Source organism: Gossypium hirsutum, chromosome D13, assembly GCF_007990345.1.
Source record: "Gossypium hirsutum isolate 1008001.06 chromosome D13, Gossypium_hirsutum_v2.1, whole genome shotgun sequence".
Taxonomy (NCBI): Eukaryota; Viridiplantae; Streptophyta; class Magnoliopsida; order Malvales; family Malvaceae; genus Gossypium; species Gossypium hirsutum.
Genome location: NC_053449.1, coordinates 37267234 through 37339322, shown reverse-complemented (window position 1 = coordinate 37339322; position 72089 = coordinate 37267234). Strand labels below are relative to the sequence as shown.

The 72089-nt window shown below is 36.5% G+C and overlaps 1 protein-coding gene across 1 annotated transcript; it reads right to left on the bottom strand.

The window, feature by feature from the left end:
• Positions 1-22795: 22795 nt before the first annotated feature.
• On the bottom strand, positions 22796-31233 carry LOC107920023 (general negative regulator of transcription subunit 3). Its single transcript, XM_016849506.2, is given in 17 exon segments — positions 22796-23042; positions 23412-23593; positions 23665-23805; positions 23899-24174; positions 24555-24694; positions 25213-25378; positions 25583-25704; positions 25707-25749; positions 25833-26540; positions 26694-26741; positions 28743-28847; positions 29013-29159; positions 29240-29329; positions 29590-29640; positions 30019-30156; positions 30407-30538; positions 30919-31233. Coding segments are annotated over 17 exon segments (2649 nt in total). The 5' UTR covers positions 31012-31233; the 3' UTR covers positions 22796-22975.
• Positions 31234-72089: the final 40856 nt, after the last annotated feature.

Below are 72089 nucleotides of genomic sequence, written 5' to 3'. Positions count from 1 at the left end.
CTTAGTTGGTAGGATTCTTTATGTATTTAGGTGATGAATGACATATTTAGGTTGTGTACAAGTTAAGTTTTTATATTTTCAAGATTGTATTAGTGGGATTAGTTTTTATATTTAGGTTGTCATGAATCAACTAATATATATTGTATTACCTGTATTTGAAAAAAGTGAGTCGAAGAAATAGCAAGTCAAATTGGATTGCTAATTCTCTGTTTTGCTTTCTTTCTTCGTTCATTACACCAACAATTGGTATCAAGAGCCATTGATCTTTGAGGACCATTTTTTTTTTGTTTCTACAAGAATGTCTTCAGCAAGTTTTTCACCTCCTCTACCACCTGTGTTCAATGGTGAAAACTACCATATTTAGGTAGTAAAGATGAAAACCTACCTTCAGACTTTTGACTTGTGGGAGGTAGTGAATTCGATATTGAGTCACCACCATTGAGGGCGAATCCTACCATACCACAGATTAGATAGCATAGTGATGATCGTGCTAAGAAGTACAAGGTAATGTTATGCATACAAAGTGGTGTTTCAAATGTGATATTCACCAAGATTATGGTCTGTGAGACTCCCAAAGAAGCTTGGGATAAACCAAAAGAGGAGTTTCAAGGTTTAAACAAGACCAGGTAGCAACAACTTATTAATCTCAGAAGAGATTTTAAGAACTTGAAGATGTGGGAGGCTGAAATACTAAAAGAAGAGTTTCAAGGTTCAGACAAGACCAGGTAGCAATAACTTATTAATCTCAGAAGAGATTTTGAGAACTTGAAGATGAGGGAGGCTGAAATAGTGAAGCAATATGCAAATAGAATAATGGCAGTGGCCAACAACATTAGATTTCTTGGAGACCAGTTCAGTGATAGCAAGGTGGTTGACTCCATAATTCAAGTATACAACAATGTAAATATAATCATACCATGTGAACTTACCTAGTTAAATCAGTAAACAAGTCAAAACTTTAAAGACTATTCAACAATCTTGTTTTTTCTCTGATTATTTTTTATTTAGTCTAATTTCCAATCCATACAATTATTCAAATCAATTTATCAATTCCATGCATCTTATATCATCTTATTATGTGTTTATATCAATTCAATTTTATTATCTAGATGCCCCTAAAATTTTGCATTTTATTCAATTTAGTCCCTAAAACTGAATTTGCCATAACTTTCAAATTTGAGCTTCGATTTTAAAATCGATCTCAATTACATCCTTATATAGCCCTCTATTTTCAATAATTACATAAATATTACACCAATTTTGAAATTTATACACTTTAGTTCCTATATTCAAAAACTAGCAATTAAACTTTATTTTTCATCCTAAACCCTAAACTCTAAACCCTAAACCCTAAACCTCTAAGCTTAAAATCTATCAATTTAACACCTAAATCTTTTAATTCTCAACTATAGAAACTTTCAAAGTTTTAATAGCTTAACAAAATAAGACAAGGGTTAGCTAGATTAAGCTCTCATGATCTAAAAAACATAAAAGTTACAAGAAAATAACTAAATTACACTAACCAATAGAAACTTTAAAATCTCAAAATCTTAGGGCCAAATGCTTGAAGCTCTCCTACGGTGGTATGGCTGTATGGAGAAGATGAGAAAAATGATTTTCTCTTTCTCCCCATTATAATTAACTTATGATTATTTTTATTTTTATTTTTATTTTTATTTTATGGTTTATTTAATTAATTAAAATTTATACTATTAATCATCACTAATCTATACACCACCATCTACCGTTATTAGCATAGTGGTTTAATTACCACTTAAGTCCCTTGTTTATTTTTTCATTAAAGAATCTTTGGCAATTGAACTTTTACCACTTTCGTAATTTAGTCCTTGAACCTTAATTAAACACTAATTCAACATAATTGGCTATCCAAAATTCAATTCACTTAAATAAAAAATTGTTGTGATTGGCTTAATTGTGGTGAATTTTTTATTACCATTAACGATGCAACAATTGTTCTGACTCCTAAAATGTAGAAGCCTTTTTCTATGAAGGACCTCAGACCAATTGCTTTATGTAATGTGGTGTATAAGTTAGTGGTGGAAGTGTTGGCAAACCAGATGAAGCTCATCTTGCCCAATCTTTTTTTTAGTCACAATTTGCTTTTGTGCTAGGGCGCCTTATAACGAATAATGTGATGGTTGCATTCGAGCTTATTCATCATATGAGGAATAAAAGTTGAGGCTCTATGGGAGAAGTAGCTCTGAAAATTGATATCAGCAAAGCCTATGGCAGGGTGAATTGTCTTTCTTAAGATTCATTATGGAGCGCATTGGTTTTTATTCTCATTGGGTGAGTTGGATTATGCTTTGTGTTTCTTCGATCAGTTATGTTATTTCTTTTAATGGCAACGAGCTTGGGCCTCTCATTCCTCATAAAGGTCTTTGTCAAGGGGATGTGCTTTCCCTATTTTTGCTTATCTTATATACTTAAGGCCTTAGCTATTTGTTACGTAAGGTTGAATTGAGTGGGGCTTCGCATGGAGTTTCTATTTGTGAAGGTAGTCTGACGGTCTCCCATTTACTTTCTACTGATGATAATTTTCTTTTCTTTTAGGGTAGTGACTCAGAGCTAAAGTGGTTAAGAATGTCTTAATTTAGTATAAGGAAGTTTCTAGGCAGACCATTAATTTTAGTAAATTTGGTATCATGTTTAGTTTTAACACTAAACAATAGCTAAGGTCTATCACTTCTGTTGTTCTTAGAGTTATCGCGCCTCTTAATCATGGAAGGCATTTTGGTCTACCATCTTTAACTAGTCGAAAAAAAAAGAAAGTTTTTTTCTTTATCAAGGAATGCTTGACTAAGAGTATTCTGAGTTGGAAGAACAAGCTATAATGACCCAGTTTCCAGTGATATCGGAAAAGGCAATTTAAGGCCCCCATTTTGTAAACCAAGTCTGTAAATATTTAAGAGATACATTTATGGAGTTATTGTATTGTTAAATTGGACTTTAGACAGCCAATTTAATCAAAATTGTGGTTAATTAGGGCCCAGAGACTAAATTGTAAAGTTCAATTGCTATAGATTTTTAATTAGTAAATAGGTTAGGGACTTAAATTGCAATTAACTAAAGGTTCAAAATAGTAATTGTACCATTTTAAATGTCATATAAGTGGACAATATGATTAGGGGACCATTAACTTAAGTAAGATAAGGTTTAATTAATTAATTTTAGGTTAATTAAGCTAAATTATAAATTAATCCTAGTATATAAGTTAATTTTCAGTGCAAAGAAAGAGAATGGCATCTCTTTCAATCCATTTGAGAAAGGAAGAAGAGCTTGAAGCCATAACCAAGGGTTTTGAGCTTTTTGGCTTTAATTTCAAGTCTCTAGCCATTTTTCTTTGATTTTTATGGAAATTGAATCATGGGAGCTTGATCTAGCTAACCCGTGTATAAATTTGCAAAAAAAAATTTAAAGTTTTAGAAATTTTTCATGATAGAGAATTGAATGATTTTGGTGATAAATTGTCAAAAATTAAGCTTAGTATGTGAAAATGACTAAATTGTAAAGCTTAAGTGTTAGTTTCGTACATTAGGGACCAAATTGAATAAAATGCAAAATTTTCATGAATTATTGGTAAGGATAGAAAATATAGAATCTCTAATGGGCTTTGGTGATATCGTATTTTCATCCAAGGCTTTAAATTGGAAGTTATGCTTGTCTCAATTATGGGGACTAAATTGAACAGTTTAAAAATTTTGTAGAAATTGATATTTGATTTTGTTTCAATTGAAGTCTGATAATGGGATGTGTTTTATGATTATTCATAGCTAATGACAACACTGAATCATTGAGAGGGAAAGGAAAAACGAAAGTTATCAACGAATAGCAAAAAATTCTGGTTTGTACATTTATAATTTAAATTCATATACAATAATGATATCAATTGTTGGATTGAGCTTAAATATGAGTTCTCGGTGTAGAAGACTAAATTGAATAAAATAAAGAATAGCATGAATTGTTTGGAATATGATATATGTTATGAAATTGAGTGTGAATATATATTGAATGATATGAAATATATATATGTTATGTTACAAAATTGAAATGTAATAGTGTGTGATTGAAAAATGGTATGTGTACCAAATTGCAATAGAATTGGATATTAATACCCTATTTGTAACACCCTGTACCTAGCCTGGTCGCCAAACCCAAATACGGGATGCCACACCACCGTCTCGTCTCATGTACATCAAATAGGAAACTAGATCCAAGCAAATCGATCTTCCTTTATTAACTCGTATAAGTTTTAAGTCATCCTATTAGTTAATTAACATTGTTACATGCAAATCATTCGTTAATCGGTCTTACATACAGTTAAAATCATGCGTAAGGGCTATTTAGCAAAATTTCATAAAACTACTTGTAGGTATCATGTAACGCCCTGAATAATTTATTTATGTTTTTGCGGATCCTGACACAAATGTGTATTTGCTTCAATGGTTAAGTGTTCTGGGGGTGTGTGTGAGGTCTTGGGTTCAAGTCCCACCTTTAGCAAATTTTGTTATTTTTCTAATCCTAGCCTTATCCTTAGTGGGTTGGGTTATATCTTATCTTTAGTAAACTCATATCAGAATGAGTCTACTGGTTTGAATGGTAAGGGGGTTGTTGTGCTAGAGGTCCTACATTTGAATCCTTACGGGAATGAGGGTGTTACTTTTTGTTCGGTTGTGTGATAGAGTTTCGATGGAGTTGGAATTCTGAGGTGGTTGAGATTGAGTTGTTAGTGGGGAGTTAGGATGTATCTAATTTGTTTTAATTTTTATTTTATTTTTTTCTCTTTTCAAACTTTTCTCTGTCTCTGACTTTTTTTCTCCTTTTCTTTGTCTTCCATCTTCAATTTCTATTGCCTTACTCTGATCTCTGTTGAAATTTCTCGTTCAATCATCCCTACTACGATTTCCTAGTTTTTTATTCAGCTGGTAAGAAAAATTTTGCATTCCTTTAACTTTTGGTTTGGGTTTAGCAATGTTAGACTGTTGTGATTAAGCGATGAATTCTGTGATTAGGATAAGGTTGTGAGGCGGAAAATTGCACTGCAACAAGTTGATTCGAGGTTCTGGTAGTTTTTGTAAGGGGTAAGTCAATTTTTGCGTAATTGGGTAAATCGTGTTAGACTCGTAAAATGGTTGCTAAAAGGTGTTGGTTATTCTATTTTTAGGTGTTGGTGGTCTCGGGAGTTGGATTCGCTACAAAAACAAACCAGGTGTGTACCCTAAACGCGAAAAACCAAGTTTCGACGAAAGCCAAAAAAGTAGTCTGTCGTTGCCACACGGGCGTGTGCTTGGCCGTGTGAGCCACACGGGCGTGTGCTTGGCCGTGTGAGCCACACGGGCTAGGCCAAGTTAGGCATGTGGGCCCACACAGGCATGCCACACGGGCAAGGCCAATCTGGGCGTGTGGACCACATGGGCAAGCCACACGGGCATGTGGGCTCATAATTCTAAAATTTTCCCTAAGGTCGCATGAGTCGTTCCGATCGACTGTGGGCCTACCGTAAGGTTGGTAAGGGCTAACCAAACCCTATTTTGTGTGTTATGATATTCTAATATACTGATTTGAGTAGGATACTAAATGTATGTCTGATTATACTATTTAGGTTTGCATGTTATCTGTATACAAGCATGTTAAGCATGTTAAATCTGTTATTTCTGCATATGTATTATGTATCTGTGATTGGGGCGGGTTTTGTATATATGGAGGAAGTGATCTGTATGGCGGCACTTCACCTATATTCTAGCCTCTTGACTGCATATTTTCTATAATGTGTCGCATTGACACTATATAGTGTCTAAGGATGGATGGGTGTTTTTAACCCCACATGGTGTGTTGAGATGGTCGAAGATAGTGTGTAGAGGATGGGGGTAGGACTCACCGTATCTGTTCTGTTTATCTGATTCTGATAACTATATCTATTATGGAATTAGGTCTGAATCTATATCTGATTGATCATGAAACTCTGTGTATGTTCCGTGTCTATTTCTGTTGTGTTACACACTGAGTTTACGAAAGCTCACATCTATTTGTCTATTCTGTTCAAGTAATCCACAGACTTAGGTGATTCGGTGCAGCAGAGTCTCACGTGACCACAAGTTTGTGAACTGACTTTAAATAATGGATTTTATTTAATTTAAGTATTATTTTTTGAAAGTTTTGTAATTATTGGACTCTTTGGACTGTTTGATTTTTATTTTGGTTTTGGATGCATTTAACTTTTATTACGACATTTGACTAAAATCACGGTTTTACAAAAACAAAGGTTTTTTTCTAAAAATACGAACTGTATTTCTAAAATATAGTAGTTTCTAAGCCTTCCGCTGTAAATTATGTTTTGGCAAATGAATTAATTAAATAACGCTTTCGGTAATAGTTATAAAACTTGAATGATTTATCGAACAACTATAGAAGCTTTATCGAAATAACACTGTTTTCAAAACCCTTCTTTCTAATATATCCTGATTCAGCCATAACGTTTAGGCCGGGTTTGGGGTGTTACATGTAGTGGTACCAGAGCCAAGTTGTAAAACTCGGGCTGTGAATTTTGGGTTTCAAATTTGTGTTTTGAAAAAGAATTGGTTTTCAAATAATTCGGATCATTCTGAGTAAGTAAGTGGTACACCGAGTCTCTGGCGTTGATCTTGTAAGTATTTCCAAAATTAGATAGAAATTCTCCTAAAACACTATAGATAGTACTTTCTAAAACTACACTGAGTTAGTTACAGATTAAAACCCCTGAAATACTTCTAAATTTCTAATAAGTTGAGCATAAAATATCTGTTAATAAACACTGAAACTGATGCATAAAATTTTATAATGTAGACAAATTTGAAATATATGACGAACGCTCGTGGAACTCGTAGTCGTGGTATTAGTGGGCAGGGTAGGAGTCATAGGAGGGCTCGAGTCGAGTCTTCCTCTTTGGGCTGTATGCCAAATTTAGACACGAGTGAGCCACCGATTTCACCTGCTACTGAGACTGGGTCTAAAAGTCATTTGGCTGGGGACGACGCACTGTCCCAAGCCATGTTGAGGGTGTTTGAGAGGGTCGTTAGATCCCATTATAGATCTGGGGGTCGTGGGTCGGCAACTAAACGACTCCGGTCCAATAGAGCTGAGCTGTTTAGGGGTGTCACTGGAGTCGCCCCTACTGTGGCTGAGTATTGGTTGGAGGCCACCGAGAGGATTATGAACGACATCGACTATACTCCTGAGCATAAATTAAAGGGTGCAGTCTCTTTGATTCGCGATGAGGCTTATCAGTGGTGGTTATTGGTTAAAAAGGGTACTCAATCGAATCGTCTGAACTGGGATTATGTTAAGACTACCTTCTAAGAGAAGTATATGGGCGCGAACTATATTGATGCTCGTAGGCGTGAGTTCATGAATCTCATGCAATGCGAGAAATCTGTGGCCGAGTATGAGGCCGAGTTTCTGAGGTTAAGCTGCTACGCTCGAGGCATGGTGGTATCTAAATATGAGAAATGTGCCTATTTTGAGGATGGTTTGAGGGACAGTTTGAGGGTTCTGATTGCTCCACAGAGGGAGCGTGAGTTTGCTATTTTGGTAGATAAGGCGAAGATCACCGAAGAGGTTAAACACGTGGAGTTCCAGAATAGAGATTGTGAGAGGGGCAAGAATAAGAGGGATTCAAAGCCCTTTAGTTCTAAGAAATGGGCCAGACCTAATGGGCCAGTTAGAGTGGGGAATCCTGTTGCTCTGACTGGGATTCAGCCTTGTAGCGACTGTGGTAGGCGTCATCCAGGTGAGTGTTGGAGGAGATTAGAGGCTTGTCTGTGGTGTGGGTCTTTGAAGCTTCGGATTAAGGAGTGTCATCATCGTTCTAGTCAGATGCAAGCTTTAGAACTGAGTTTTATATACCCTCAGAGGGCAACTCTGCAACCACTTAGGGGCCATGGACCAGCTAGGGGTGGTAATGGTATGGGCCGAGGATAGAGAGCATCGGGCAGAGGTGTTAATCAGACTGAGGCGAGACAGCCTGTACTGGTTTATGTTGCTCGGCGTCGAGAGGATAAAGACGCTCTTGATGTGATCATGGGTACATTTTTAATATTTGATGCTCCATATACTGCTTTGATAAACATAGGTTCTAATAATTCATATGTAGCTAGTACTGTTTCTGAGAACTTGGGGATTTCTATTGAATGTACTTCTAGTGAGATTATTGTACTGAGTCCATTGGGGCAGTCTGTTCATGTAAGTAGAATTTATAGGAATGTTCCGTTAGAAGTACAAGGGGCTGTGTTTTCGGTAAATCTGATGGAGCTACCTTTTAAGGAGTTCGACTTAATTCTGGGTATGGATTGGTTAGTTGAGCACTGAGTTAGTCTGGACTGTGTGACTAAGAGGGTTGTCCTCAGGACCGTGGATGATAAGGAAATATTTGTGATCGGTGAGCGTCTAAATTATCTATCTAATGTGACCTTCGCTCTTGTGGCTGAGAGATGAGTTCGAAAAGGGTGTGAGGCGTATTTGGCTTACGCCAGTGTTTCAGTTTCTAGGAACTCTTCTGTCAAGAATATCAGAACAGTGAGAGAATTTTTGGATGTGTTTCCTAAGAAGTTACTGGGTTTACCTTCAAATCGGGATGTTGAGTTTGGCATTGAGCTTCTACTGGGTAGAACTCCGATGTCCATCGCTCCCTACCGAATGACATCGGAGGAGCTTACAGAGCTTAAGGCTCAACTTCAAGAGCTTCTGGATTGTTGTTTCATCCGTCCTAGTGTGTCTCCTTAGGGGCACCAATTCTATTTGTAAAGAAAAAGGATGGTACCATGAGGATGTGCATTGACTACTGACAGCTGAATAAACTAACAGTGAAGAATAAGTATCTACTTCCAAGGATCGATGATTTCTTTGATCAGTTCCAAGGGACTTCAATGTTCTCGACAATAGATCTTCGATTTGGGTATCATCGCTTAGAGTTAAGGAAGCTGATGTTCATAAGACGGTATTTAGGACTCGTTATCGGTATTACGAGGTCTTAGTTATGCCTTTTGGTTTAACGAATGCTCTGACTGCATTCATGGATCTAATGAACCGAGTATTTCAGTTGTATCTAGATTAGCTCGTCGTGGTCTTCATCGATAATATTCCGGTTTACTTTAAGATTGAGAATAAGCATGATGAGCATATTAGAGTAATGCTTCAGATACTCCAAGAGAAATAGCTCTAAGCTAAGTTGAGCAAGTGTGAGTTCTAGTTGCGAGAGGTAACTTTTCTAGGGCACGTAGTTTCTGCTGAGGGGATCCGAGTTGATCCTAGGAAGATTGAGGATGTGCTTGATTGGAAACACCTAAGAATGTATTTGATATTTGCAGTTTTTTGGGTCTTGCGGGATATTATTGGAGTTTTCTTAAGGGGTTTTCACTGATTGTAGCTCCTTTGACTAAGCTTTCGTGTAAGGGTGTTCCTTTTGTATGGACTGATGCGCAAGACTGTTCTTACTCAAGCTCCTGTTCTGATTCAGCCTGAATCTGGTAAGGAGTTTGTAGTGTATAGTGATGCGTCGCACGTCGGCTTGGGATGTATACTGATGTAAGATGGTAAGGTTGTGGCTTATGCGTCCCGTCAACTTAAGTTACACGAGGGGAATTATCTGACTCATGATCTCGAGTTAGCTGCGTTGATATTTGTGTTAAAAATTTAGAGGCACTATCTATACCTTCTTACTCAAAATGAGTTGAATCTTAGGCAACACCGATGGATTGAGTTGCTTAAAGACTATGACTACACGATAGAGTATCATCCTGGTAAGGCCAATGTGGTGGCTGATGCTCTCAGTCGTAGAGCGATGACTAATTTGAGAGCGATGTTCGATCGTCTTAGTCTGTTCAATGATAGGGGTCTATTGGCTGAGTTGTAAGTTAAGCCAACTTGGATTAATCAGATTCAGGATAAGTAGTTAACGGATGAGTATCTGGGTTTGCAGTTTCGTCAAATTGAGAGTGGCAGTACTTTTGATTTTAGACTGAATTAGGATGGAGTTTTGTGTTTTCAAGGTCGGGTTTGTGTACCGAATGATTCTGATCCAAAACAGTCGATTTTGAGGGAGGCGCATAGTAGCCCTTATGCTATGCATCCTGGTTGTAATAAGATGTATCGAGATCTCTGTGAACCGTACTAGTGGCCAGGTTTGACACGTGAGGTAATAGATTTTGTTACTCGTTGCCTAACGTGCCAGCAAGTTAAGGCTAAGCACCAGTTGCCTTCGAGTTTGCTCCAACCTGTTAAGATTTCTTTGTGGAAATAGAAGAAAGTGACAATGGACTTCGTTAGTGGGTTGCCTTTAACACCCACTAAGAAGGATTCTGTTTGGGTCATCGTGGATCGATTGACCAAGTCCGCTCATTTTATTCCAGTTTGGACATACTACTCTCTACAAAAGTTAGCGAAGATCTATAAATCTAAGATTGTAATACTGCATGGGGTTTCGGATTCGATAATTTCTAATAGGGATCTTCGCTTCACTTCTCAGTTCTGGAAGAAACTGCATGAGACTCTAGGTTCGAGATTGAACTTAAGTACTGCGTTCTATCCTCAGACCGATGGTCAATCTCAGAAGGTGATTCAGATACTAGAGGATATGCTTCGGAGTTATGTAATTGATTTCTGAGGTAGTTAGGAGGATTTTTTGCCGTTAGCTGAGTTCGCCTACAATAACTGTTTCCAGTCTACCATCCAGATGGCACCTTATGAGGCTTTGTATGGTCGTAAGTGTTGTACTTCGCTATGTTGGACTGAGTTGGGTGAGCGATGAATTTTGGGTCCTGAGTTGGTTTTCGAGACCAAAGATAAGGTTAGATTGATTCAGGATCGTCTGAAGACGGCTTCTAATAGACAGAAGTCTTATGCAGATCTAAAAATGAGAGATATCAAGTACGATGTGGGCGACGTCGTTTTCTTTAAGGTATCTCCGTAGAAGAAAGTTCTGAGGTTCAGTCGTATGGGCAAGTTGAGCCCTAGGTTCATTAGGCTGTATCAGATTCTGAAGTGTGTGGGACTAGTCGCTTATCAATTGGAGCTACCTCTAGAGTTGGACCATATCCATGATGTGTTTCACGTCTCAATGTTGAGGTGGCATCAGTCTGATCCATCTCATATTGTCTCTGTTTGAGGAAGAGCCAGTTCAAATTTTGGATAGTGATATTAAGGTTCTGAAGAGAAAGTCCATCCCATTGGTTAAGGTTCTGTGGCAGAATCATGGCACTGAGAAAGCCACGTGGGAACCTAAAAACTTGATGCGTATGCAATATCCACATTTGTTTCTTTTAGGGGGTAGAGGTGTAACACCCTGAATAATTTATTTCTGTTTTTGTGGATTCTGACACAAATTTGTATCTACTTAAATAGTTAGGTGTTCTGGGTGTGTATGTGAGGTCTTGAGTTCAAGTCCTACCTCTAGCAAATTTTTTTATTTTTCTAATCCTAGCCTTATCCTTGGTGGGTTGGGTTATATTCTATCTTTATTAAACTCATACCAGAATGAGCCTACTAGTTCTAGTTGTAAGGGGGTTGTTGTGTTGGAGGGCTTGTGTTCGAATCCATGTGGGAACAAGGGTGTTAATTTTTCCTCGGTTGTGTGATAGAGTTTCGGTGCAATTGGAATTCTGAGGTGGTTGAGATTGAGTTGTTAGTAAGGAGTTAGGATGTATCTAATTTGTTTTAAATTATATTTTATTTTATTTTTTCTCTTTTCACACTTTTCTCTATCTCTGACTTTTTTTCTCTCCTCTTCTTTGTCTTCCATCTTTGATTTTCGTTGCCTTCCTTTGATCTCTGTTGAAATTTCTCATTCAATCATCGCTACTGCGATTTCCTGGTTCTTTATTTGGCTAGTAAGAAAAACTTTGCATTCCTTTAACTTTTGGTTTGGGTTTAGCAATGTTAGACTGTGGTGATTAAGCCATGAATTCTGTGATTAGGAAAAGGTTGTGAGGCGAAAAATTACACTACAACGGCTTGATTCAAGGTTGTGGTCGTTTTTGTAAGCAATAAGTCAGTTTTTGGGTAATTGGCTAAAAATCGTGTTAGACTCGTAAAATGGTTGCTAAAAGGTGTTCGGTATTCTATTTTTAGGTGTTAGTGGTCTCAGGAGTGGTTTCGCTACGAAAACGAACCAAGTGTGTACCCTAAACGTGAAAAACTAAGTTTCAGCGAAAGTCGAAAAAGTAGTTTATCGATGCCATACGGGCGTGTGCCTGGCTATGTGGTTGGCTGTGTGCGAGACACGGCCGTGTGTTTGACAAAGGTGTGGTCGTGCGCAGGTCACGGTTGTGTAGTGGTGTGGGTGTGGCCGTGTGAGCCACACAGGCTCTCCCAAGTTAGACGTGTGGGCCACACGGGTAAGGCCAATCTAGACGTGTGGGCCACACGGGCATTTGGGCCCATAAGTCTAAAATTTTCCCTAAGGTCGCACTTGTCTTTTCGATCAACTTTGGGCATACCGTAGGGTCAGTAAGGGCTAATCAAACCCTATTTTTTGTGCTATGATATTAAGATAGACTAATCTGAGTAGGATACTAAATGTATGTCTGGCTTTACTATTTAGGTATGCATGTTATCTATATACAAGCAAGTTAAGCATGTTAAATATGTTATTTTTGCATTTGTATTATGTATCTGTGATTGGGGTGGGTCTTGTATATATGAAGGAAGTGATCTGTATGGCAACATTTCGCCTATACTCTGGCAGCTTGACTGCATATTTTCTGTAATGTGTCGCATCAACACTATATATTGTGTAGGGATGGGTGGGTGTTTTTAACCCCACATGGTATGATGGGATGGTTGGAGCTGGTGTGTAGAGGATGAGGGTAGGACTCACCATATCTATTTTGTTTATCTGATTCTGATAACTGTATCTGTTATGGACTTAGGTCTGAATCTGTATCTGACTGATCATGAAACTCTGTGTATGTTGCATGTCTATTTCTGTTAGGTTACACACTGAGTTTATGAAAACTCACATCTGTTTATTCTATTCAGGTATTCCACAGACTTAGGCGGATAGGTGCAGCGGAGTCTCACGGTGACCACAAGTTTATGAACTGACTTTAAATAATGGTTTTTATTTAATTTTAGTATTATTTTCTGAGAGTTTTGTAACTATTGGACTCTCTGGACTGTTTGATTTTTATTTTGGTTTTGGGTGCATTTTAACTTTTATTGCGACGTTTGACTAAAATCACGGTTTTATGAAAATAAAGGTTTTTCTAAAAATAAGAATTGGATTTCCAAAATATAACGGTTTCTAAGGCTTCCGCTGTAAATAATGTTTTGGCAAATGAATTAATTAAATATCGCTTTCAGTAATAGTTATAAAACTTGGATGATTTATCTAACAACTATACAAGCTTTATCGAAATAACATTGTTTTTAAAACCCTTTTTTTAACATCTCCAGATCCGACCATAATGTCTAGGTCGGATTTGGAGTGTTACATATCGATACTGACATTAAGGTATCGATATTTTCTTTGAGTGGTGTCGATACTTGGAAAAACAATACCAAAGTAGCTTACTATTTTTTGGCCCAAAACCCCCAATTATCGAAAATTATTGGTACTTGCTATAAATTATCGATACTTTAGTCCCAAGTATCGATACCCGAGGTAAGGTATCGATAAAAAATTCCTATTATGTTTTCCTGTACATTTTTATTCACAGTGGTATCGATTTTCAAAGCCAACTATCGATACCTCTGTTACTGAAGCTAAAAATGTAGCATAGAAGAGCATATAAGTCATTTCCAATAATTCTTAAGCAACATGCATCAAGTACTTTGTTTATTTCATCATGCTATGGCTAAATTTATCAGGCCAAAGTGTCCAATCATCCAAGCAAGAATTGTTATGCCAACATCAATTTTTAAAAGTTCTAACATAAAAATAACAAGAAATTCTCGTAAGCCAAATCAAAATGTTTAAAGATCAATAACCCAAAATAGTTCTACCACATTACCTATTTCCCCCAATACGAATATACATAATAGAGCACCTACGACAAACAACCAGTCTTCCTTGGATCACTCCCTCGATAACCACACCGCCCACATCGTGAAGTCACTAATCTGTATATATTGAAATGAGTGGGTGAGCTTCAACAAGCTCAGTGAATGTAAGGAATTTCCACAACGGAAACATAACATCATGCAACACAACCAATACTTTAATCACAAGTACTTTATTCTTAAGTTTAACAGCATATAGTATTAAATCATGCATCATCAAATGGTTCATTCTCAACATATATACTCATTCAAGCATAGAACATATTCCACACGATTACATAAAATATGATAAGGTGGCACTTGGACTAAGAAACATATAGTGAGCTCTTTCATCACACATACAGATCTCCATTTACCACATAGACTCATGGACTCAAACATGTCCCAAAAGTGAAGCATTTAGCTAACACTCTCCTTATTTCCCCTCGCAGGTCCCATTAAATGGAGCTTAGCGCTCATTCCCTTATCCCTCCAACATGTCCCAGGGCCTCAATGCCCAAACCACTATACATATAAGTGAGTACTCAAATGCTATGGCATGTCAACTAAATCCAATGGTTCCAAGATCACAAGGCCAAAATACCCAATAACAACACATATTACTTACTGATTATCTGTGCATTATCACTACATATTAGCATCTTTTGCAAAACACTAGCATAGTTATATAACATATATATTACACATTCATTTCATGTATATAATTGCACTTTACACAATAATCACCATACTCACTTATCACATTTCATGCACAACACATATTCACAAGATAATTGTAGATTCAAGAAAATTTATGCTCAGAACTTAGAGTAGGGGTTTAGGCTACATCTAAATCCCCAAATAACATATGACTCGTGTTTACGAGTAGCAATTCCATATACTCACCACTTTAGGCTTTTGTCGGAAAAATTGAAAGCTCAACTAACGCTTCCCTACCTCGTAGCAAGCTCTAACAAATCTGAAGCTTTGCACACATAAATCATACAATAACCACAGTCAAATACCAACCAAGAATCCACTCAAACCAACTAAAACACAAGCTTAAGCTAAGTTAAATGGGAACTTAGCTTAAGCTTAAACTATTAACATAATAAACTTTAAATTCTAGTATCTCAGGCTATACTCAATATTTTTTCCTAAAATCAGTTCCATTCATCTAATTAATCATCTATGCCTAATTCGCAACATTCAGACTAGACAAATCTACTCAATTCATGGTATCGACATTTTTTGACATCTTTTAGGCAATTTTCACAAAATCCATTAAAACATAAGAAATCCATAAAGAAACTTCGAGATAAGTTTAAAAACCTTCTATTCATGCTAAAACAAGTTGAAAACACTTTGAAACCAAGTTTTGACTCAAAATCCCAAAATCCACCGTTAATGGTTCGTTTTTTGGCTTTTATTTCAAACATGCGATTTGAGGGCTAATAATTCAGTTTTAAAGTCTTAATAACACTAAAAACCAATGGATACATGAATGATTACCTTTTTTGAAAGAATGAATGAGTTTCAACGTAAATTCAAAAAACTCACATTTGAAGAAGAAGATGAAATCTATGGAGTTTTGGATGTTTTTCTTGGGGATTTTTTACGGTAAATGACTTAAGAATGATAGGAAATCAATGTATTATGGTTTGGGAATCAAAAATCGAGTTAAAGATCAAAGGAATGGCAAAGGGCGGCAAGTAGAATGAAGGGAAAAATAAACTAACGTGAAAACATGTTGATGGGGAAGAAATAGGTTCAATTTTACAAAATGGTAAAACTGCAACATAAATGCCTTCTATTTTGTCTTTGTTACAAATTAGTCATTCTTCTAAAATTTAAGGTTTCTAGAACACTTTCAAAGATTGATTTGACAGCTAAGATGCCATAGTCGAAAACATTATCGAGTACCAACCTTACGAAATTCTGAGCTCATATGGGCCAAAATTCCTAAAATACCCGTAAAACTCCTAGGCCCTATTTTGAGGTGTTACACTATTAACCAGTTGGGATGATTCAGATATATTTGGCATGTAATAGGATTGGATTGAGTATGGGATTATACGTTTATGCGCCAAGATGCACTTTGTGTGCTAGATATGTGTTTTGTTCGCCATGATGCACTTCGGTGCTAGTTTGGTGTGTTGGTTGGACGATCAAAGTATCCGTCCGGATCTGAGTCAGGTTAATAGGAGTTATAAATGATAATTATGATTATAATGTTGAAAATGGAATTGGTAATGTTATGAAATTAATGGTATAATTGATATGTTTTGTATTTTGAAGAAGTTCGTGATCCAATTCGTAAATTTGTCAAAACGAGGCATGGAGGCCGGAACAGATATGGATGAGTCAGTAGACTCCATAATTGAATTGAATGAAATGGTTATATAAGTGTTTGTGTTTAATACTTAATCGTATTGTATGATTAATAATTAGTAATCAAATTAGAATTGAGCATATAAGAATATTGTTGAATTGGTTGGCTAAAGACATGTCATGCATATGTATATATGGATAGATAATGAACTATAATTGACCATTTGATATATATTTTTTATTGAATTTTGGGTACATATATGTTTGAATGTTCTAAAGTTGATTGTTAATGTTATATTATATGTTTATGCTTTGAATTATAAATGTACCACTCAGCCTATTGCTTAGCGTATGGTTTGTTTTCTCCGTGTGCAGGTTTAGGTATCTCTCAAAGCCTTGGGATTTGAAGCTAGCATTCAGATGGTTGTTTGCAACTCAACATAGATTTTTAAGTACTCTTTCGATTGTAAATGGCATGTACCTAGGGTTTAAGTCAATTTTATATCGAATGTAATACCTGATACTTGACCCGATTGTCGGACCCAAGCTATAAGGTGTCATATTCATTACCATAGCAACTACGATAAAATTTAATACTAATTCACATCATCAAGCACACTAACAAAAGAATTATAAGGAAACAATACAATAACAATCAATCTCAGGTCTTATACGAGTTTATGAAAGCTTTAAAATTAGCCAGAGATCAAATTAGGTCTGAAATGTAAAAATTTTCAAAATACAGGGTTGTTGCAGTGACGTCGTAGTTTTCAAGTCGTGATGTCAGCCAAATAGTTTTTCACATCACAACGCCAAGCCACTCGACATCGTGACATCACTTGCTGTCACGTCACAATGTTACATACTATTTTTTTCAATTTTAGTACATCAAAACCGGTTCTCTTTTTTCCCAAGGCATAATTACATGCACTCTTATACCTTATGGTCGGTTATAATAGGCAACATTTCAACCTTTAACTAACTAAGCTAATACCTTATCATTTATAACCTAGCAACTAATTACATTCAATCAACTTAAACATTCACACTTAATTTCACTAGAACCATTAGCATTTCTAGAATTTATACCATTTCAACAATAGCTATTAACCATTCACATACAACTAAACAACTCAACTAATCAATATATATACACACCGACATTCTTAGATCAAAAAAGGATTTTAACATAATTTGATACTAGGATTGACACACACTAGGTACATGGCAATTAATATAGAAAGAAAATTCACAAACATCGTAGAGTCCAGGATCGTTTCTGGATGCTAAAGCCAATTGTTCGGGATCACAAACTAGTTCTAACCTACGCATGGAAAACAAATCGCAAGCTGAGCAATTCGCTCAGTAGTAATTCTATAATTCAAGTCAATATAAATAAATAAATGCAAATTCATATGCTCAACTCATGATATAGCTCATGCCAACTCATGAAAAATACTTTCACTTTCATATATTCATGCTTATATTCATAATAGCATACCAACTCTTTGTGTATACATATTATCTTCTTATATAACGTTCAATTTATTAGCATTTAGTTAATTTCCACATCCATTCATGAATAATGGACACTTATCCATTTATTAGTATTACAATTAAGTTCATAAGTCCCATTTCACTTTAACATTTCAAACATTTTCGAGCTTGATAGCTCTTTCATACATATTCAGCCCCTAAGGCTTGCTTTCAACTCAAATTGAATAGTATCACATTTCATATTTCCATCACATTTCATTTCATTACTATTTAACAAATTCTTGTATTTTTAACCCTATTAACCAAACACAAACTTAGTATGGATACACGAATCTGTCACCCCAGATTGCTCAACAGCGATGACGTTATAACGATATATATAATACCATCCCGGATTGCCCGACAACAATGGTTTTCTCAACTCAATCAATTTTTCACTTCAGGTCACCCGAAAATAATGACTCAAAGCATAATATCTACCACCCCAGATTGCTTGACAATGATGGTTTTACCCAGTACTTTAATCCTATGACATGCCAACTATATCCAACACAGTCCGAACAGCTAATAGGGTAACTAAATTCCAATTTCATTATACAATTCAATTTATACTTTAACATGCTAAATTAATCATTAATTTATCAATTCAGCACATATTATAACATACTAGCTCAATTTTCATACCAATTGCATATTTCAAGCAAGTCATGAAATTTTCTATTCTATTCAATTTAGCCCCTACTTCAATATTCAATCTAAATATGATCATTTCAGCTCAAGAAATCATCATGAACTCACCTCCAAATCCATAATGATATAAATATGCAGCACTTAAATGGTTCCCAAATCATAGAATTACAAACCAGAAATTCCAAGCTATTCGTTGACGGCTTTGGATTTTCCTTTCCCTTCCAACAAATATGGGTCGATGCTATGGATTAAAAAAAAAAGATGTATGGTACTATCAATAATTAGCCAATTTACAATCAACTATCAATTTGTACGAATTTTATAATTTATTCAATTTAGTCCTAAAATTGGGACTAACCTAACTTTAAATTTAAAGCTCCAAATTGAATTTTGATTTCACTATTACTCATTAGGGACCTCCTATTTCTCATTTTTATAGTCAATTAGTTAAGCCTTTAATGTACGAAACTATCAATTAAGCGTTACAATTTAGTCTTTTTTCACATCTAAGCTTAAAATCTATAAATTTAACACTTAAAACTTCAAGAAATCAACAATGGAAACTTTCTAAAACTTTAATAGTTTTACAAATTGGTACATGAGCTAGCTAAATCAAGCTCCCATGACCTCAAAAATATATAAATTACAAGAAAATGACTTAATTGCACTAACCAATTTGTTGATTAAAGCTTGAACCTCACAAAAATGGTGTTCTCTTCTTGTTTCTTTCTTTGTATAGATTGAAAGAGAAAGAAAGATGATGACTTTCCCTGTTAATTTTTCTTTTATACCAAGTTTAAAGTTTAATTAGACTAATTAATCTTAGCTTATGTTAAATAAATTAACAGTTGTTTAGTTAATCCACTATTAACATCATCGTCCACCATTACCCACTTTGAATTGGTCTAAGTTTTATTTTAGACCTTTTTTTAATTCCAATTTAAATCCCCAAGTCATTTCCTAATTAAAATCTAGAGCAATTGGGACTTTACAATTTAGTCCCTAAACCTTAATTAATCACTAGTTTGGCCAAATTATTTATCCAAAATTCAATTTACTTATATAATAATTTTATAAATATTTTTATTTAATAATTACAGACTCGATTTACTGAAATAGTGTCCCAAGACTTTTTTTGACACCACTAAAAATCGAGTTGTTATAGAAATTGTCCAACTTGGAATCTTAGTTGTTTAAATTTAATTCATTTTATCGTTTTGGTGTGTTTTAAATCATATGTTGTTGTGGAATAGGTGAATTGGTTGTATGAAATATTTGTGTGAAATTTTAGGTCCCTTTAAACTTGTACCAGGCTGATTCTTGTGAAAATAGTGAGTCACATCGCGACATGGAACCTCTGACGTCGCGATGAGAAATAGAGCAAACTTATAGGTGGCAACGTTGTTTCTCAAGGTCATGACGAGCACCAAACAAAGTCACATTGTAACGACGAACTCTTAACGTAAGAACGAGGCAAGACAGTATATTGTGTCACGACGAGGAAACCTTGACGTCACGTTGTCAACCCAAAATTTTGGAATCTTTACAATTAGGTCCTTTTTCGACTTCAGGCTAGCATAAGAGCTTTTGTAAGCTTGTATAAGACCCAGAGATGATTAAGTTTCGTTTTATATACTTGTTTTAGTTATATTTGAATGTTTAACGGTTTGAAAATGAATGTAAATTGATAATAGTTGCTTCGGCAATGAATGTGGCACCTTGTAACTTGAACTTGGTGATCAGGTAATAGGGTGTTACACAAGCTACTTTCTAAAGTGGGAAAGGATATGGTGATTAAAACTGTAGCTCAGGCTATTCCAGTGTATAGTATGAGTTTTTTTTTTTTTTTTGCTTCCCTACATTTCTTACGACGACTTGCAAAAAATGATGAATTCATTTTAGTGGGGATCTAGTGAAGGGCAGAGGAGAGTTCATTGATCATCAGGGGACAGGCTTTGTGTTTCAAAGAAATTTGGTGAGATAGGATTTCGTAATCTGCATTGTTTTAATCTAGCTATGCTTGCTAAGCTAGGATAGGGATTCTTTACTTTTCCTAGGTCTCTTTCGTGTAGGATTTTCAAAGCTAAATATTTCCCAATAGGTGGGTTTCTTGATTCAATGGAGGGTGCATCTCCCTCTTTTATTTGGAAGGGTATTCATAAGGCTAATACAATGATTCTCGAAGGTACTATATGGCAAATTGGAAATGGAAATGCTATTAGTGTCTTTCACAATCCTTGGGTTAATGATGATTTTTTTTGTTGACACTGCTCCTCTTGATGGACTTGATAGTCTGTGCATCTGTGATTTCTTTCTCCCTACTGAAGGATCAAGGGATAAAGAATTGGTGAAAGGGTTGTTTGCACTATATGATATTAAGTGAATTTTGTGCATGCTTGTAAGTAGGGGTGTTCATTCAGTTGACCGACCGGTTAACCGACCCGAAATTACTATAATCGAATTAACCGACCTTCCAAAAATTTTAACCGTTAACCGAACAGATTTTTTTTAAAAAAAATTTAACCGAACCGAAATTTTTCGATTAATAAGGTCGGTTAACCGAATTAACCGAATTACCCGAATTACCCGAATTACCCGAATTAACCGAATTAACCGAATTACCGAAAAATACCCGAATTACCCGAAACTTTTTTATTTTTTATTGTTAAAATTTAAAAAATTTATAAATTATTAAAGTGAATTGGGTTTTAGACTTTAGTAAATTGGGTTGTCTTTTAGTTTTAGTTTTATTGGATTGGGTAATTGGGTAAACTTTAGTTTTAGTTTTATTGGGTTGGGTAATTGAGTTTGGGTTGAGTTGGATAATTTTATTTATTAATTTTTTCGGTTAACCGAAAATTTTCGGTTAACCGACCGGTTTCGAACCGAATTAACCGTTAACCGAAAAATCATAAAAAAATTAACCGACCCCCGACCGAAAAAATTCGGTTAACCGACCGATTAACCAAACTCGGTCGGTTAACCGAATTTTTTTGGTTTTACCCGAATTATGCACACCCCTACTTGTAAGTTGGTTCTCAACAGAGGATGCTTTTCTGTGGCACTTTAATTCTAATGACCATTATTCTGTTAAATTGAGTTATCAAGTGGCTTTTTGTTTATTCACCAACATTACGAATTTCACGTCGATGGTCCTTGCCAATCCTTTTGGAACGAGGTCCTTTTGCCGAAGATCAAATTTTTTTTATGGAAACCATTCTATTGTTTTGTGCCTTGTATTAGCCAGCTTTTGACTCGTGGGGGCAAATATTGGCCCTCTTTGTCTGAGATGTCATTAAACTAACTAGGATTTGGATCATATCTTTATATATTGTCCTTTCGCGATTCCTTTGTGGCATGAACTTGGTTTTGTACTAGATGTTATGTCAATTGATGAGCCTGTTCATAGGACTTTGGCTGATCAACAAGATGGCTAAAGAAGGCTTGTTTTGGAGATGTTATGAGTTATTTAACATAGCAAGAATATGGTGGTTTGGAAACAAAAAGCCATGACGACCAACCAACTTGTACAGCATGGCAATGAATTTAGAGGTTGGTTCACAACTCTTAGATTACCGCGCGTATACAAACATTACATATTTTAAATATTAAAATTACATATAACTAAATTAATATCAATTTCGTAAGTAATGAAACAACTAAATGCAAAACATCATTATTTTCATGTCTTTTGTATGTCACGATTTCATATTATTATAATATTAATATTAATAAATATTCTACTTAAAAATTATAATATAAAATATAGCATAATTTATAGTAACTCATTGTTAATATTATCATACGTTTTATTTTTATTTTTTTTATAAATACAACATTCCATATTTATATTCACATGACCGACATAGAAAAATACAATTAGTACAATATTCTGGGTTCCAAGTTTACTAGCGTACCTGTAGTATCATATTGCAAATCCAGAGATTTGAACCAACATAAACACCAACCAACGAGGCTAAGATTTTTTCCTCGTCTATAATATTTAAATGCTAATTAAAAAAATCAGGCAATTTACTCAAAACCAGACATTAAAACACTTAATTCAGACTCAATAATTCAATTACCCCAAGCGACATGAAATCAAATCTCATTTAAATCCCTAATCCCCATAAAATAACAGCTTCAATTTATACTTGGACCACTCATTTGCAAGAAAATTAGTACTGGATAATAATAATAATAATAATAATAATAATAATAATAATAATAATGAAAGTCAGGAATAGACATCATAAAATAATAATTCTAAATCAGAGGTTTAAATATCTTTGATCTTTGAATTTCACATGTGCCCTCAGACTGACGCTAGTTCCAATGAAATTCAATGGATGATAAACAGTATTTATATATACAAAGCAAAACACAGCAGATTAGAGTTGTATAGCCTTACGCACCTATAAGCCTCCTATACTATAAGTTCATCTTCCAGATAGTTATACTCAAAGATGAACTCAGTCTTGATTCTCTGACACCTGAAAAACATGACACAGTAGATGTTTTTCATATATACATATAAAATAAATAAAAAGAAATTTAACAATTTGCTATCACAAAATGAAGTGAAAATGCGCAACAAAACATTATGTTGCAACAATGCGTGTTCAGTATCCGACAATTATGTCAGATGCATATATGAACATGGGAAGATATGAACCTTGAAGAATCCTCCGAAATATGTGAAGAGACATTGGGAAAAAATGGAACATACCTTTGCAAGATATATACCCGTATCCAAAACTCACACCCAAGTTAAAATAACACAGATGAAAGGGAACGAAAGTAAACTAGCCAGGGATATAGTTGATTAATTAAAAAGCAGGTGTAATTCTTAGCTGACTTACCATCCATGTTGGTGGTCATCATTTGCCACGTGAAAATCAAAGTATACATAGGTTCCCTGTTCAAATTCATCAGTAGCAATTTTTGGTTCCTCATGCCGCTGAAACCATGTGTTGTATTTTCTATGGTATCTCCAAGATTGCTTCTTCAGCTCCTTTGCAGCTAGATATTGTTGATAAGTGTTCTGCACAAATTTTGACATGTTGGAGAACTCACCAACAGTTGTACTAAGAGAGAGAGATTAACTTATTTTACCTGTTGATAATAAAATGCAACAAACAGTGTATCAGTGCCAGTGCCATATCCATCCATGCTTATGCGTTCCCAGAAGGCAGGATTATTCACTATGGGTGCCTGAACTTGAGGGTAACTAGCAGGTGTTGCCGCAGGGTGCTTCTGCAAAATACAAACAAATCATAATTAATCAAGCCTAAAACATCATTCTTATTTTCTTTTCAAAAAGAAAACAGATCAATGGAGATGCCATACTGGAGTGTAGCTCCTCGCTCGTTCTGAGTCTTTCGGTTGGGGAATTTTGTAATATGCAGCCTCAAGCATCTGCATATTGTATAATTGATCATGCATTCCTCCAGAATTTGTTGACCCACTGAGGCTGTCACCAATGGCACCAAGATCGGAAACACTTCTCCGGCCAATAACACCAAGACCACTAGAAGATTGGTTATATTGTAAGGGTTGTCCAGGAGAAAGATCAATATCCCTAATATTTCGAGCAGGTTCCGTCAAAGAGCCTGAGACAGCAGCCTGCAGCAAAGAACCATTTATAAACCACTTATGTTTGATCCCTCACATTTTTTTGCAATCAACATCCACCTAAAACCACACTCTATACAGCAAACAATACAACTTTTAAACCAAGAAAAATAAACTGTTACTTTTAAATTATTCTTCCCACATCTTTTTAGTATATCTAGTCAAGCTCATGAACATGCAGTTTTACAAACTACAGACAAATATAGTGGGAAAACTTACACAACTAACGGGATTACTCACGGATTACCAAATTAAAAGTGAAGAAAGTTATGATTCTAATAGAAGATTGAACAGTTTTACAGACAGAGTGCCACAACAGACTACATAATGCATATAGTTTAATATACAAGATTAGGAAGTATTCAACATACAGGAGAATCAATTGCATATGGAGCTTTCAAATCATCTTCATTCATGAGATTTTTGGCAAGCCCAGAAGTTGGAATAGCTTCAGAACTTGAACCATCAGGTAAACTCTGCAGTTGTTCCTCAACTTTTGCAACGCCAACATCTGAATATATATGATCTTAATCAATGAAAAAAATAAGTATACAAGAGACCAAAGCACTATTAATTTCTTTCCATGACTACTTAAATAAACAGCCCAAAGCTGCTGTGCATAAACTAGATACCAGGTTTTCTGATGATAGCTTTTCAGTTCCAACATGTTTGAAGAAAAATTCCAACAATTGCTCTAGAAAACATTTTCTTGTATGAAAAATACAAGTTATATCCTTGAAAAAGCTTTACTTGGAATTGTTTTCTAAAATGACGATTTACCATGAAACCAAACATGATGTCGCAAAAGACCAAAAAAATAAAAAGAATAGAGAGACAAGGGGTGGAGGAAGAGGTTCATAGTTGTGCAAGCATCTAGTTATTATAGAATAATTTAATGTTGGATGAGCCTTCTTCATGCATGCACTCATACAATTTGATGATATGATATCCTTCAGAAATAACTCAAAAAGACCTTGCCTATCAGAAAGAATTAAGGTCCAAAAGAAAATCAAGCAAATTGGATGATACCAGCATCCTTCGGAACACTTGTTGCCAATGCCTGCTGACCAGACTGCTGGTGGATTGAGTTTGGTTGCTGCTGTAAGCTTGCAGAGGTAACACTATTAAGACCAGGTGCTTGGCCACCATGTCCCAGACCAGGTGGGATAGAGAAACACGAGCTTTGAGGATTGAACTGCAAGCATAAGATCATAAAAGATAATTACGATTTTCTTTCATGAAAGAAATTTGTCTGAGAGTTTCCACCAATTGGCAGTGCATAGATACATCATACATATGTAATATGAACCGACAACAAAATCTAGATTAGCATTCAACTTTGTTAGTAAGAAGTTGAACAGCTTGGTTCAGGCAAAAGAAATTCATCCACAAATGAGACCTGCTGCATGAGAGGGCTTTGTTGTTGTGCAGAAAACTGATTATGATTTCCTCCAGCAAGAGGAGACATGCTGCTAAGCAGGTTGCTATGGCCTTGCTGCTGCACTTGCTGGAACCGTTGCAAAACTTTTCCCTTATATCAGGAGCTATCTCAGTTCTTCCACGAAACTGCACCTAAAATACAAACATTTGCTACTACATCAAACCTGACACGTATAGCATGGATACAGATCCATGACAAACTAGCATACCAGCTCATTTTGATTCTGAAACGAACTTCCAGGCCTCCACTGCATGCCAGAAACCATTGAAGGAGAAAATGCTCTGCCAGGTAGTCCAGCAGACTCATTAGGATTACTAGAATCAACAGGTGCACTTCCATCATTTGCCTTGGCTGCCTGAGGCAAGATCATTCTGTTACTAATAGGTGATGTCAAAGATTGCCCCATGCTACTATTCCCAAGTCTCTCATCAACTCCCAAAATATTTCTTTTTGCCATGTCAGAGGCAGGAGGGACAGCACCAAGGGCTCCGTTACCAGAAGCCACACTTCCAGAAACAAGGGGTATAGTAGATGAAGGCTGACCGGATAGACCTCTACCAATGCCTCGTACTCCAGCATCAGCAAGGGATGGAGATGGCCTACGGCCAGGGAAGTTTGTGATATCTTCTTCCTTTGTAGCATTAGACAAATTTACAGGAGAAGGAGGATTGGTGGTGCCAGTGCTTTCCAAGAGGCCTTGGGCAGAATTTGAATCTGGAAGAACTGAAGGAGATGAAGCACCAGACAAACTATGTGGTGGAAGATTCAGTGGAGCAGGGGTTACATGGCTCCCAGCTGGCGTTGCTGCAGCAGAAGAATTAATTGTACTACTTTTTGGAGGTGGGGTCTTTGCTATATCAGAATTACCATCCTGGGAAGCTGTATCTTCAACATGCTCCTGGGAGGAACCACCCTGCTGATTAGATCAAAATAAGACCCACTCTTATACATCAAAAGCATTCACCAAGCCATCAACTAAAAATGAAACAGCTTATTTAGGAAATTTTCAAACATCTGACTGCATCATTAAATATATATAAAAAAAGAACAGAAAAAAGAGAACACCTACAGGCAATTGAGACGATGCTGCCAAAGATGTCTTCAAGATTGGACCACCCTGCCAAACATCAAGGTTTTCTTTTCCAAGTTATTTTGTATAAAAGATGCCATTCTATACACTGTTCTGTTAAAAAATCGCAAAAATCTGAGAAGCCAGATGATGCATTTATATCATTGAACAACACATGCAAGATAAAAGGCCTTCTTTGGCCAGATAAAAGGCCTTGTTCAAGTACCAAGAAGAATCAACAAGCCTTAATCCCAAATCCCAACATATTTGGGACTGGCTACAAGAACCAAGACATAGGAATCTACATCAAACCACATACTTGAATCCTCCTCTGATCATCCCCCAATCAACCACCATCGCTTCAAGTTCTAATAATTTCATATAATTCATTACCTGCACCCATATCTTTTTTAGTCTAACCTTTAAACCTTTGCAAGTTTAATGTGCTCCATCCTTCTTAATAAGTGCATCCTCGATCTGTGTCCTTTGTGGCCAAACTGCTGTAAAGTGTAAAAAGCTCTCTCAACTTATCATCTATAGATGCTATCCGGACTTGGAGAAAAATTTCCTCATTTCTATTTCCTTCCTAGTACCACACATCTACTTAAGTTCTTAAGATATGCACCACAGCTACATCATCTTTACTCTATGTTGTTTCTTGTTAGCCTAACATTTCATACCAATATGACAAAACATATCTAAAAGCCACCTTCAAACTCAAAGGCGTATTGCAATGATACAAATATCTTGTTACATTCCTCCACTAAGCCACCAGCCCTTATCTTATGGTTAACATCTCCATCCACCCATCCCTTTGAAATATAGACCCTAGGCACTTAAAATACTCCGCTACTAGTTATACCATTAGTGTGATCACATCTTGACCATTTTTCTTTCTTTGAAGTATCAACCTTCTACGATCCTATCCCCTTTCCTTCTAATGTTAACAACCTCATCACTAAACTAGCAATCTAAAACTATACTTGCTCTATTTCACTTTAGCTTTGTCACTCATCCATTTAGTCTCTTAAAGGCACAAAATGCTGATATGCCTCTTGAACATAGCCCTTGTAGCACTACTTAAGGCTGGTTTAGCATTGCCTTTGAAAAAGGCTGTGAAAAAATGCTTTTGAAAAGTTTGGTAGAATTAAGTGCAGCATTGCTGTCAAAAAATGCTTTTGAGAAGATACAATATCCATTTTAGATATGATATTGTAAATAAAATAAATATGCATTTAAATGAAATTCAAATTTGTTAATATTATGATATATGAAACTAAAAATACTTTATTGTAACTCATTAAAATACTTTATTGTGACTTGTTATTCATATTTTGATATATGAAATATAAGTTATATATACTTTTTAAACAACTAATATAAATTGTTTGTAAGATATAATTTGAATATATAAATTATATTTTAGATATTAAAATTACAAACAAATATAACCCTTACAAATTCAAATATAGAATGCTATATATTTCAAATAATTTCCAAAAAAGGAAATAGAAGGAAATTACCTTTGGTGAAGATAAATGAGGGCAAATAGATAATTTAGCTCAAAAGTGATTTTCCACAAGCCAAAAGCTAGAAAGTTTAGCTTTAGAAAAGCACTTTTGACATCAACAACTATATATTTAGCATTGCTTATGGCTTGAAAAGTGCTTTTCAAAAGTAATGCTAAATACAACCTTAGCACTTACCAATAAGAGGTCCTACATTCCAAGATTCTAAATAGAAGCCAAAGTTTTGGCCTTTCTTTAATTCCCTCCAAGGCTCCAATCATTATCCTAGAAGAACCTTTTCCCGTTTGACACCACAGCAACAAGTCAATGCAATGCATTGCTTCAAGGCAGCAGCCAAACAACCTTTTTCCATTTATCAATACTCCCCATTGTTGTTCACATACAACTTTCTAAAAACAATATGCTAGTAAATAGCACATCTTAGTGAGAAACAATGTCACGAGAAAACTGATTTGGATTGCAATTTCTATGAAATGATACAAGAATCTTCAAGCAAAAGCGACAAAACCAAAAACTTTACCTTGGAAAGTGGGCCAATTGCAACTAGATCTTCAAGAGACTCCACCTTGTCTAGAGGTAATGAGCTGTAGAGCTCATCAACATCATCAAATTCATCAAAGTCCTCCTAAGAAATAATTAGAAAAATATGTAGAAATGAAAACCCACATAATGATCAACAAAGAGCATATAAATAATGCGCTCCTTATAAAAATAAAGTACAAATGAATTAGAATAAAGAGGCAGATCCCATTAGCACCCCAAAACTCTTTCTTGCAATGAAAAACAAAACCTGATTACGTTCCACATAATCATCCAAGAAGTCTTTCACGTCATTGACTTGCTCTGGACTCAATTCATCATTGTCCAATAGTCTCAAAATCAATTCTAACTTCATTATATGAGCTTTGTGTCGTGTAATTGACGTCTCCAAGTGTGTCTGCAGCAAGGAACACAAGAAAAAAGTTATATCAAAACAAAGCATTAGTCTTGCATTCGTATTTTCTCTTCCAATTCTACCAGTCTAGGTGGTCTCGTCTTTCCTTTCTTCACAGACAGCCCCTCAATCTCAGCTTCAAAACTATCAATCTGGGATTCTAACTCTCCAACCTACTCAGAGAAAGAGTGCACGTTACATGATAGCTTTGCAATATGACTATGTTTAAGGAACCTAATAATTCCTCCAAAATACAAAATATACAAGGAAAAGTTCAACAATAGTGGAAGTTAAAAAATGATATTTAATTTATTCAGTAAAAAAGGATAGAATGGCAAAGATATTATGGAATAACTAAAACTTGAACCATAAAGGAGTTGAAGCCATTCCTGACACAAGCAAGAAAAAGGTGTAGAAAGGATAAATTTCATACCACATTGTTCAACCAATCCCTTGTCTCTGACTTAGCCTTCTCCTTCGGATCCTACAATGAATTTGACACATCAAAAATATTTAAAATAAAGTGGACAATTTCAAGACCCCATGCTTCCAATCAACATTAATTTCATTTAGCATGAAGAAGTTTACAAGACATGAAGCTTTACGCAATAAGTGTGGTAAGAAGTAAAGAAGTTCAACTGATCAATTAGAGCAACTGAAGATCTAAAGTCTATTTAGACCTAAAACATACCACTCAGATTCTATGTTTAAATCACTGACAGGTAAAATCTTAATACGAGTGCATTGGTATAAACCTATACAGCAGATTCCATGTAGTGACAAAAAGGCATAGTATGTGTTGTTGTCATTATCTTTCATTCATAGGTAATGGAAACAAAGAAGATTCATGGATGATGCTTACAGTTTTGGGTTGTTGGCCCAAGCCTTCTTTAGAAAATGCTTTTGTCTTAGTCTCCTTCTCACAGATCTTAAATCTTTCCATTTCACGCTCAATTTGCTTCCGAGCATCCACCAGGGCCTGCTCATACGAGGCACTAATCTATGTTGATAAACAACACAAGAAAAGAGTAATAATAATCAGATTCAAATAAAAAAAATACAAGTCTACAATTAATGCAAGAATGAAGTTTTAAGTGCCACTAAAGGCAAAGGTGATTCAACAATACATAAAGACTATGAGATTACAGTAAGAAGGCAATCACAATTACAGAAATTACTTAATGAAGCATAATAAATCAACTAATCGATACAAACAAAACATGTAAAAGACCTTAAAACTAGTAACTAACTTTCTTATCCTTGATCTCGCTCGATTGAATCCAAGTCTTGATCTGGTCCCTGTACCTTTGCAGCTTCTTGATTTCCTTCTTCAAGTCAGCCTCAAATTTCTCCTTCTGATTCGCATTATCCGTATCATAAACCTAAAACAAATTTACAATCCAAAAAGAACCAACAATCAACAACCCACGGTTCAATTTGCTCTACAGATAACTAATTACTTGACTAAAATAAAACTTTACATTCTTTTACAACTCTTTCTTCCTCCATTATCAAGATAAATCTGAAAACAAGTTAATCATTAATAAAGAAAATTAATAAAAACAAATTTAATATATTTCCAAAAAACACTTCATAAAGTAGTGAGACTATAGTAACACAGATGTTCGCTTCAATTTCAAGGGAACTACAGATCGACTATCATTTTTAGAGTCGGCTTTCCTGCATTTTCTCGGGAACCAAACAAAAGAGAGAACGGAAAAGAAAAAGAACTTTTCGCAAAGAAGAAATCTTAATGGTAAACCTTGTTCCAGATGCTATCGAACACATCGACACCTTCTTGGACTTTCTTGAGAACACGATCGATCTCTCCTTGTAGCTTGCGACTCGCTCCCATTGTAGAATTCTGAATGTTTCCAAGGCGATTTAAAGAGAATTTATCATCCAAAAGACAGAATCAAAATCCTTATCAGAGATTGATGGCTCAATTTTTATAGTTTTAGAAGCGTCGAGTGGAATTTTGCGCGACTCAAGTGAGATTTGATATCTTTGCGCTCATTTAGGGCTTTATTTTTCTGCTAAACTGTATAAATTTAAGGGTAACTTAACCCATGGTCACAAAAATAGATTTTGGTCAATTTTTTCTCTATTTAATCACTAATTTTGCGAATTAGTATTTTTAATGATTTTGTAAATTAGCATATTGAATAATTGATACAATGCATTTTGTTGATTTTTTATTAAAGTTTAAGAATTGTTTTTATAATTAGTATGAAATTTTTTCAAGAGAGGTCACTTTAGTTAAAATTTTATACACATTTAAAGGCTAATGTGTCGCGTTAATAATCTGTTAAAAAATAAAAAATTTAATAAAAGTAACTTAATCACATAATTATTTTATTTAAAGTAATTAAATTAAAAAAATTTTGAGGTAATTAAAATAAAATAAAGTCTATCTTAGAGAGATCATGAGTATAGTTTACCTTAAAATAAATTAATGAAGAAGAAAACGAGACTACATGCGAATGTGCATGGACTGCACGCTTCACTACTTACAGGACATCTTACTAGAATCATCTATCTACAACTATTTATCCCATGCATTAATGCAGCTTTTATTATTAAGGCTTTACCTGGTAACTTGAAGGGATGGAGAAATAAAAATATACAAAATATAATTTTTCTTTCCATCTTTTCGTAAGTGTATTGAAAGAAAATTATTTTTTTTCCATTCATTAATTGGTAGAGTTAAAAAATGAGAAAAAAATAAAATGAAACTTTTGAAAATTACTTAATTTTGAACTAATATACATTCGTCTCTCATTTTTTCCTTATTAGGTATTTATGCATTAGGATAAAAAATGATACCTTTTTTTTTTTGCCTCACTTTTCTTCCTTATCAAACACACTTATAACATCCTGAATTTTAGATTAATGAGAATGCAAAAATATTTCAAGAATAAGGATGTAATGCTTAATTTTTACCCGGCCTACATGAAGCAAATAAACAGTCCTTTTACAATAAACTATGCCCAAAACTCAAACCCAAAATACAAGAATAGTGGCCCAAATTACAATGGCCAAGACATTTACAGAAACCCTAGGATTTCTAAGGAAACACTTGCACCGCAACCAAGGCCTCTGCACGAGCCGAATCTTCACGCGCATCGTACCTCCACATCAAGAAAGGAAACAACAGCATCGAAGATTTGCAAATTAAAGAAATCAGAAAGATCTGTTTCTTTATGTTATTGGTATTTCGGCTATAAAAATACCATCAATATATTGTAATGAGGGAGAAAAATCAATAAAAAAAACACAGCATTGTTACACAGAAAGTGCAAACTGAAACTAACACAGAAAACCAATCGAAAAGGCAAAAGGTTGATTTTTTTACTTCGTTTTATTATTTTTTTTATTTTTTTATTGAAATAGAATAAACTAAGAGGTGAAGATACTCACCATGGTTCGCTTCTGAAACACTGTGGAAGGCCGAGGTCCGTCTCCGAGGACAGACGGTTAGAAGCCGAAAGGTTTCTAGGGTTTTTTAGGACTTCTTCGTCGATTTTGGGAATTTTGAGCCCGGATCTGGATTTAGGGGCTTCGAAGGGACGAATAGGAGATTTTCTCCTTTTCTGGCCACCGCAAACGGCGGTGCCGTCGCCGGAGGCCGATGGCTGGCACGGTGGCCGATGATTGGCCGATGGCCGGCACGGTGGCCGATGATCGGCCGATGGCCGGACTGGAGGCCGGACGACTAGGGAGGGGAGAGTTTTTTAAAAGATTTTTTGGTTTTTTTTTTTTGAAAAAGGCTTAAAATGATTTTGTTTTTGAAAGATAATGGCTTAAATAGCCCTTCAAAACGGCGTCGTTTTGGGGCATGGGTCGACCCGAATCCGATCCGACCCGACCTAGGATCCGCATTTTTTTGAACGGAGGGGCAAATTGCACTTTTGGCCCCTCCGCCTTTTAATATATTTTCAATTAAGTTTTCTTCATTTTTTTTATTTACCCCTTTTATTTATTTTCAATTTCAATTTCGTCCTGATAAACGATGCCGTTTAGAGAAGGGAAAATTACCCTTCTAGTCCCTCCATGATTATGCGCGCGTTCAATTTAGTCCTTGTGACTTTACTTATTCGTAGATTTGCCCCAGATTTTTCACCAGCGATTCAATTTAGTCCCTTTTTATATTTCTCTTTAAATTAATTAATTAATAATGTAATTATTATTTTCTCTTTATAATTTTTCATATGTAATTATTTTTAATGTATATATATATGTATTTTTATTTTTTTGTACATATTCATTTTTTATATATGTATGCGCATATTTTTTATTTTAATATAATTATTATTTAAATTTTTTATATATTGGTATATATGTACATGTATATATTTATTTCTTTTAACGCATATTTTTTATAATTATATATATGTGTATATATTTATTCTTTTTAAAAAAATGCTCAAATGCATATATATATATTTTAAAACATATACTCTATAATTTTTTTATATTTTTTTATATTTTTTTCATAAATACATTATATATTTCGTTATATAAATTCTATAAATTTTATATGTAAATTCATATGTATGCCTTTCATTCTTCATAATTTTAATGTATGTGATATGTACCTTTTATTCTTTATATTCTTGCTTATTGCCATCGTTTGTTTATTGATTTATGCTTTCATTTGTATTTTAAAAGTGTTTTTTTATTCTTATTTATTTTTTTTCATTTATTTAATATTTTGTATGTCATTGTCTTATTGTTTATATTAATTTCGTTTATTTACTATTTATATTATTTCTATACAATTGTGGTATTTATAATGCGACATTTATACATACAATATAACATTACATCATTTTTTACTTGAATTTAAAAATAGAAAATTTTCAAAATAAAGATAATACTCGTATTTAGGATTTTCAAGAAAATTGAGCCCTAACGTATTGGGTTCCAATTTTCTTCGTAAAATCTTACAATCGAGAATTGCTATTTAATCAAACAAAATAAAGCTTGTCATCGGGAATTCAACATGTGGTGTCCTAACGTATTGGATGTGATGCGTTGATTTCTCGAGATAAAGATTTTTCTAAAAAACAATAAAGGAAATATCCAATGCTTAGAATTTTGAGAAATTTTGCCCTAACGTATTGAGCCGCGATTTCTTTATAAATTTTAAACAAATGAATATTCTCTTAAATTTTATTACACGAGTATTTTGGACAAACTCATTTTTGGAGAAGTAGAATATCGTGCCCTAACGCATTGGGTGTGACATTTTTTTTCCGAAATGAGAAAAGTCTAAATAAGTAATGCATTTCTAAAGTTTCTACTAAAGATCATATTTTTAACTCTCGACGTTAAGACATTAATTAAAAAATTTGGTACCAATTTTTGGGTGTTACGAGGGTGCTAATCCTTCCTCGAACGTAATTGACTCCCGAATCCGTTTTTTTGAAACTCGTAGACCAAAATCGTTTTTTTAGGTGACCCAATCACACCTTAATAAAAGATTGGTGGCGACTCCAAATTTTCATCGACAACTAATTTTTGTTTTTTTTTTCAAAAAATAAAAATGGTTTCGACAAAGGAAATAGTCTAGTAGGATAAATGGAAAGGCATGGAATTAAATTAAGGTTCCAAGTTCGAATATTTTCTCTTGTAAAATAATTAAATTTTGCAAAATCCATTATTTTTTTTATGTGTGTGTCGTCCATACCCTTGTAGACCTAGGTATAAATATTATTTTTAGACAAAATAATCGGCCTTTAATTCCATTGTCCCCACCCTAGACGTCCCTCTCCTTCTCCTCTCCTCTTCTGTTTCAATTTATTTTCCCTTTCTTCCTTATTGCCACCGCCCATAGCTCTTGATCTACCATCTTTTTCTTTTTTTTTCACAAGATCTTGCACCATCTCTTCCTCCATCTTGCTTTCATTTTTCCCTTAATTTTCCAACCCCATTTTGGATCTCCAGGAATGATTCTCCTTGTTACCAAGAAGTGCCATTGCCACCCTTATCAACTAGTTTGTGTAAGTTCTCCTAATTTCTCAATTTCTTGATGAATCTTGAGAGTTCAAAATCCAAATTTCCAAATCTGAAATTTGAGAGATTTTTAAAGATTTAATGGATATTTTTCCAACCTCCTAAGTGATCTTAAAAGTGATTTCAAATCAGCCCCAATTTGGTCACCCTTGATGGTGGTGCACATGCCTATGGGAAAGGAAGGGGGTTGTTTTTCTTTAATTTCTTCCCATCTTTTTCCAGCATTATTTTGGGTCCTTTAAATCCTCCTAATCAGCCTTTAATTATGTTTTTGTAGCGACCTAAAAAAATTTTTGCACGGGTGCTAGTCGGAGTAATTATTGAAAATTTGAAAACAGAATCTCGATTTTATTTGCAAAAGGAGTCGCCACCGACCTTTTTTCTAGGTGTCATCGGACACCTAATAAATTCTCTTTTTAGAAGAAAATTTTATTTTTAAATTTTTCTAAAAAAGAGGTAATTTTAGGTCTACGTGAAAATCCAAAGAAAATTAGAGTTCGGGAGTCGGTTACGCGCGAGGAAGGTATTAGCACCCTCTCGACGCCCAAAATTGGTATCTCGTTAAACGCATGTTGTCTTAATTTTCAAAAAATATGAATTCGATTTAATATTAGTCGTGATCCGATTGAAACACGAGAATTTTAAAGCACAACAACTTTTTCTTTTTTTGAAAATACGAATTTTTTTTTAAAATACAAGAATTTTAGAAACACGAAATTTTTTAAAAACACGAAAATTTTAAAACACGAGATTTTTTTGAAAACACGAATTTTCTTTTTGAAACACGAAATTTTTTAAAACACAAATTTTATTTTTGAAAACATAAAAATTTTGATAAAATACGAAACACGAAGATTTTTTTTGAAACACGAAAATTTATGAAACACGGTCAATTTTTGAAAACACGAAAATTTTTGAAAGACGAGAATTTTTTTTAAAACACAGAAATTTATGAAACACGGAGATCTTTTTTTAAAATAATTTTTTTTTGAAATACGGGAATTTTTGAAAACACGGGAAATTTTGAAAACACGAAAATTTTTGAAACACTGAAATTTTGAAAACACGAAGATTTTTGAAGCATGAGAATTTTTGAAAACACGAAGATTTTTTTTAAACAAGGAAATTTTTGAAACACGAGAAATTTTTTTGAAAACACGAAAATTTTTGAAACACAATTTTTTTAAGAAGTACCGTATTTAACACGCATCAATGATATTCATCCCTACATGGCGATGAAATCATCAAATTAGTGCCAAATCGATTCAACTTAATATTTAATCGTGATTCTATTAAAACACGAGAATTTTAGAATATTTTCGATTTTTTAAAGGGCGTATCGTGTTTAACACAAACCGATGATATTCACCCAACATAGCGATGAAATCAACGATTTAATGTTAAATCGATTCGTTGCCTTATTTATTAAAATTATTCGAATTTAAAAAAATAAAATAAAAAAAATAAAAAAGAACATAAATACAAAATAAAAATACTTAAAAATGTGCAACAAATACTAAAAAAATGAAACAACATTTATATATTTAGACAAAATTAAGAAATCAAGAATTTACCAAACCCAATGTTATGGGCTGTTTGGGCCTTTCTTTTTTTGCTGTCGGGCTGCTGCTTATTGGGTTGCCAAGGGACTGGGCCGATGTTGCTGCTAGTTTGGGCTGCGCTGGGGCTACTGGGTCTGGCGGGTTTGGGCTGCTGTTGGGCCCGTTAAAGAGGCCTGCTATTAGTTTTTTTGCTGCTTCTTCTCTTTTTTTCTTGATTTTGGGCTGCTCTCTGGGCCGCTGGGCTGCTACTGTGGCCTGCTAAGCTGCTGGTGCTGTCGGGTCGGGTCACGGGTCATACAGATCGGGTCAGGCCGGGCCCGCCCGACTATTAAAAAAATTTTATTTTTTTCTTTCCCCTTTTCTTTTTCCTTCTTCTTTCTTCTTCTTTTTTCTTTTCCTTCGTTCAGCCCCCGACAGCGCTTTCCCCGACCTGGTGCGACGGTCGACGGCGGGGCGCGATGGAGATCTCCTCTTCTCCTCCCCTTTTCCTTTTCTTCCTTTGTCTTTCTCTTTTATTTTTGTTTGTTACTTGCTTCTTGTTTTTTTTTTTGCTTCTTGGTTGTTGTTTGCTTTGCTAGGTGCCGGCGATGGGAGTGCTGCGGCGGTGGGCACGGTGGCGCTGGTGCGATGGCCGGTTGTGTGCTGCTGCTTTTTCTTTATTTTTCTCTAAAAAATTTTTGCCTTTTTTTTTGCTTTCTTCCTTCCCCCCATTTTTTCTCTTCAATTTTTCTTTTTAACCCCCCAAATTTTGTCTTCTTCCTCTTTGTTTTCAGGTGGCAGTAGAGCAATCATAGCCTAGGGAGGCTGTTGGAGTAGCTCGGCTGCCAATTGGGTGATTTGACTAGTCCAGAAGGACAAAACTGTAGAGGGCACGAAGTTTCTGGGGCAAAAATGTAATTTTAGGAAAATATGGGGCTAAAATGTAATTTTTGGAAATTTTAGGGCCCAAATGTAATTTACAAAATATTAGGGGTCAAGATGCAAATTTAGAAAAATTTAGAGGTCAAAATGTAATTTTTGAAAAATTTAGAGGCTAAAATGCAATTTATTTTTGTATTTTTTTGATTTATTATTATTTTATTAATATTATTAAAACATAAAAAGTAAAACAACCAATGGGCTAAAGCCCAAACAAGTCCAAAGTTTAATTATTTAAAACCCAATTATCCAACCCCACATGCCCAACCATTAGGCCCACATAAGGCAAGCCCAGAAAATCATAATTTTTAAATATATATAATAAAATAAAATAAAATGAAACAAGAAAAACGGACCGGACAAAATCCAGTGATTACAGCTGCCCCTCTTTACTCGTCGCTGTGAAACGATGATAGAGCAAAGACTTAAAAGCACTGAATTTTGTTCGATTGTCTAAAAATTTTTTTGTCTATATTTTTTTGAAAGTCTGAAATTGAAAATAGCTTGGTGTGCGATCCGATGTTCAACTCACTTATCAGATTATAAGTTGACCTTTGAAAAATAGAAATTTAAAAGAAAGACCTCGGTGTGCAGCCCAAGGCTCAACTCACCTCTCGCATTATAAGTTGATTTTTTTGAACAACAGAAATTGAAAATACCTCAGCGTGACCCGAGGCTCAACTCACCTCTCGCATTATGAGTTGATTTTTTTGAAAAACAGAAAAAAGAAATACCTCGGCATGGTCCGAGGCTCAACTCACCTCTCGCAATATGAGTTGATTTTTTTTTTCGAAAAATAGAAATTGAAAATACCTCAGCGTGACCCGAGGCTCAACTCACTTCTCGCATTATGAGTTGATTTTTTTAAAAACCAAAAATTGAAAAATACCTCGACATGACTCGAAGCTCAACTCACCTCTCACAATATGAGTTGATTTTTGAAAACAGAAATTTAAAAGAAATACCTCAGCGTGCGACCCGAGGCTCAACTCACCTCTCGCAATATGAGTTGATTTTTGAAAAAAGACAGAAACTTAAAAGAAATACCTCGGCATGTGACCCGAGGCTCAACTCACCTCTCGCAATATGAGTTGATTTTTGAAAATAGAAATTTAAAAGAAATACCTCAGCGTGCGACCCAAGGCTCAACTCACCTCTCGCAATATGAGTTGATTTTTGAAAAGCAGAAATTGAAAAATACCTCAGCGTAACCCGAGGCTCAACTCACCTCTCGCAATATGAGTTGATTTTTTTGAAAAGCAGAAATTGAAAATACCTCAGCGTGACCCGAGGCTCAACTCACCTCTCGCATTATGAGTTAATTTTTTTGGAAAAATAAAAATTGAAAAATAATTCTTGAAAGAAACAGGGTTTCAAAAAACATCGGGTGAAACTAAAAGCCTTCTTTTCATTGATTCTGTGCAACTTTCTCCCAAAATTCCTGGCTCTACTGGGATACCTGTATATGTCATGTATGATGTTATCGTGATATGCACTTGTTTGCTCTAAATGCTTTTATGCCTACATAATCATGCCATGCACCCTGGGCCGCTTGTCACATGCCCCCTTTTCGTGAGGGAGTGCATTCATTGCTTCAATCTTTAACTTTTCTCAGGTCTTGTACTCATCTTCAAGTTTGTTGAATGACCCACATTTTTGTATATCATCCTCTTGCCCCCTTGTTGAACTTTGTTCCTGCTTTGGGGTCTTTGTACTTGTCAAATTCTCATCCAGGTAATATTTAACATTCCTTTTGTTTAGAGTATGTCATATTACTGTTTATCATTTAAATGAATCAAACACGAGATGCATATAAAGACAAAGCAGACATGAAAGAAATACCTCACATTCAATTTTTCAAAAGTAACAAATCAAAGAAAAAATGACAAGGAAGTTCCAAAAAAAGGAAGCATCATAAAGGAAGGAAAGTGAATTCAATTACCACAAATGCTCTAGATATCCAATACATGAACTTCTCCACGTTTCTTCATCTTGGATCTTTTCGAGCATGGCTTCCTACGTGGAAGATTTCGAGCTTCTGAGAATGCTTCAAATATTGCGACTTCGTCATTCAACTCCCCGTTCAAGTCACTTTTCTCCTTTAAGCCCGAGCCCACTTCATTAGGACGCCCTTTTGGGTTTTCATCCTAATCCTTTTTGTTTATCAAGACGCCCTTTTCGGGTTTTCATCTTGATTTTTCTTTTTCTTTTCTATTTTCTTTTTTCTTTTTTTTTGTTTTTTTGTTTTTTTTGTTTTTTGTTTTTTTGTTAGGCATAATATTTGTTCACAGCATCTGAATTTACTAGATTAGGTAATTCTTTCCCATCCATTTCAGTGAGAATCAGAGCCCCTCCCGAGAATGCCTTTTTTGAAACGTATGGCCCTTCCCAATTTGGCAACCATTTTCCTCGAAAGTCTTTTTGTATCGGGAGGATCTTTCTTAGTACCAGTTCCCCTTCACAGAATTCTCTTGGCCGTACCTTTTTATCATGAGCCGTAATCATTCTCTTCTAGTACATCTGTCCATGACAAATTGCCTTCAAGTGTTTCCCTTCAATAAGGTTTAGTTGATCATATCAAGCTCGAACCCACTCTGATTCTTCTAACATTGTCTCCATCAAGACGTGCAGGGATGAGATCTCTACTTCGATAGGAAGAACGGCCTCCATCCCGTAGACCAGAGAAAAAGGAGTTGCCCTCGTAGACGTCCGTACAGAGGTGCGATATGCGTACAAAGCAAATGGTAGCTTCTCGTGCCAGTCTTTATATGTCTCAGTCATCTTCCCGATAATCCTCTTGATGTTCTTATTAGCTGCTTCTACTGCCCCGTTCATCTTCGGGCGATAAGGCGAAGAATTATGATGCTTTATCTGAAATTGCTCGCATACTTATTTCATCATCTTGTTGTTCAAATTTAAAGCATTATCTGAAATGATTCTTTCAGGCAGACCATATCGACATATAATCTCCTTTTTTAAGAACCTACAGACTGCAACCTTCGTCACATTAGCAAACAAAATGGCTTCTACCCATTTTGTGAAGTAGTCTATAACCACAAAGATGAATCGATGTCCGTTGGAAGCTTTCGGGGAAATTGGCCCTATAACATCCATGCCCCACATAGAAAAAGGCCACGGAGAAGTCATGACATGAAGGGGCGACGGAGTTGCATGAATTTTATCGCCATAAATTTGACATTTGCGGCACTTTCATGCGTAGCAAATGCAATCCGTTTCCATCGTCAGCCAGTAATAACCAAGTCTCATAATCTGCTTGGCCATGGTGAAACCATTAGCACACGTTCCACAAATTCCTTCATGAACCTCCTCAAGTATCTTTCTAGCTCCAACAACGTCCACGCACCTCAGGAGCACTTGATCTTTTCCCCTTTTGTAGAGAATATCCCCGTCAAGAACAAATCCAATAGCCATTCTTCTGATTGTTCTTTTGTCATTCTCATTTGCCTGCTCGGGGTACCTTTGATTCTTGATATACTCCAAGATATCATGGAACCATGGTCGTCCATCTGACTCCTCATCAATACTAAAACAGTGTGTGGCGGTCTCATATATGCTTATTTGGATGGGCATTATCTCAGTTTCTCTGTTTGCTTTGAGCATCAAAGCCAAGGTGGCTAGGGCATCAGCCAATTGGTTTTCTTCTTGTGGAAAGTAGTTAAAAGTCACTTCTTTGAATTCTTTGACCAATTTCACAACGAGATCGTGATACCTGACTAACTTTGGATCTCTCACTTCCCAATCTCCACGAATTTGATAAATGACTAATGCTGAGTCCCCATGTACCTATAAAATTTCAATTTTCCTCCTGATAGCTGCACGGAGTCCCATGATGCAAGCTTCATACTCCCCTATATTATTGGTACAGAAGAAATTCAATCTGGCAGTAAGCGGGTAATGGTCCACTTCAGGCGACACTAAGACTGCTCCGGTCCCATGCCCCAATGCATTTGATGCACCATCAAAGCTCATCTTCCATGACTTCTCTTTTGATGACTCACCCTCTTTTTCTGAAATGCACATCAAATCTTCATCTGGGAAATCAAACCTCAAAGGCTCGTATTCCTCTGTTGTTCGACTGGCCAAGAAGTCAGCTATTACGCTTCCCTTTATCGACTTTTGGCTCACATATACAATGTCATACTCAGTCAATAGGATCTGCCATCATGCCATTCTCCCTGAGAGTGCAGGTGACTCCATCATGTACTTTATTGGGTCCAGTTTCGAAATTAACCATGTCGCATGATACAACACGTATTGTCTGAGCCTTCGAACAGTCCAAATCAATGCGCAACAAAAATTTTCAATTGAAGGGTAATTTGCTTCATACTCTGTGAACTTCTTGCTAAGGTAGTAAATTGCCTTTTCTCTTTTCCCTGATTCATCATGTTGTCCCAGTACGCAACCCATTGAGTTTTCAAACACGGTCAGGTACAATATTAATGGTTTTCCAGGGGTCAGCGGTACTAGTACCGGAGGATTAGATAGATACTATTTTATCTTATCGAAGGCCATTTGGCACTCTTCGTTCCATTCTCTCGGGTTATGTTTCTGAAGGAGTCGAAAAATTGGGTCGCACTGATTGGTAAGTTGAGCAATGAATCGAGCAATGTAATTCAACCTTCCTAAAAATCCTCTGACTTCTTTCTATGTGCGCGGGGAAGGCAGTTCTTGTATAGCTTTTATCTTGGAACTATGTAGCCCTTGCAATTGGTTGTGATGTGCAATGCTTTTACGGAACCCCTACCATTTGGCTGTATTTCGTCATCACTAAAAGAGATGAAATTATCTGCATTCAAATTATTTGCCCACCTATCAAGCTTTTCCATAGATACATTTTTTGCCACATAAGCTTGATTTAACACTTTTAGCAAGACGTTTCGACGTGGCTCCGAGTTCAACAATAGAGATGGTACCGAGATTCGGGTCGGCTGCTTGTTTAATTGTTCCACAACATTATATTCACTGTGCTTAATAAATTTTAAGAACTCATGTGCTTCCTCCTCATTCACAGCCTTTTTAACTTATTGCTCAAGCTGTGTTTCAACATCATCCTCAACCTCATACGTTGGTGCTTTTCCTTTTTGGCTCGGGCCAACAACTTTCTTCTTTGGTTCAACCGTCTCGGGAGAATAACACCTTCCGCTGCAAGTGAAATGTCCTACTCCACTGACATCTTCATTCATAACTTTTGACTTCTCACCTTCAGGCACAACGATATTGACATCATCTTCCACGATACTGCCTTGTTGTCCTTGTAAGAGAAAAGAGCAGGTACTTCGATTATCAAACTTGGTTTAACTTTTCGACTAACATCTTCCTTTTTTGCCTCATAATAAATCACCAAAGGTCTATCGACGCTATAAGGGGAAACCATCGATTGATTATCAGAGACACATATTTCTCCTTCCTCGGTCCCTTCCACCTTATTAAAGACTTTGACCTCCTTGTTATCCATCATGTCCTGAAGTAATTTTCTAAATTCCTTGCAAGATTGGATGTCATGCCCTTCGATGCCATGAAAATCACAGAAACTCTGGTCTTTTTTCCTTTCTTCTTTGAGAATCCTACTAGGCGGGCAGAGCAAGCCATTTTCAATCATCATCTCCCACACCTTCCACAAAGGTGTCCTTATTTCGGCAACATAACCTTTGGCTTGCCAATTGTCTTCATTTGTCACCGCATTTATATTCTCGCCAGTATGGTTAGGAAGAGGATTTCCCATCACATTGCTAATACCATCGAATCGCAGAATACCAGCATCAATGAGACCTTGAACCCTCATTTTAAAGGTAAGGCAGTTTTCTGTAGAATGCCCCTGATTTCCAACGTGATACATGCAACTAGCATTAGGATCATACCACTTCGGGTAAGGGGGCTTCAGGGGTGCCATGTAATGTGGGGATATTAATTGTTTTTCCAACAGCTTCGGGTATAATTCTCCATATGATACAGGAATTGGAGTAAACTGAGGTCTTTTAGGATTGGGTCTTGCTGGTGTTTGTTCATTTTTGGGTTGGCTTTGTGTAGGCATGGTGTTTGGTGGGAACACGGTGAATGATCTTTGGTTATTCATAGCATAAACAGGGTAAGATGGAGGTGCTTGATAGTAAGTTCCTTGAGGAGGAAAGTAGAAGTTTGAAAGTAGGCGATAATGAGGTCGTGATTGGGCGGGGTACGAATTGGAGGCATAGTGGCTTTCGGTTCCAACCATATGGGCCTCTGCCTTCTTTTTCTTTACGGGTATTGCCCTCTTCGAACCCTCAGGGCCCTCCATTCTCCCACTTTTGACGGCGTTTTCAATAAGCTCCGCAGATATTACAATATCTGCAAAGTCCTTTGTAGCACTCCTTACCAACTTATTGTAAAATGGAGCTTTCAGAGTGTTAATGAAGAGGACCGTTATCTCTGTCTTAGTTAACGGGGGTTCCACCTGAGCCGAGATATCCCTCTATCTTTGTGCATATTACCTAAAAGTCTCTATTGGCTTCTTTTCCATCATTTGTAAAGTTAGTCGATCAGGCACCACATCCGATACATGCTTGTATTGCTCACAAAATGCTGAGGCTAAATCCCTCTATGATCGGATTCTCTCTCTGTTGAGCTGATTATACCATCGAAGAGCTGAACCAACCAAACTATCTTGAAAGCAATGTACCAACAATTTATCATCGATTACATAACCAGTCATCTTTCGGCAAAACATGATCAGATGCGCCTTTGGACATCTTGTTCTGTCATACTTCTCAAAATCAGGTGCCTTAAATTTTGGGGGTAGGACCAGATTAGGTACCAAACTGAGTTCTTTGGCACTCAAAGTAGAGAAAACTTCGGCACCCTCTACCGCATTGATCCTCTCTTCCAGGATCTTATACTTATCCTGAGCGTTATTGTCATCAATTATTAGCCTTGCTACTTCTACAGGATCACCTAGGTCTGGAACAATTGGATTTGAAGGATTAGCCCTAGTGTTCGATACAAACATTCCTTGTCCTAAATGAGCAGATGGAGCAGGATGTTGTTCTAGGCCTGTAGGTTCTCTTTGAGGGTATCCTCTTTGCATTGCGTGGACCTGAGGTGGAATAAATCCCGGGGGATAAAGTGGATCTTGATTAGCTTTTGATTGAGGCGGTTCTACTATATCGGGGCTTTGCATAGGTCCCTTTCCTTTGACCAAGGCCGTCATCATTTCCATCATTTTGGCCATTTGATCCCTTTGCTCGAACGATTCCTCACGAGATCTCACTATCAAATCCCTCGCCTCTTACTGCGACTTGGCCAGTTGCTCCTGCAACTCTCTTTGGGTTCTTTCCATCCTTTCCATCATTTCATTGAGTTCGGCATCCATAGCTCTAGCTCTTAAGCGCGTCCTATAAGAGTGACGTGATTCCAGACTCGTAGTGTAGTAACTGTGGATTAGATGGTTTTAACCTTAGCGAATGATTAGGGTGATATGAGCATGCAATGAATAAATGAATGAGTAACTAATGAATGTTAATCATGCGTAAATATGCAAAAATAGGTGTTGATTCCAAAATGGCCCCATACTTGGGTGTTTCATTTATCAAAAGAGTCCGTTACAAAAAGTTTTGCCATATTAGTTTTAACAGTTGCACAAACTTCTTAGCCACATCGCCTTGTTTCTTTATACGTTCCAAGAACTCCGATATGCTTGATCTTTGGCTAGGAGGGTATTGGCAACTGAGAACTTCTGCTTCATCTGATAATTGTACGACATGCGCAGCCGCCTTACGAATTTCATTGATTAAACTGCCGAGATGCACATCCTTTTCTTGGAGGGCTCTTTCATAGGCGCGAATGTCTCTGTCATATTGACCATTCTTCTCTTCTAAAGCTTTCAAGAGGTCATCCAAATGTTGCTGATGAGCTTGTAGTGTACTTTCTAGACTTCGAATTTTTCTTTTTAGCTCTTGATGCTCAGTCTGACTAACTGTTACTTCTGCAGACACAGTTTCGTATTCAACATTCTTTTTCCTCAACTCTATCATAGCACGTGCAGCTCTTTCCTCTTCTTTCTGCGCTTTGGCTTTCCAGAATTCCATCCCACCTTTGATATTACTTAGTTCCTCCTTCCATTCTGCTAATGATTTTCCCAATCCACTATTTCTTATACTGCCTCTTAGTTTCTTGTTTTCCAAATGAAGGTCCCTTAAATAATTTCTCGTAACTTCAACTTCTTTTTGGACTTTCTCGATTCTAGATTTTTCAATTTCGGCATCAATCTTCAGCTGGTAGTTTTCCTCCTAGAGAGAACTAATATCTCGCAACAATTTGGCTTTTTCACGTTCAAATTCATGTCTTGCAATTTCTAGCTCGGATGGAATTTCCTCTGAGAACGGATTCCGGCAAGCTTCATCAATCGGCAGGGTTATTTGACTTTTCACTCGTTGTTGCCTCCATATGTCATAGTCTACAGTGATAGTATCAACATAAAGAGCCAATTCCATTAGGTAGATTTGCCTCCAAGAATTCGCAGTATCTCGCACCCTTTTCATGTAACCCTCACCCGTAAAAGCAAACTCTGATTGTGCCAATCCTTCAGTAACTGGTACAAACTGTTGCGAAGCGAACTGTCTCTGAACCATCAACGGAGCATATCCAACTCCTCCCCATAATCCTAGCAAAGACACCCAGTCTTGGTTCTCACACTTGTATAACAAGACAGAGGGACGAATCCAAGGTGCTCTCCAAGTTATATCTTCAGCACGGAGGTTCTGAAAAATCGAGACCCAATGTTGTTCAGTGACATCCCTTGGCCAATCTTTTTCAAGGTGTCCAATAGAGCGAATGTCTTTGAAAACATGTGGAAAGGCGTGCACTCCACCTTCCAAAAGTGGCTAAAGATCCAAACATTCAATAACTGAGCGCATCCGATAAAACGTCCTTCCCCTTTTCTCCTACAAGCATTTAGAGATCTAAAAGTCTCAGCCAAGATAGTTAGGACCGGGGTGATTCTTTGTCTTAACTTTTCGAAGAAATCCACAACCGTAACTTCAATATGCCCAAGAACCTTCGGGAAGACAACCATTCCGTAAATAGCCAATGCAAACAGATCTATCCTTCTCAAGGTATCTAGATGATTCTCTATCCTTCTCAAGGTATCTGGATGATTCTGAACTAACTCTCGAAGAGAAAACCATGGAACACAACTGACTTCATTCTTCTTCTTTATCTATTTTTTAGCCCATGTATTAGTCATCCCTGTCAACTTCATTAACTTTTTCTTGAAGGTCATTGGTTTAGGCTCCTTCACATATATCTTATTGAGTTGCACATTGTCGATGCGAAGCAGGGCAGCATACTCTTCTATGGTCGGAGTCATATCTTCTTAATTGAAAGTGAAACACTGATAGGCCGGGTCCCAGAATCGAACCATGGCTTGAATCAATTGCTCATTCACATTGATTGCTATCAAGTGAGCTATATCCCCATATTTTCCAGTGAAGATGCTTCTAGTATCTGAGTCCCACTGTCTCCAAATCCTTATCAAGTCTTCAAGATCATTCTGACGCACATTCAAGGTCACACGCTCGGGAAGATCAGAGGTGTATCCTTCCTTTAAACTGTCCTCTTTCGCTTTTTGAGTTCTCAAAGACCAATCTTGGACTACAGCATTCTTCTCGGTAACTTGTGTAATTGACTCCTCTATCAGAAACCCATTTTTGGCAACCAATCTCTAATCAACATCTTCCTAATGAGATGCCTATGATGCATAATGAAAAAATGAAATGAAAAACGAATAACCTTGGTTAGTGATCACAACAGAAATAAACAGAGGAAAAAAAGAAAAATAAAGACTATGGAAAATTTAACAAATTAAGCTATTCAATCATGTAATTTGGTGGAACAGACCCACATTTTTTTGCCCCAACATGCTTCACAAGAAACCTACCCCACATACCATCAGATAATCTATCCGGCCCAATTTATTAAACAGACTCAATTCATTTGCAAATAAGTGTAAATGTAAAAGAAATAAAAGGTAAGAGGCGTTTCTCCCGTGTACTTATTTTGGTAACTCTCAAACAGATAGAGGTTCGGCATGGCTCTAATTGGGTGGCTCGTACGGTTCACTATATGTGGTTTTGGTTTTAGAAAGGTACTCGAATTGTCCATACTGTCACCTACTAAGGTTAGTATAGAGCCTCGGTCATCACCCATCACAGGCTCATGAACTCAATTCGAGGGATTACATTTACTTATGCCTATGTGGAGGGACGAGTTAACTCACGAAAGCATAAGTCATATGTAACCCGGAAGTATTTCACTAGCCTGAACGGAGGGATGAGTTAACTCACGAAGGTGTAGCGTTTACTTCCACTTAAACGGACGGAGCCCGGGTAGATAGCTCATGTTATGGAAGAATGCAAGTGCAAGGTGTGTGGGGAGAAACTCACAAACCCTTTTATTTTTTATTTTCTACTAAAAAAACAAACTAAAAAACGTAAAACTTAGAGTTGAAAAAAACAGAAAAATAAAACACGTTAGAAAATTATTAATTTAAAAACTGAATGCAAATGCATTATTTTTTAAAAAAAATAAAATTCAAGGATCACGATTAAAAATTAATTTGAACAATAAATTTTGATAATTTTGACAACACGCGTTTAACATCAGACTCGACTCTCAAAAAGAGTCCCAGTGGAGTCGCCAGCTGTAGCGACCTAAAAAAAATTTTGCACGGGTGCTAGTCGGAGTAATTATTGAAAATTTTAAAACAGAATCTCGATTTTATTTGCAAAAGGAGTCGCCACCGATCTTTTTTCTAGGTGTGATTTTCTAGGTCTATGTGAAAATCCAGAGAAAATTAGAGTTCGGGAGTCGGTTACACGCGAGGAAGGTATTAGCACCCTCGCGACGCCCAAAATTAGTATCTCGTTAAATGCATGTTGTCTTAATTTTCAAAAAATATGAATTCGATTTAATATTAGTCGTGATCCGATTGAAACACGAGAATTTTAAAGCACAACAACTTTTTCTTTTTTTGAAAATACGAATTTTTTTTGAAAATACAAGAATTTTAGAAACACGAAATTTTTTTAAAAACACGAAAATTTTGAAACACGAGATTTTTTTTGAAAACACGAATTTTATTTTTGAAACACGAAATTTTTTAAAACACAAAATTTATTTTTGAAAACATAAAAATTTTGATAAAATACGAAACACGAGGATTTTTTTTGAAACACGAAAATTTATGAAACACGATCAATTTTTGAAAACATGAAAATTTTTGAAAGACGAGAATTTTTTTAAAACACAGAATTTTATGAAACACGGAGATCTTTTTTGAAAATAAGAAAATTTTCGAAATACGGGAATTGTCGAAAACACGAGAAATTTTGAAAACACGAAAATTTTTAAAACACTGGAATTTTCAAAACATGAAGATTTTTGAAGCATGAGAATTTTTGAAAACACGAATTTTTTGAAAACAAGGAGATTTTTGAAACACGAGAAATTTTTTTGAAAACACGAAAATTTTTGAGACACGATTTTTTAAAGAATTATCGTATTTAACACGCATCAATGATATTCATCCCTACATGGCGATGAAATCATCGAATTAGTGCCAAATCGATTCAACTTAATATTTAATCGTGATTCTATTAAAACACGAGAATTTTAAAAAACACGAGAATTTTAGAATATTTTCGATTTTTTAAAGGGCGTATCATGTTTAACACAAACCGATGATATTCACCCAACATAGCGATGAAATCAACGATTTAATGTTAAATCGATTCATTGCCTTGTTTATTGAAATTATTCGAATTTAAAATAAATAAATAAAAAAGAACATACATACAAAATAAAAATACTTAAAAATGTGCAACAAAACTAAAAAAATGAAACAACATTTATATATTTAGACAAAATTAAGAAATCAAGAATTTACCAAACCCAATGTTATGGGCTGTTTGGGCCCTTCTTTTTTTGCTGTTGGGCTGCTGCTTATTGGGCTGCCAAGGGATTAGGCCGATGTTGCTGCTGGTTTGGGCTGCGCTGGGGCTACTGGGTCTGACGGGTTTGGGCTGCTGTTGGGCCTATTAAAAAGGCCTGCTATTAGTTTTTTTTCTGCTTCTTCTCTTTTTTTCTTGATTTTGGGCTGCTCTCTGGGCCGCTGGTGTGACAGCCCAAAATTGACCCTAGTCGGGAAGTGGTTTCGGGACCGTTAAACCGAGTCACCGAAATGTTTGAATGTGATATTTATTGTCTAGAATATGTAACTATGAATGTGTGAAAATTTCAAGCTTCGATTTAGTCGATTGCATGTGAATTAAGTCAATAGGACTTATGTGAGAAAATTTTAAAATGTGATAGGTCAATGCGTAAGGACCTATTAGTGCATGTGGGAAAAAAAGGGGGGACTTGCATGTCAAATTCCCCCTCCTAATAAGTAGTGACCGGCCATGCTATGGGTGGAAACATGTTGGGAACATGTTGGCCTAGTGAGGTATGTAGGATAAAATATAATAAGAAGTATGGGGAAATAAAGAAATGGAAAAAGGAAAGGATGTGTGTAATTGTTTCTTCCCCTCCCCATTGCCGTGAAAGTAAGAAGGAAAAACAAAAAAAAAAGTGTCCATCTTTCTTCATTTTCCCTTGGCCGAATGTTCTAAGGAAGAAAGAAAAACAAGTTGTGTTTTTTTTGGTTCTTCTTGGCCGGGTTGAAAGAAAGAATTGGGGCAAAAACATTCGGTCACTTGAAGCTTGAGAAGGGGGGGATGGGTGAAGAAAACTAAGTGTTCATCTTTGTTTCTTCTAAGCCGAATGTGAAGGAAGAATAGGGGAGAAACACCACTCGGTCATCCTAGGCTTAAACTAAGGTAAAAAGTTTATGTTAAAATTTGATTTTGGGAATGAATAAAGCTTTCGGCCATAGTAGTCAATAAAGAATATGGCTGTTGTTTCATATTAATTTGGACGAATCATGGTGGATGGGCGTTTGAGCCAAACAAATGATCATATGTATGCATTAGATGCTAAGTAGAAAGAATCGGCTATCATGTTGGATGCTATTGCCGAATATGAACTTGGTTATATTTGAGTAATGTATGTGTTTGAGTTGACGGCATGAAAAGAAAGCTTAAAATGTGTTATAAACAAATTATATGTTAAACTAAGGTTTGCTAAATTACCATTTTTTCTTGCCGAATATGTGCTTAATTAAAGAAGAGTTTGTGTTGAATGTTTAAATAATTTAGATAATTATTAATCTAAGTCTAAGCTAGGTAAAGTAAATGATTGTGGCTTAATTGTTTTAGGGCAAGTGGCTATTATGGTGAAATGCAAATTCGGTCATGGAATTTAATGTATTTCTTATTGAATTTTGATAAATTTTGTTATAAGAAATATTAAGGATGAAATTGAGTTGGCTATTTAAATGTCATTAATTTTTGGTATTAAGTTGAATTGGAAAGTTGATAAATGTGTAAATATGACTTAGGGCTTATATAAGCATTCGGCATTAGCTAAGGAGTGAGAATTTGATAGTTGATGTATATGTAAATGGGTAGTGTTAATTGAATGTGATTTATTTGGTGATAATCGTAGTGGTTAAACTAGTTAAATTATTGATTTAGCTCAAGGAGTTAAAGGAGGTGAATCGAGCAAAGGCAAAGAAAAGGTCATCGAGTAGCCGAGTTGGAACCGTCTTACCCAACACGAGGTAAGTCGTTAAGCATGTAGTTGGTATTATTTCAAATGGTCATAATGCTTATGTATTGATGCTGAATGGAATGAATAAATATACATATATATATATGCATGTACGTATGTGATGATGAAATTGTTGAATGAAAAGAAAAGAGGTAAGATGTACTGAGTTGTTGATCTCGGCACTAAACGTGCGGGTATAACCATTTATGACCATGAGATTGGCGCTAAGTGCGCGGGATTAAATTGTACAGCACTAAGTGTGCGATTTGACTATGTTGCACTAAGTGTGCGAAACGAATATGATGCACTAAGTGTGCGAGTTTGACTATGCGGCACTAAGTGTGCGATTTGATTACGTAGCACTAAGTGTGCGAGTTGATTATATAGCACTGAGTGTGCGGACTCAATATACATTCGTGAATCATTATGGACACTATGTGTGCGACACTATTGAGTCGATCGCGGACAGCGGATCGGGTAAGTGTCTTGAGTACATGGCTAATAGGTGCTATGCTTATACTTGGTGTTGAGCCCGGTAAGTTTGAACCTATGTGACAAATATACTTGAAGTCACGTACATAAAATTTATCGTAGGATGGGTGAAAGGCCGTTTAGTCGTTTGATTGTAACGAAAATAAATTGATTTATGAAAATGCTTCAATGTCCTATTGATGAGTATATGGAATGTGAATGCATGAATTGATATGAAATTGAATCGATAGGTAGGAGGAACTATGGTATGGTTCGGAATGGATGGAGTAATTAGCCTCGTTCCATTTTGTTTTCTCTTGTGATAATGTTATTGATGGATGGTAGTGCATAGCTTATGACTTACTGAGTTATAAACTCACTCGGTGTTTCCTTGTCACCTATTCTAGGTTTCTTGGACACATCTCTTTTTGCGTGATCGGGCCGTCATTGAAGTCATCACACCGGATAGCAAGTTTTGGTACTTTCTTCTTAGTTGGCTTAGAAGAACATTTTGGCATGTATAAGCTATTACGTTGTGTTTGAACTTTGGCATGTAAACTTTAAGCCATGCGAAAATGGCACGAATGTTCGATTGAGTTGGATCAAGGGTAGGCACGAAATGGACCTAGTTACTTTCGTAACAGATGCTGGCAGCAGCAGTGTCATGAGATTGAAAAATCACTAAAAATAAGGGGTTAAAGTCAGTTAACACCTCGTGTTCGACTCCGGTGTCGGTTTCGGGTTCGAGGTGTTACATTTGATTGGTATCAGAGCTATGGTTTAGTCGGTTCTAGGACTACCATAGCGCGTATGAGTCTAGCTATACATGCCGAATGTTAATGTTTAAATGTGTGATGACTTCTGACGGTTGAAATGTTTTTGTTTTGATTTGTAAATGGACCCCGGTGAAGAAAGAACCCTAGCGGATGACATTGAGAGCGTAGCGGCTGCTCCTGCAAAAGGGACGCCGCGACGCCGCCTGTTGAACCTCAGTCATCTGCGAATAATCAAGGTGAGGGGGCTAAACAAGCCTTCTTTACCATGATGAATGAGTGGGTCGCGCAATATGCCCGAACCAACCCGGCTGTCCAACAATTCCCAAATTTGAATAATCCACCCCAAGAGCCTGTAATGCCATCAGTCGCTGATCCTGTGAGGCTGAGTAAGCCACCTGTAGACTTGATTAGGAAGCGTGGGGCCGAGGAGTTCAAGGCCATAGTAACTGATGATGCCGAAAGGGCCGAGTTCTGGCTTGATAACACCATTCGGGTGTTCGATGAATTGTCATGCACACCTGACGAATGTCTAAAATGTGCTGTATCTTTGTTGCGAGACTCAGCCTACTATTGGTGGAGGACCTTGATTTCCATAGTCCCGAACGAGCGAGTAACTTGGGACTTCTTTCAAACGGAATTCCGAAAGAAATTTATTAGCCAACGGTTCATTGATCAGAAGCGTAAGGAGTTCTTGGAACTCAAGCAAGGCCATATGACTGTATCTGAATACGAACATGAATTCGTAAGACTCAGTAGGTATGCCCGGGAGTGTGTAGCTGATGAGGTTGCTATGTGCAAAAGATTCGAGGAAGGATTGAATGAAGATTTAAAGCTACTAATGGGTATTTTGGAAATAAAAGAATTCGTAACACTAGTCGAACGAGCCTGCAAGGCGGAAGAACTTGGAAAGGAGAAGAGGAAGGCTGAATTTGAAGCTAGAGATTATCGTAAAAGATCGACGGGTAAAGCTCCGTTCTCAGCTGTAAAGAAGTTCAGGGAGGACATTAATAAGTCGAGGGCGACTGTGGGAATTTCCATCAGGGCAAGACCATCGATGGGCTCCCGAGCTACTTCGGTAGCTAGTGTGGGCAATAATCGTCACGAGAAACCTGAATGTCCCCAATGTGGAAGACGACACGTAGGTGAATGTTGGGGCAAGTCTACTAGCAGGGCCTGTTACGGATGCGGTTCGAAGGACCACTTCATTAGAGATTGCACGGAGCTGGATGAGAAGAATAAGATTCAAGGTGCAAGACCTAGTGGAGTGACATCTAGAGGTAGACCACCGAGAATTTTAGGAGGCAGGGGTGGTAGTCAGAGGGGGGCCTCTGATACGGCCGATCGAGCCGAGAACCGTACTCCTGCTAGAGCATATGCCATTCGCGCACGAGAGGAGGCATCCTTCCCTGACGTCATCACTGGTACCTTCACTCTCTTTGATACTAATGTGATTGCATTGATTGACCCTGGTTCTACTCATTCATATGTATGCGAAACCTTAGCAACCAGTAAGACTCTACCTGTTGAGTCTACTGAGCTCGTAATTCGAGTATCAAACCCTTTGGGTCAATGCGTACTTGTTGATAAAGTGTGTAAGAGATGCCCTCTAATAATCCGAGAATCCTGTTTTCCGGCCGATTTGATGCTTTTGCCGTTCGACGAGTTTGATGTTATTCTTGGTTTGGATTGGTTAACCGCGCATGATGCGGTTGTGAATTGCAAAAGCAAGACTATCGATTTGAGGTGCGCAAATAACGAAATAATCCGAGTTGAGTCTGCGGACTTAAGGGGGTTGCCAGCTGTAATATCAGCAATGTTGGCCCAGAAATATGTAAGGAAAGGGTGCGAAGCATACCTCGCGTATGTACTTGATGACAAGGAGTTAGAAAAGAAACCCGAATCGGTGCCGGTGGTTTGTGAATACCCGGATGTTTTTCCTGAAGAGTTACCGGGTTTGCCACCTGTTCGGGAGGTAGAGTTTGGTATTGAGCTTGTACCTGGAACTACGCCAATTTTGATCGCTCCGTATCGTATGGCACTAACCGAGTTAAAAGAGTTGAAAGCTCAGTTGCAAGAATTGACGGATAGAGGTTTCGCTCGACCGAGTTTCTCACCTTGGGGTGCACCAGTATTGTTCGTGAAAAAGAAGGACGGAACCATGAGGTTGTGCATTGACTATCGTCAACTGAATAAAGTGACGATAAAGAATAAGTATCCGTTACCGCGTATTGATGATCTGTTCGATCAATTAAAGGGAGCATCGGTGTTTTCAAAGATAGATTTGAGATCGGGTTATTATCAGTTGCGGATTCGAGATTCGGACGTACCCAAAACTGCTTTCAAAACGAGGTACGGTCACTACGAGTTCTTAGTGATGCCGTTCGGGCTCACTAATGCCCCTGCGGTGTTTATGGATTTGATGAATCGGATCTTCAGGCCGTATTTGGATCGGTTCGTAGTTGTGTTTATTGATAACATCTTGGTCTATTCAAGAGATGAGACCGAACATGCTGAGCATCTGAGGCAAGTGTTAAAAATTTTGCGGGATAAGCAGTTATATGCTAAGTTCAGTAAGTGTGAGTTCTGGTTAAGAGAGGTTAGCTTCTTGGGTCATGTGGTATCCGCATCGGGTATTCGAGTTGACCCGAGCAAAATTTCAGCCATACTTATCTGAAAGCCTCCGAGAAATGTTACCGAAGTCCGGAGCTTTCTAGGGCTCGCCGGTTATTACCAACGATTTGTCAAAGGTTTCTCGATGATAGCCACACCAATGACGAAGCTACTTCAAAAGGATGTTAAGTTCGAATGGACGGAGAAATGTCAGAAAAGCTTCGATCAACTGAAAACTCATTTGACTGAAGCTCCAATTTTGGTGCAACCCGAATCGGGTAAAGAGTTTGTCATTTATAGTGACGCATCCCTACTTGGGTTGGGTTGCGTATTGATGCAAGAAGGTCGAGTTGTGGCCTATGCGTCAAGACAATTGAAGCCACACGAGAGAAATTATCCGACCCATGATCTCGAACTAGCCGCCATTGTGTTTGCATTGAAAATATGGCGACATTATTTGTTTGGTGAGAAGTGCCATGTGTTTTCGGATCACAAAAGTCTCAAATATTTGATGACTCAACGAGACTTGAATCTGCGACAAAGACGTTGGCTTGAGTTGTTGAAAGATTACGAGCTTGTCATTGATTACCACCCGGGAAAGGCTAATGTGGTTGCGGACGCCTTAAGCCGGAAATCACTGTTTGCTTTGCGAGCGATGAATGTACACTTGTCTGTTCTACCTGACAATGTGTTAGTAGCTGAATTAAAAGCCAAACCATTATTGACTCATCAAATTCTTGAAGCTCAGGAAGTCGATGATGAATTGGTTGCAAAACGAGCTGAGTGTGTTCCGAACAAGGAATCGGAGTTTCAGGTTGATGATGATGGTTGTTTGAGGTTTAGAAGTCGTTTGTGTGTTCCAAGGAATTCGGAACTCATTCCGATGATTCTGAACGAAGCCCATTGTAGCCGAATGTCAATTCACCCGGGGAGCACGAAAATGTACAACGACTTGAAACGTCGGTTTTGGTGGCATGGTATGAAACGAGACATCTCCGACTTTGTTTCGAGATGTTTAATATGTCAACAAGTGAAAGCAGAACATCAAGTGCCTTCAGGGTTACTTCAGCCGATCATGATACCCGAGTGGAAATGGGACCGAGTCACAATGGACTTTGTGTCCGGACTGCCATTGTCCGCAAGTAAGAAGGATGCGATTTGGGTTGTTGTTGATAGGCTGACTAAGTCGGCTCACTTTATCCCCGTGCGTACGGATTTTTCATTGGATAAACTAGCCGAATTGTATGTTTCTCAGATTGTGAGATTACATGGAGTACCTATTTCTATCGTGTCGGATAGAGATCCGAGATTCACCTCGCGATTTTGGAAGAAATTGCAAGAAGCTTTGGGTACCAAGCTGCATTTTAGCACCGCTTTTCATCCCCAAACCGATGGTCAATCCGAGCGGATAATTCAGATACTCGAGGATATGCTGAGATGCTGCATCCTTGAGTTTAGTGGTTCATGGGAACGGTATGTACCTTTGATTGAATTCGCTTACAACAATAGTTTTCAATCAAGTATTAAGATGGCACCTTACGAGGCTTTGTACGGTCGTAAATGCCGTACACCATTGTTTTGGACCGAGCTCGGTGAAAGTAAAATTTTCGGAGTTGATTTGATTAAAGATGCCGAACAGAAAGTAAAGGTAATCCGTGAAAGTCTGAAAGCAGCCACAGATCATCAGAAATCGTATGCGGATTTGAAACGAAAAGACATTGAATATCAGGTGGGAGATAAAGTGTTTCTTAAAGTTTCGCCTTGGAAAAAGGTACTTAGGTTTGGCCGTAAGGGCAAGTTGAGCCCGAGATTCATTGGGCCGTACGAAATCTCCGAACGAGTGGGGCTAGTTGCGTATAGATTGATTTTGCCCCCTGAGCTTGAAAATATCCATGACGTCTTTCATGTTTCGATGCTTCGACGCTATAGATCTGATCCATCGCACATAATTAGCCCATCAGAGGTTGAAATTCAAGCCGATATGAGTTATGAAGAAGAACCGATGCGTATCCTAGCTCGTGAAGTGAAGGAGTTACGAAACAAAAGAGTTCCGCTAGTAAAGGTGTTATGGCTCAAACACGGGATCGAGGAAGCTACTTGGGAAACCGAGAGCTCGATGAAAGAACGATATCGAAACCTATTTACCGGTAAGATTTTCGAGGACGAAAATTTCTTAAGTGGGGGAGAGTTGTGACAGCCCAAAATTGACCCTAGTCGGGAAGTGGTTTCGGGACCGTTAAACCGAGTCACCGAAATGTTTGAATGTGATATTTATTGTCTAGAATATGTAACTATGAATGTGTGAAAATTTCAAGCTTCGATTTAGTCGATTGCATGTGAATTAAGTCAATAGGACTTATGTGAGAAAATTTTAAAATGTGATAGGTCAATGCGTAAGGACCTATTAGTGCATGTGGGAAAAAAAGGGGGGACTTGCATGTCAAATTCCCCCTCCTAATAAGTAGTGGTCGGCCATGCTATGGGTGGAAACATGTTGGGAACATGTTGGCCTAGTGAGGTATGTAGGATAAAATATAATAAGAAGTATGGGGAAATAAAGAAATGGAAAAAGGAAAGGATGTGTGTAATTGTTTCTTCCCCTCCCCATTGCCGTGAAAGTAAGAAGGAAAAACAAAAAAAAAGTGTCCATCTTTCTTCATTTCCCCTTGGCCGAATGTTCTAAGGAAGAAAGAAAAACAAGTTTTGTTTTTTTTGGTTCTTCTTGGCCGGATTGAAAGAAAGAATTGGGGCAAAAACATTCGGTCACTTGAAGCTTGAGAAGGGGGGGATGGGTGAAGAAAACTAAGTGTTCATCTTTGTTTCTTCTAAGCCGAATGTGAAGGAAGAATAGGGGAGAAACACCACTTGGTCATCCTAGGCTTAAACTAAGGTAAAAAGTTTATGTTAAAATTTGATTTTGGGAATGAATAAAGCTTTCGGCCATAGTAGTCAATAAAGAATATGGCTGTTGTTTCATATTAATTTGGACGAATCATGGTGGATGGGCGTTTGAGCCAAACAAATGATCATATGTATGCATTAGATGCTAAGTAGAAAGAATCGGCTATCATGTTGGATGCTATTGCCGAATATGAACTTGGTTATATTTGAGTAATGTATGTGTTTTGAGTTGACGGCATGAAAAGAAGGCTTAAAATGTGTTATAAACAAATTATATGTTAAACTAAGGTTTGCTAAATTACCATTTTTCCTTGCCGAATATGTGCTTAATTAAAGAAGAGTTTGTGTTGAATGTTTAAATAATTTAGATAATTATTAATCTAAGTCTAAGCTAGGTAAAGTAAATGATTGTGGCTTAATTGTTTTAGGGCAAGTGGCTATTATGGTGAAATGCAAATTCGGTCATGGAATTTAATGTATTTCTTATTGAATTTTGATAAATTTTGTTATAAGAAATATTAAGGATGAAATTGAGTTGGCTATTTAAATGTCATTAATTTTTGGTATTAAGTTGAATTGGAAAGTTGATAAATGTGTAAATATGACTTAGGGCTTATATAAGCATTCGGCATTAGCTAAGGAGTGAGAATTTGATAGTTGATGTATATGTAAATGGGTAGTGTTAATTGAATGTGATTTATTTGGTGATAATCGTAGTGGTTAAACTAGTTAAATTATTGATTTAGCTCAAGGAGTTAAAGGAGGTGAATCGAGCAAAGGCAAAGAAAAGGTCATCGAGTAGCCGAGTTGGAACCGTCTTACCCAACACGAGGTAAGTCGTTAAGCATGTAGTTGGTATTATTTCAAATGGTCATAATGCTTATGTATTGATGCTGAATGGAATGAATAAATATACATATATATATATGCATGTACGTATGTGATGATGAAATTGTTGAATGAAAAGAAAAGAGGTAAGATGTACTGAGTTGTTGATCTCGGCACTAAACGTGCGGGTATAACCATTTATGACCATGAGATTGGCGCTAAGTGCGCGGGATTAAATTGTACAGCACTAAGTGTGCGATTTGACTATGTTGCACTAAGTGTGCGAAACGAATATGATGCACTAAGTGTGCGAATTGACCATGCGGCACTAAGTGTGCGAGTTTGACTATGTAGCACTAAGTGTGCGATTTGATTACGTAGCACTAAGTGTGCGAGTTGATTATATAGCACTGAGTGTGCGGACTCAATATACATTCGTGAATCATTATGGACACTATGTGTGCGACACTATTGAGTCGATCGCGGACAGCGGATCGGGTAAGTGTCTTGAGTACATGGCTAATAGGTGCTATGCTTATACTTGGTGTTGAGCCCGGTAAGTTTGAACCTATGTGACAAATATACTTGAAGTCACGTACATAAAATTTATCGTAGGATGGGTGAAAGGCCGTTTAGTCGTTTGATTGTAACGAAAATAAATTGATTTATGAAAATGCTTCAATGTCCTATTGATGAGTATATGGAATGTGAATGCATGAATTGATATGAAATTGAATCGATAGGTGGGAGGAACTATGGTATGGTTCGGAATGGATGGAGTAATTAGCCTCGTTCCATTTTGTTTTCTCTTGTGATAATGTTATTGATGGATGGTAGTGCATAGCTTATGACTTACTGAGTTATAAACTCACTCGGTGTTTCCTTGTCACCTATTCTAGGTTTCTTGGACACATCTCTTTTTGCGTGATCGGGCCGTCATTGAAGTCATCACACCGGATAGCAAGTTTTGGTACTTTCTTCTTAGTTGGCTTAGAAGAACATTTTGGCATGTATAAGCTATTACGTTGTGTTTGAACTTTGGCATGTAAACTTTAAGCCATGCGAAAATGGCACGAATGTTCGATTGAGTTGGATCAAGGGTAGGCACGAAATGGACCTAGTTACTTTCGTAACAGATGCTGGCAGCAGCAGTGTCATGAGATTGAAAAATCACTAAAAATAGTAGGAGTGGAATTAATTGATGAATAAATTATGTAATCGAAGCTCGATGAGTCTGTTTTCATGAGGAAGTAACGAAAAGATCATATGGGCAGTATATTAAGAGATAATCAGATTTTTGTGGGACAGGGCCAGAACGGTTTCTGGATTCCCTGCTCCGACTTTGGAAATTCATTATAAATTAACCAGAGATAATTAGGGGTCGTACCATATATTTATAGATTCCTCTCTGAGTCTAGTTTTCATAGAAACAAACGGCATCAGTATTGAAGCCCCGTGCAGGGAGATATTCAAGTCGTAATGGGCAAAGGTCAGTGTAGTCGACCCCTGCAACATGGGAGACTTTGACTAATAAACTGTACTAATTGGCCCGACAAAAAATTCTAGAAAAAAATACATAGATGGGCACATGAGTCTAGTTTCTGGGAAAAATTACAAAACTGATTTTCGAGTTACGAAACTCAAGATATGATTTTTAAAACGACTAGTACACAGATTGGGAAGTGTCTGGAAAATAAATTTTATAAGGGGTTAAAGTCAGTTAACACCTCGTGTTCGACTCCGGTGTCGGTTTCGGGTTCGGGGTGTTACAGCTGGGCTGCTACTGTGGCCTGCTAAGCTGCTGGTGCTGTCGTGTAGGGTCACGGGTCATACGATCGGGTCGGGCCGGGCTCGCCCGACTATTAAAAAAAATTTATTTTTTTCTTTCCCCCTTTCTGCTTCCTTCTTCTTTTTTTTCTTTCTTTTTTCTTCTCCTTCGTTCAGCCCCCGACAGCGCTTTCCCCGGCCTGGTGCGACGGTCGATGGCGACGCGCGGTGGAGATCTCCTCTTCTCCTCCCTTTTTCCTTTTCTTCTTTTCTTTTTCTTCCTTTGTCTTTCTCTTTTATTTTTGTTTGTTACTTGCTTCTTGTTTTTTTTGCTTATTGGTTGTTGTTTGCTTTGCTAGGTGCCGGCGATGGGAGTGCTGTGGCGGTGGGCATGGTGGCGCTGGTGCGATGGCCGGCGGTGTGTTGCTGCTTTTTCTTTATTTTTCTCTCAAAAATTTTTGCCTTTGTTTTTGCTTTCTCCCTTCCCCCTATTTCTTCTCTTCAAATTTTCTTTTTAACCCCCCAAAATTTGTCTTCTTCCTCTTTGTTTTCAGGTGGCAGTGGAGCAATCATAGCCTAGGGAGGCTGCTGGAGTAGCTTGACTGCCGATTGGGTGATTTGACAAGTCCAGAAGGAGTAAACTGTAGAGGGTGCGAATTTTCTGGGGTAAAAATGCAATTTTAGGAAAATATGGGGCTAAAATGTAATTTTTAGAAATTTTAGGTCCCGAATGTAATTTACAAAATATTAGGGGTTAAGATACAAATTTAGAAAAATTTAGGGGTCAAAATATAATTTTTGAAAAATTTGGAGGCTAAAATGTAAGTTATTTTTGTATTTTTCTAATTTATTATTATTTTATTAATATTATTAAAACATAAAAAACAAAAACACCAATGGGCTAAAGCCCAAACAAGTCCAAAATTTAATTATTTAAAACCCAATTATCCAACCCAACATGCCCAACCATTAGGCTCACATAAGGCAAGCCCAGAAAATTATAATTTTTAAATATATATAATAAAATAAATTAAAATAAAATGAAACACGAAAAACGGACCGGACAAAATTCAGTGATTACAGTTTTAATTAAGGAAAATTGATCTTGATCAATCGATAATTTAGATCTGACAATTCAGGAAGCGTATGTGTGGTTGATCGTAAACTAGTTTATAGTTTCGATTTAGATATTGGGGAAAGACTGTTAATTGATTAAATAAAAAATTTTAATCAATGATTAGCTATTGATTTTACAGTATTTTAATGTGTTAGGTGTCGACTTAAACACCCCAAACCAACAATGAAGCTGAAAGGCGTTTGTGCGTACGATTCACATCAATTTAGTGTAAAAAATCTAGCTAGTTTGGATTCGAAAAAATAGTTATAATTGTAATGGTTGAATTGAACTCATAAATGGGTTTTGGGGGGTTATTTAAGAGGCATATTAATTGAGTTTAAGACTAATTTTTAATTTAGGTTAAGTTTAAAGCTTATTAAAGAAATCACAAGATTTTTGAGTGTGCTGTGAAAGAGTGTAAAATAAGGTGTGGGTCCTAACTCAAGAACTTGATTAATAATGATGATTTTATTGATATAATTGATGATTTATTTTGCTGATTGGGCTTGGCTAGATAGCTAAGTAATTAAATTTGTAAGTGGCGAAACCAAGTACATTTCAAGCCCTAATTATTTGGCATGTTAGCAAAGTTGCTAAATTGACTGAATGATTGCATGATTGATATTGTTGTGAATGGTTAGTTAAAGTGATGTATGATTGGTTGTTTGTATAGCATGCTTTTGAATGAAAATAAGGTTTATGCATGATAGATTGGTATGAGTAATTTGTTATGTAATGATTGAAAGACTGCTATACGTGCAGACAGAAAAGTTTGTAAGAACACACGAAATTGTGATTTGTTAAATGATACCACCTTGATGGTAATTCGAAAGTTGGATTAATGATCCTATTCACTAAAAATTTTGATAATTCGAGGGCGTGTTGAACATGCCAATAAATTATGAAAGTATTAAAATATGACTATGTATGAGATTGTATGACATATTGCATATGCATTGGGGTGGGTTATTATGATGGTTGACGAAGGAGTTCCGTAGAGAATTGTCAGCATATTAAGTCCGTATTTATTCGTAGTCAGTGCACTACACCGGAGATTCGAGGGAATCTGGTGATTTTGTCACAATTATTCGTTATTTGGCAATTTTATCTCATTTATTCGTTATTTTGTGATTTTATCGCATTTATTCGTTATTTGGCAGATTTTCTGCAATTATACTCATTTGGTGGTTTTACTGCATCAAGCTTTGCTCGCATTCATTGGAGTTTGGTAGATGGGTTCTGAGGAACTCGTAGTGTGTAGCGGATGGTTGGGGTAGGAAACTCAATTTGCATTTTAACATGTTTATGACTCATTTCATTGTTATTATTATTGTTTGATTGTGAATTATGAATCTATGTATAAATGTTTAAGTGTATGATTAATGACTTATTGTTTAGACTCACACTAAGCTAGTTAGCTCACCCTATTACTTTAAACTACTCAAGTAATGAACAGAGTTAGGGCAAAACTTGGCATGTGGACATACGCGGACTTCGGACTTCATATTTATTTTTATTGAATTTTTATTAATGTTTCCCTAAATTTATTTGGTTTTTGGACTATAAAGCGATTTAAACTGTGGTTTGGGACTGTTTCTGTTTTGGGGATTTTTCATGCATGCATAACTTCACACATGAGAATGATTTATTATTATATATTGAAATTGGATTAAGCATGTTACTTGGCTTAATTAATAATTGGGTATTTATTTGGTTTTTCTGTTGCAATCAAGATAATAAAAGTTATTTTTCAAAAGCAATGATGTGCAAAGAGTTTTTCCAAAAACCATGCTAGTGCTTCAAACTTACTTAAAAAAAGATTGAATCTTAATAATGAATGCTTTCTCAAAATGACCAAGTTAACCGTGATTTTATTAAAAAGAGAGCGTTTTTAAGGTTTTCAACCATCGATAGGGTAGAATCGTAGTTTAGGTGTCCCATGAAACTTTCACGATTCGACCATAACGTCTAGACTAGGCTTGGAAGGTTACATTTGGTGGTATCAGATCCTAGATTCAAAACCTCAGACTGAATTTTTAATCTTTTCAAAATGAGGCTACATGGATGCATACATGAAAAGGGTATTCTTAGGAAAAACCAACCACAGTATTTTGAAATGTATTTTGCAGGAAACGACGAAGTTCGAAAGTCCAACGTCATGTCCATAGAAATAGTAATGAAACTTTAGTATGATAATAGAGACAACTACATAAAATTTTTAATGAAAGAATTCTGATTGATGATGTGTTAAAAGATTTAACAAAGTATTAAAAATGTTCTTACTTATTGTAGATTCATAAAACACTGAAATGAATACTCATGAAATGATAACTCGTGGTAGGAGGGGCCATAGGGGGCAACCTTTGAGGGCTTCGGTTGAGTCGGCTGCATCTTTAGAGACAGAACATAATAATGAACAGAATGAGGTTAATAGTGAACCCACTACTGAGGGTGGGAATATGGAAAACCAAAATAATGATGAATATGATGAGAATGATCTTGTAACACGTGCTTTATTAAAGGCTTTGAATCGGGTTGTTGGGGCTCCGATGGGCGGTGTTAGTTGTAGGACGATTGTTGAGAGGTTCCGCTCTAGTGTGGTAGAATTGTTTAGGGGTATTGCTGTAACTACTCCTATAGTGGATGAATATTGGATGGAGACCACTGAACGTATTTTGGATGATTTGGACAACACTCCTAAGCAGAAACTTAAGGGTTTGTATCCTTGTTGAGGGATGAGGTATATAGGCGGTGGCAAGTAGTGATTAGGGGTACGCTGCCAAAGCATATTGATTGGGATTACTTTCAAGAGGCCTTTCAGAGTAAGTTTGTGGGTCTTCGTTATGTGGAGGTGAAATTTTTGAGGTTGAGCCGCTATGCACCTAATATGGTGGCATCTGAGTAGGAGAAGAGTTTCTGTTTTTTGAAGGGCTTAAGGTATGACCTTAAGGTTCAGGTAGCTTTGTATCAGGAGCATTTATTTGAGGCTTTGGTTGAGAAGACCAAAATTATTGAGGAGATCACGTGGAGCACGAGAAAAAAAGGGAATTAAAGGGATCAGTCCAAAATAGAGGTGGGCTTAGTTGGCCCAAACCCATGTCCTGTTTAGCGGGCCAGAGAGGCTAGGCCACAGTAGATTAGGGAGGTAGTGGTCCCTAGAGAAGGGCAAAATTAGGAATGTCAGTATTGTCAAAGGCGCCGTCGAGGTAAATTTTAAAGAAGAATGGGTGCTTGTTTGGTTTGTGGCTCGATAGAGCATATGATTAAAGAATGTCCTCGTTAGTATGATCAGGTGTAAGCTCCAGTTCATAATCAGGGCCCTGTTAAGGGTCAAAATCAGAAGGGTAATCAAGGTGCTTAAATGGGCCGTAATCAGAATAGAAATGAGAATGGTAATCAAGGACAGAAAGTACCAGTTCAGGGTGTGAATTGGGCTGAAGCTAGGCAACCTGCCTTGGTATATGTGGCTAGATACAGAGAGGATAAAGATGTGGCTGACGTCATAACATGTACCTTTACTATATATTTGGTGCCTTATTTTACATTGACTGATATAGGATTTATTTATTCTTATATTGCTTGTGATGTGGCTATTAAACTAGGGATTGGTATAGAGAAAATTGAAAAAACTATTACTGTCGTCAGTCCTTTGGGATCCACGGTACTTGCGAATAAAATTTATAAGAGATGTCCTTTAGAAACTCAAGGAGATATTTTTCCTGCCGACATAATGGAATTGCCTTTTAATGAGTTTAATCTAATTTTGGGGATGGACTGGTTGGTTGAGCATTAAGTCTATTTGGATTGTGCTCTAAAAGGGGTAACTTTAGTAACAGAGATTGGTAAGGAAATTGTTATGGTTGGGGAGCATTAAAATTATTTGTCTAATGTGATCTCTACCATGGTAGTAGAAAAGATGGTACGAAAAGGGTACGAAGCATTTTTGGCTTATGTCTGAGATGCAAGCACCATTGATCCTTCAATTGATGGCATTCGTACAACAAGGGAATTTTCTGATGTGTTTCTTGAAGAACTTCCAGGGTTGCCTCCAGATCGAGAAGTAGAATTTGATATTGAATTATTGTCGGGAACGACACTGGTGTCTATTGCTCCCTACTGCATGGCACCTAAAGAGCCTGTGGAGTTGAATGTTTAGTTACATGAATTGTTGGATAGAGGTTTCGTTAGGTTCAATGGTTCGCCATGGGGCGCACCGGTTCTGTTTGTGAAGAAAAAGGATGATACACTTCAATGATGCATTGATTATCGAGAACTGAACAAATTGACAATTAAGAATAAGTATCCCCTACCAAGAATTAACAACCTATTTGTCAATTTAGAAGGGCAACTATGTTCTCTAAAATTTACTTGAGATTAGGATATTACCAACTCAAGGTAAAAGAATCTGATATTCTCAAGACTGCCTTTAGGACTCATTATGGACATTACGAGTTATTTTTCATGTGTTTTGGTTTAACTAATGTGCCAGCGACCTTCATGGATCTTATGAATTGTGTTTTTCAACCTTTTCTTGATCAGTTCATCATTGTAGTCATCGACAACATCCTAGTGTACTCCAAGACAAAAACTGAAGATGATTAACATTTAAGGGTGGTTCTACAGATACTTCGTGAAAAGAAACTTTTTGCTAAACTCTGTAAGTGTGAATTTTTGTTTAAGGAAGTTATGTTTTTGGGTCACATGGTATCAGCTGAAAGTATTCGTATATATCCCAAAAAGGTCGAAGCCATATTGGACTGGAAGCAACCAAAGAATGTTTTGGAGATTCGGAGTTTTCTAGGTCTCGTTGGGTATTATCTAAGGTTTGTTGAGGGTTTTTCCTGAATATAAACCCCTTTGACTAAGCTATTGAGAAAGAAGACTCCTTTTAAATAGGGAGAAGAGCAGCAAGCTAGTTTTGAGAAGTTAAAATTCGTGTTGATGGAAGCTCCCATTCTAATTCAACCAGAATCTGGTAAGAAGTATTTGGTGTATAGCGATGCTTCACATGTTGGGCTTGGATGTGTCTTAATGCAAGATGGTAAGGTTGTAGCCTATGCCTTGAGACAGCTTAGGCCATATGAATGCAATTACCCCACTTATGATTTGGAGTTGGCAACTGTTATCTTTGCTTGTAAAACCAGTGTTTTAAAATTTTTTCCAAAAATAAGAAATTGATTATGTTATCTAAAGTAATAAACACTTAATTAAAATCGTACCTTTATGATTCGTCTAGGATTAACGCTTTGATCGAGTAGTCTTCTCTACTATCCTCAAGCTCACGTCTACCGAGTGTGGGCTCGCTTCAAGTAAAAAAAAATCCATACAATTACTAGTGGGGCAATTTTGTAATTTCTTTAAACTTCTGAGGTCAAGTTGTAAATAATTAGAATATGTCTAAAAAAATTTTAAATAACTTATTTAGAGAATTTTCTTTCTATAACTTTTCTTGAATTTAAGTATGTGAGAATAACGACCCATACTCTCTTTATATAGGGAGAGTTTAGAGAGAGTTCAACTAGGATTAGAATTAATCACATTAATATTAAATTAATAAAATATTATCAAGATAAATATTATATTATATTAAATTTAATATTTCATATTAATATTAAATTAATAAAATATTATCTAGATGAATATTAAATTAAATTTAATATCTTGCATTAATATTAAACTAATAAAATACTATCTAGATAAATATTAAATTAAATTAAATTAAATATTAAATTTATTAAAATAATATTATTTTTGAAAAAGTTTATTTTAAATTAAATTACCCACTAGAGTCCCATTAGGAGTATAAATTTTCCACTGCTCTACCGCCGAAGAACCGCTACCGCTGACCATCCACTCGTCGTCGAGTCGCCGCCATCGTAGTCACCGTACTTGGAGGTGCCATTACCTGCATGACCTCCGGCACCCCAAACCGTCATCGTTTTCCTCGAATGGGCTTGGTCAACTTGACACCTAGACTGGTCATTTGAATGGCTGGCCCTACACCTAGATTGCCCCTCTTCCCTGATCGACAGGTGTTTGCCTAGGCTGATCATTCGCACGTCCAGCTACACGGGGTGCAACATCCCTCAGTTAGGAGTTTGCAGGCCTGGCTTGTTGTTGTCGATGGGGTTGGCTAAAACTCTCAACAGGCTTCTCGAATAGCTTGCTGCCATGGCCAGGGCACCATCAGCCAGGCAGTCGTGTGTCTAGCTAATGCGGTAGTCAATTCGGTTTCTATCGGTTCAGCTGGGCCAAGGACATCTTGACCGGTTCAATCCTGCCACTGGTTGGATTGTCGGTCATGTTTCATACATCGGGCCTAGTTCAACCAGTTTTGGGTTTTGGTCTCAGTTTTTGGTTTTCGAATCCAATTTTTTATCTCGGGTCCAATTTTCAAGTTCAATTACACATTGGGCTAATTGTCTTACTTGAAAATTGATTTCCAAAAATATCATATTTATTTTAATTACTTTGGTTAATTTAATTTTACTTGATCAAAATTAATTTTCTCAAAAATCAGTAAGATGTTCCAAATTAATTTTTTAAGAAAATTATTTAATCAAATTCTCTATTTGAACAATTCTTATGACCACCTAATTTAATTCCACATCGAATAAATTGACTCAATTAAATTATTTCAAAGTCGTAGAATTTTCTTCTAATTCAAATATAGTTCGATCGAGTTTTTGTTAAGCTAGTGGGGGATCAATCAGGCATATACAGTTAGGCTCGAGTTAATTATAATTATGTCCAGAAGCATCGTTCCAATAATTCGTAATTTACTTAATCATGGAGTCAGTCCATAAGAAATACCATGATTGAAAACTCATTATTGTATCCTCTTTACGAAAGCAATTCATCCAATTGCTTTGTCAAATGACCTAGCCATATGTATGTTACCCTCATATGATATCCTTGATTCTTTTGAGTTAAATTTGTTCACTCAATACAATCTTGTTTTATCTCATTGTCACCATTGTGTCTCCTTAATGATTAATATGATCTCTGTCAACTAATGACTATGATAAATTGCTCATTTGAGAACAGGTAACCCATGACAACGTTCCATATTTATCAATCCACACAATGCCAATGAGAGGATATCATTAACTCATTAATTGAGCTATGAATTCCATTTCTGCTAATAAAACCATGTCATACACAAGTCATATACCCAACATATCAACTACTGGCTCGATCATCTTTAGAGCATAAACGTCCACTTATATCAAAGCACATGAGTTACATACGCATGGTCAGTGACTAACTTAGGATTTTAGTAAGTGATAATACTAGAAAGAACATATGTTTTCTCCATATTCATTGGTTAATTTGTACCCATTTAGTTATCTTTAGCACATATTTCAACATTTTTACTACAGTAAATTGTATTTTATAACTCAGTGGATCTTAGCCTATTTATCCTTAAGTTTGTCATGTTTTGGTACTAATGTCCTGCATGAGTATTTTCAGATTGCGCCCAGAATTGTCGTCGTACCTGACAGCTGTCTGGATAATAAAAAAAAGGTGTGAGCAGTCCAGTTTGGTACAACCAACTTGTACGTGCAAAGGTAGCATGATTTTGTTGAAAAGACACTTGTGCTAGTTGGATAACTATTAATATTGACGTGAAAAGGAGAGAGAAAATGGAGGATTATCTTCTTCAACCTATCTTTTGAAGCTTTTTGGCGATGGTGGCTTAAACCTCCTACGGGTGAACCGACATGAAAGGATGTAGATTAGCTCTTGACGAGGAGCCCTGAGTACGACACAAGAGGGAGTCGAGAGATCAAGTAGAGATTTTCTAGGAATAGTACTCTCCACTTGTTTATTTTATATTTCTTTTATAAACGATGGTGATTACTTTCTATTTAATGTCTGTAAGGAAGTATACATGATTTCAGGATTAAATGTTATTTTATTCAATCTTGTTTCTACTATTTAATCTTTGTGTTTGAATTTTTTTAGTATGGAAGTGTTATTACGGTCACTGACACTAGAAAGTGTAGCGATAGTTCAAGTAAGCATGACAACGGAAGTTGCTTGAGGATTAGAGGAATTTAATCCACTTGTTCTTAATAGTGTTCCATTGCCATCATCGGAAGGTGTGGCTAATGTGCATGTTTAAGTATTAGATTAAATATAGAATTTAAGCTTAGTATGATATTCATTACAATTTAATGCATCGACAATCACCTATCCTTTTATACCTTATGAGAACTTAGTATTTTGTTGAATATTCATGTTGAGGATCGTAGTTTATCATTATCATATTTTATCTTATTTTTTCAAGTTATTTCTTCGACAACTATTCTCACAATTTATCTCGTTTCTATCTATTTATTGCACTGATATTGATAGACAAAAGAAAACCATCCTTGTGGGATCGATATCCGTCAGACTCATATCTGTCTACTATACTTGCATCGATAGTGTATGCTTGCCCATTATTGTTGTGACATTAAACAACCGATCAAGTTTTGACGCCGTTGTTGAGGATGACATTTGTTTGATATTTATTTTTGTTTGTTTTTATTTCATAATATTTAGTTGTTACTAACTTGTTTTCTTGTTGTTGCTATTTTCACATCTTATTTTAGGTGTTGTATAACCTGAAGCAATTCAGAGTTTATTGCTAATTTTGATCCAGAAATTGAAAGAACCGTTTAGACGAGACATCAAGAACAAAGGAATATGGCTTTACCAAGAAACTATAAAGTCATACCCCCGATGCAGAACCAAAATGCTAATGACCCACCGATTCCATAAGAAGCTCAAATACAAAACATGACTATACGAGATTTTGTAGTACTTGTCTTGGATGATTTACAACCGGGAGTTGTTAGGCCAGCAATCCAAGCTAGAAAATTTGAACTTAAGCCAATAATGTTTCAAATGCTGAATTCTATTGGTAAATATGCTGGATTGCCGCATGAAGATGCACGAGAACATCTTAAATCATTTTTATTGATTTGTGCTTCCTTTAGTCAATAAGGCTTTCCTGATGAAGCTTTGAAGATGCAATTATTTCCTTATTCTTTGTAGGGAAGAGCTCGTACTTGGTTCTTTGGGCTACCTACCAGATAAATTACTTTTTGGAATGTACTAGCAACACAGTTTGTTTTGTGATTTAACCCGCCGATAATGAATACTTTTTTCCGAAATGATATTACATCTTATTATTAGTTGGATTATGAAAATCTTCTCACCACATGGGAATGTTATAAATCTTTGCTTCGATGTTGTCCCATGCACGGCATTCAACAGGAAACACAAATTGAGATTTTTTTCTATAATATGCTAAATTCACACACGAGGAATCTTGTCAACGCATCAGCCAATGGTCCTTTGGTGGATTGTACTTATAATGATGCTATTGGAATCTTGAGAGGATTGCTCAGAATGATTATCAATATCCTATCTCTAGAGATGCACAAACAAAAGCTACTCCAGGAGTTATTGAATTGGACGCAATATCTGCACTTAGTGCTTAAGTTTCTTCTCTTGCAAATATGATAAAAAATATGCAAAGGACTAGTGACGTTGCACCTATACAAGTCGCTCAACAAGTTGATGTTCCTACTTTTTGTTGTGAGATTTTCAGTACAACCACACCTATGAAGATTGTCCATAGCATACAGAGAATGCCTTTTATGTCAGTAACATCTACAAAAATTCTTATGGCACATCTTATAATAATTCTACACGTAATCAACAGTCTTGGGGAAATTAGAGTGTTGGACAAAATGCTGCGGCATTCCGATATGGGAATATATCTACTCGAGGCAATTATAATTCATGACAAGGGCATTACAATCAACAACAGTAGAACTACAATCAGCACCTTCAGATGCATCCATAATAAAGTTCATTGCATCAATACTAGAATCAGACGCAACCACAACACTATGCAATGCTGAATCAACATGTTTAAGAACATCGATGACAATAGTACATGCAAGCTTCTCCTTCTGACCTGTTAGCAGCTCTTAAGGCTTTAATGTGGGAACATATGACTCGCACAAGCTATTGTGCAAGGGAACTTATCTTTTATTCGAGCGTTAGAGGCACAATTAGGACAACTTGCTTCGAATCTGAATACTCAATCACCGGGCACACTACCTAGTGACATGAAAAATCCCAGTCCGAGAGAGAAAGAACACTGCAAGGCTATCACTCTTAGGAAAGGTAAACAAATTGGCGAGTCGACTACAGACTCTGTTGTAGCACCTCAAGATATTGGTAAAGTGATCCCTAGTGAGAA